General features: G+C 37.4%; 1 pseudogene; it reads left to right on the top strand.

Moving 5' to 3' along the window:
- Window positions 1–32,936: 32,936 nt before the first annotated feature.
- LOC119804952 lies at window positions 32,937–33,731 on the top strand (annotated as a pseudogene).
- Window positions 33,732–72,089: the final 38,358 nt, after the last annotated feature.

The following is a 72,089-nucleotide window of genomic DNA, read 5'->3' as shown; positions in this document are numbered from 1 at the left end:
CCAGCTAGGTAAAAATAAAAAAAACAACCCTGTCTAAAAACATGCTAGACAAAGAGACCACGTGAAAAGGCAAGAACATTGTTTGGGATACTGTTAGTTCTGGATGACAAGAAAGGGTGAAAAAGGAAAGGACAAGAAAGGCTGAGAGGAGGTTGTTAGCTTGTGGAGAGCTTTGTAGACAGGCTTAAGCATATGAATGGCATCTTCAAAGCAATAGGGAGTCTGCTGAAAGATTTTAAGCACCAGAGTAAAATGGTTAGTTTTTCACTTGAAGATAATATCCTGCAGTGATGGCAAAAGGATTAGTAGACAATAATGAATTCAGGAAAACTGATGAGATCCTAAACAATGAAGTAATGGCAGGGATGGAGAAAAATGCTATGCAGTCTTAACATAATAGTGCTAGAAGGTGATGAGTGTTTAAATGTCAGGAATGAGGGAGGTGGTGAGATCTAAGGAGCCCTTTGGCATCTTGTAGAAATCATGAGGTAATTTTCAAGACTATTTCTGGGCTCTGATTGTTCTTCATGGACGGGCTCTGTGGGAGCCTTCTCAGCTTGGTCGATCACCTTCCTGGACCTGGGGGGAGTTGGGAGGACCTTGGTCTTAGCATAGAGTGGGGAACCCTGATGGCTCCTTGGCCTTGAGAGGGAGGGAGGGGAGGTATGGGTGGAGGGGAGGGGAGGGAAGGGGGAGAAGGAGGGGAGGGAAGGGGGAGAAGGAGGGGAGGGAGGGGGGAGGAGGAGGGAAGGAGATGGAAATTTTTAAATATAAAAAAAAATAAACCATGAAAAAAAAAAGAATACAGAAAGTTAGGAAACATTATATGCTATGATTGTACCATTCATTCATTTATTTAACAAGGTTTTTTTCTTTTTTTACTGAATGCCTACCATATGGTAGGAAATTGAAAGAGCAAAACATGTACTATACTAGCTATTCCATTTTTTAAAAAAAAGTTAGCATAAAAGAAATACAGTGAAATAGTATTAAATATGTATAATTTAAACCAATGGCTTTGGATTACTGGAGGTAAAACAATAGGGTGTTTGGATATGCACAAGGAGAATAAGCGTAGTCACAGTCTCAAAGAACAATGTCTCCCTCATAGCATAAAGGGTTTTTAAAGATCCAAACAAATTATAGTGGCCAATATAAAAGAATAATGGTTCAGGTGCAATGAACAGGAGCAAGATACAATAAGCATGGTAGGACATCTATGTAGAGGTTTCTGGAAGACAGATGGAAGCAGGTAGAGACAAGATAGCAGAAGGAGAAGGCATCTATTTACAGGGAACCAAAAAAAACCATAGCAAAGATGGGAACTTAGAAGGAATGTTAGTAGGGTTAGGAGAGAATAAGGCTGGTGAGTACCACTAAGAATACAGACCATAGAATACCAATATTTAAAGAGATGGAAGAAGAGAGAAAGCCAATTAAAGGACAGGAAGGAACATGAAAGAAGAAAACTGGGAAAAAGGAAATACATGGTTTCCCACACTCAACTAGTAATAACTGCTTTGGTTTACTGGTTTGGTGCCTTAATATGTATAAAAACATGTGCACAGTCTTAATGAATTTTCTTGAATCTCTTTCGTCAGGCTCAACCAGATACCTTGCCTCATTAGATCTCAAGGAAAGTATGCATAAAACGGAGAAAATAGACTTCATATTGATTTTAAATGTTCTCAAGGGAACTTGTTTCGGCATTTTCCCCTCTGCCTGTCATTCTGAAGAGTGATTGAAAATTTCAGATTCATGAAATCATTTTCCAGCATATTTGCAATGTAATCACAGTCCATAGTGTGTGCTTCTTGTTCTGTGAAATGAATCAGAACAGTGTAGCCATTTCATCTCTTCTGGGAAGAAAAATCAAGATGCAGAAGAAGGTCCTTTCAGTCTGTTATATTGATATGCTTCTTACACAAGAAGGGATTCTTGTTAGGAAAACTTGCTGTAAGATCCAAACTAACTACCCAGAGAAAACCTATCGTTCCTTTCCCTGTCTCCCTGCTTCTATGTATTCCTTTTCCAATATCTGCTTTATCACTTTCTGCATCAAGTTAACTCCTATATTATAGCCTTCAATTCACACCCTTTCTATTATTAACAATCGTTTCTGAAGAATCTGCTATGTGGCATGTACCTTGCTGTTGAACAACACATTCTCTCGTGTAAGAAACTATTTGAGGTATATTTATGGCAATCAGAACAGAAGGCTAAAGTTTAGAGATATTAAGTTATATGTCAGATATTTGATTTGTTATTGGCATAATATATTCAATGTATATAATACTGGGCACCATATGGAAAATTTTGCTTATAGACATAATGCACTTTGACTGCCTACATACAATCTACCCTTTATTTTTTCTCCCTTTCCTCTTCTATTATGCCCCTGTGTTCCCTAGACAGTTTTGTTATACTTCAGTGTCATATATGCATACATAATTTAATGCATTTATATAAAAATATAGAATCAACAGATAAGAAAAGAACGTGATTTTTTGAGTTTATTTTAATTAGATTAATATAATGGTCTCTAATGGCATACATCTTTCTATCTGCTACATTCTTTTGTTCTTCATTATAAATGAATAGAATTGCATTGTATGTATGTGTGTATGCATATCACAATTTCCTCTACCCATTCCTATACTGATATGTACATAAATTGGTTTCATATATTGAACTCAAATATCTTAACCATCAAGCTTTATATAATTCATAGTTAAGACAATTTAACCATCTAGGATATGTCTATTTATGCTGCAGTAAGACCCACCCACCATCTTCTAATAGAAAATATTTGTTTCTCGGGCATAAAGTACGTTAATACTCCAAAGTGAGCTGCAATGATGATTATCCAAAGCAAAAGGGGTTTCTGCATTAGATTTCTGCATCTATTCTAATTCATTACATATTTTTAGATTCATTTTATTGTATATAGATTTTTTTCAAAAAACATTTTTTTATTGATTCTTTGGAACTTTCACCTCATGCACCCAACCTCATTCATTTCTGAGTCTTTTCGTATCTTCCCTCCACCCTTGTAACCTTTTCCATAAATGAAAATAAATTAAAATTAAGAAAAGGAAAGAAAAGAACCATCTCACTGATTCCTGTGGGCAGTGACCTGCTCCTCTGGCAATTGTTGCCTTCTCTCATACCAGCCACAGCTATCACATCTCCAGTTCCTGCATACATATACCCCTCCATCCCTCCATCTTTCTGACCTCTCCATCACATGTTTGTTCCTCATTGTGGCATTGGAAGCTGTGGTATATCACACAGAATACCCTTTCCCCAACAGCTTTACTCACAAATGTTCATTGCAATGAGTTGTTGGCTTGGTTCAAGGCCTCTGGCTTCAGACACCCCACTGATACTGGATCCTCACTGAGACTCTTCTCGGTTATCCTGCTGTTGCCCAGAGTCTTCCTTCACCTGCTCCAGAAGCTCAAAGATGGGGTAGATGTTGAAGGCCAGCTCATGTCCTTGAATCTGGGCCTGAGTGGTAGCTGCGCTGGTCAGTTGAGGTCCTGGTTGGGCCTCCCCTCTCCCTCAGAACGGGGTTGGCCATTTCTCCTAAACCCATATCACTGCTGGGCCGGCTCTCCTGAGAGCAGAGTGCAGTGATTGGTAAGGGGTGGGAGCAGCTAAGGACAATGCTTGGACATCAACATAGCTTCAGGTGATAGCTCAGAACACAGATATCTGAATGTCCTTTGGTAGTAATATGGGCCTCAGACATCAAGACAGTTCCTGACTATGGAAGGATCAGTAGGATCATGGAGCCATGGGGGATTTAGGTGACAGCCCAGACCATGGACATCCAAATGGCTTTCAGTGGCAACACAGGCCACTGACATCAACACAAACCACGGCTGCAGTATGGCCATGGACTCGAACATATATTGTGGGTTATTTATATGATCTGTGAATATGTATTGCTGGGACTGGTGGAATAAAAAGCTAAATGGCCAATAGTTAGGCGGAATGTATAGTTAGGAGTTCTGGACACAGAAAGAAACTGGGAGAAGGTGTCTAGGCATGTGATTTTCTCAGAAGACTCGGAGCAAGTTGGGTGTGCTGTGTAGATGGAAGTTTCTGTCCTACCTGGTCCCATTGCAATTCAGCCCCAAATAAACACACAGAAGCTTAAATTAATTATAAACTGTTTGGACTATTGTTCAGGCTTATTACTAACTACCTCTTACAATTTAAATTAAAACCATAATTCTCGTTTATGTTTAACCATATGGTTTGGTACCTTTTCTCAGTTAGACCTTCTTATTTTGCTTACTCTACATTTGGTTGGTAACTGTGTCTATGCCTTTCCTCTTCCCAGAATTCTCCTAGTCTGGTTACCCCACATATACTTCTGGCCTGACTATTGGCCGATCAGCATTTTATTAAAACAATATGAGTGACAAATTTTTACAGTGTACAAGAACAGTTTCCCACAGCACTTCCCTTTTTTTCTTTCCAAAACAAAATCCTGAATCTTATTTGTTTAGCTTTTTCCTGACCATTATTCATAACAACTTGCAACCAACAAAAGGCAAACACCCATCATCCATTCTTTTGGTAATGTGGGCATAATTTTCTGTGATACTTCCTGTTGATTGGGGGTGCTGGTAATCTTATGGAGATCCAAAGAAAATTTAGAATTATGATCTAGTCTTGACTGGAGTATTATGTGAGACGGATCATCTCATCCAGTAGTCTTGAGGCTGTTCTGGATGTAGAACTCAGAGGAAATTGCAAGAGAGGTGCTCTGAAACATTGGATCTTCTGGGCCATCCATTCCCATGGGAGATTTTTCAAGGGGGTCTTCCTTGATCAAGCCTTATTTTTCTTAATGAAGAATAAATCCATAGTCTCTCATTTCCTGTGGAAACAAAAGCAAAACCTCTTCTCTAAAGTAATATGTCTTTTGACTTAAAATTTGAAATCAAGGCATTTTTCAAAATATATATGTTTGATTAATCCAGTAGCATTTATAAACAAATATCTTTTAGAAGCTGTTGTTCCTTCCTCAGCAGTCCCACAATTCAAAGACAACACAATTACAATATAGTATCCATATTCTCTGTGTATTTTTCATCCTTTTGTGGCTTTTCTTTTGAATTTCTGGTTTTCTGAGACAGTGTTCTCTATGTGCTGGCTGTCCTGCATTTCTCTGTAGACCAGGCTGGCCTCAAACTCACAGTGATCTGCCTGCCTCTGCCTCTCAAGTGCTAGGATTAAAGGCATGCACCACTTTGCCCAGCTACTCTCTTTTTTTAAAAGGACATTCTCTATTCTTTTACTTTTCATTACCAAGCCTATGTACATTTTTTAAAACACACTGTAAAACATTAGTGGGTTTTTTGTATTAATCTGTCTTTACTGTATATTTCTATTTTTTTCTGACCACGTGTGTCTTTAATCTGCTAAGCAACATGGCTAGGATTAAGGCTGCAGCTTTGGTGGCTGTCTCTGCCAATTTCTTGATTTCTTAAGAGTCTAGTTTCATGGCTGAGGTACAGGTGGGAACCATGGGTTTTTTTGCCACAATTCTGTGGAGTTTCTAGGTCTATGTCACCATCAAGAAACATGTCGCTGGCTGCTCATAAACACAATTTAATTGTAGGATCTTTCTTTTTTTATTTATTTTTATTATTAAAAATTTCCACCTCCTCCCCACCTCCAACTTCCCTCCCCCTCCCTTAACTCCCCTCCCCCTCCCTTGCCAGTCCAAGGAGCAGTCAGGGTTCCCTGCCCTGCCGGAAGTCCAAGGTCCAACCCACTCCATCTGGGTCCAGGAAAGTGCGCATCTAAACAGACTAGGCTCCCCAAAAGCCAGTACATGCGGTAGGATCAAAACCCAGTGCCATTGTTCTTGGCTTCTCAGTCAGCCTTCATTGTCCGACCCACGTTCAGAGAGTCCGGTTTGATCCCATGTTTTTTTTCAGTCCAGGTCGCGCTGGCCTTGGTGAGCTCCCATTAGACCAGCCCTGCAGTCTCAGTGGGTGGGCACACTCCTCGCGGTCCTGACTTCCTTGGGCATTGTAGGATCTTAAAAATTAGAAGAACTGCTTTGTGTTTATTGCTGATAACACTGAATCAGGAACCATTTCCTTTCCTTTCTATCTTGGTTTTTTTTAAATTTATTTATTTTTTTAAATTTTTTTTATTTTTCTCATTTTTTTATTAAAGATTTCCATCTCCTCCCCTCCTCCTCCCCCTTCCCTCCCCTCCCTTTCACCCATACCCCCACTCCCTCCCTCTCCAGGTCAAAGAGCCATCAGGGTTCACTTCACTATGTTAAGTCCAAGGTCCTCCCAGCTCCCCCTAAGTCCAGCAAGGTGAGCAAACAAACTGACAAGGCTCACAGTGAGCCCGTCCATGTCTATCTTGTTTTTGTTTTTGTTTTTGTTTTTGTTTTGATTTTTGAGACAGGGTTTCTCTGTAGCTTTGGAACCTGTCCTGGAACTAGCTCTTGTAGACCAGGTGACCAGGCTGGCCTTGAATTCACAGATATCTGCTTGTCTCTGCCACCCAAGCGCTGAGATTAAAGGTATGTGCCACTACCACCTGGCTAGGAAGCCTTTCTTAATGGGCTGCACCTCTGCTCACTGCTAGCAAACAGAGCCTACTGGAGTATGGCAGTTACCAGGAAGATGTGCTTGACTCTGTTCTTTTCTGTCTGGACTCTATGTTTTAAACTTTCTCAGGCTTTCTGTGGAAATTCTTGCCAAACGTTAGGATGCCATTTGTAGTATAATCAGTAAAAACTCAGTGGCAGATGTTTATAGATATAATAGGGTAAAAGGGTAGATTATTGAATCTACTATGAAAAGAAAAAAGGGATGATATGATAAGATAAAAAGATTTTTTATTGAATCTACTTTTAGGAAGCAACTACTAGTTTTAACTATTTTACATTTGATTGGACTTTTGTATATTGTATACAAATTTTATATATTGATACAAATTTGAGATTAATTTTGTTAGAATATACTGTGCAAACATTTCTACTATACACTTTATTTAATAATGTAATGCAAAGTTTTAGTACTTAAAATGTATTATTACCAACCATTTAGGATAATAAGAAAGTACAGGTTAGTAATTAGTCACCTATTATAACCAAACTTATAGTCACATTCAGTATGTTTTTAAGGTCAAACAAAGATATATTTTAGATAGACAGGTTGTCTTCAAACACTTCAGAGATCTACAGAATGTGGCATTTAAGATGTTTTAATAACATAGGCTCTTTTTATGACAATAAGACATGTCTGCTCCTGGCAACACCAATATACTTCAGAGATGATACTGGATATCAAAGAATCTCCACATGGAGTTTACTTTTTGTGGCAAAAGTAAAATACTAGGCAAGAAAATGCCCCTGCCTCGACTGATGACTATATGCGTCCTAATTGGACCATCAGGACACAAAAGAAAGTGACTGCCAAATATTGTCAAGACAAGGAGGGGCAGCCCTTCAGAATATCCCGCTTCACAGAAAAGTCTGTTCGATATTCAAGGCTTGTAGGACAAAGATAGATGTCCCATCATTGCAGAGGAACTTTGGATGACTGTACAGGCAGCCATATGTATCTGTCATATCTAATATTTTTTTTTGGAACTCACTTGCTCACATTTTCTGCTTACTCAGTTAATATTATTTCTTTTCTGGGTCTCTGAGGGAATTAAATATAAGATAGTTATAGTTCTTCTTGTTTACCTGATGTAGAAAGCAAGTTATGAGAAAAAGTAAATTAGGTACAAGATTTCGGACTCACCAAGATAGGATAGATATGGAGTCTTTTCTCAGAATTTGCCAAATGCAAATGGACTAGACATTGTTGATAAATTTACTGCCTGTACATATTGTGTATAATTATTATACTTACTGTATATAGTTTTTCTTATATTAGTTGTAGCATCCATTTTATTTTAGAGAAAAGGAGTAAATGTAGTAATATTTCATTTATATTTTAATAAATAAAGCTTGACTGAAGATCAGAGAGTAAAATAGCTGCTCTGGTCAGCTTTACAGACCAGGCAGTGGGCAACACACATCTTTAATCCCAGTAGTCACACTACATTGCCATAGAAACTAGGCAGTGCTGGTGCATGCTTTTAATCCCAGCGCTAGAGAAGAATATAAAATAGGAGGAAATAGCTCTCAGGTACAGTCTCACTCTGAGATTCCTGGAGGCAGGATTACCATTTCAGACTGAAGTAGAGGTAAGAATCAGTGGCTGGCTGTTTTTTTGTTTTGTTTTTTGTTTTTTTGTTTTGTTTTGTTTTTTTCTGATCTTCAGGTTGAACCCAAATATCTGTCACTGGGTTTTTTACCAATCGTGCTATAGTACTGTACTAAAAACAGGTAGCTGAGCCATGTGTCAGAATGGAGATTTTAAAATATAGGTTAATTAAGTTATAAGCCAGTTGGGGAAAAAGATTAAGCTAAGGCCAAGCTTTCATAATTAATAAGTCTTCAGGTCATTATTTGTGGGCTAGTGGTCCAAAATACTCCAACAAAAAAGCTTGCTACAGACAAGTTCCTCCGAGCATCATGGGCCTGAATATCACTCTGGCCCAAGGTGGCAGTGCAGGCCACTCAGATCAGTATGGCTCTTGGTGGCAGCATGGCCCTCAGACATCAACATGGCTTCAGGTGGAAGAGCAGGCACCTCATATTGGCCTGTTCTTTATCACCATCAAGTTTCCAGTTTCACCTCTCTCCACGGGGCACAAACCTCTTGCTCTCTCATCTCTCTACCATGGACTCTATCTTTCCCATCTCTCCATCACACATTTGTTTATCATAGTGGCCCCTACTCTCTCAGCCTGCAGGGTCTGGGGTGGATACTTGGATGTCATCTTCTTGGCTGCCCCAGCCCTAGCTGGGGAGCCAATTCATTTTATTTTTAAAACATTTTTCTTTTACTTTTGAGGTTATAATAGGATTGCATCATTTCCCTCTTTGCTTTCAAATGTATGTATGTATGTATGTATGTATTCACAAGTATAACATGTTCTATCTATATAATGCTATTTACAGGAAAACTAATTGATGTGCTCTTTCCCAAAGATTATTTTTCTGACTCTTCAGCTTTCTTCAGTTGCCTGTAGTTCTTTGTGTAGGCTCGAGGTTTCCTAAGCTTTCCCTTGTCAACTTTAGCATGTCTATTGTTGACTTTGTTCATCTCATGTTTAGGCAATCATGTTGGTGAGACTTTGTTGGTGTAGCTTATTATATTATTAAGAAACAGAATCTCACAAGAACTCCCTGATCCTCTGCCTCTAGCATTTTTTCTATTCAATCTACCACAGTATTCTTGAGCCTTAGGTGCAAGGATATTTTGTGGATGTATCCATAAGGATTGGACTCCACAATTCTACATTTTGAATTTTTGTTTCATGTGATGATCTTCGTTTGTTACAAAAAGAAGTTTTTCTGATGAGAGGTCAAGACTAAACTTATTTGTTGGTGTAAGGGCAGACATTTAGAGTGTGGTTAGGGATTGTGTTGATTTAGTAAAGTGGTGGTTATAGGTTGTCCTCTAAGGATTATGACTTCACTAGCCCTTAATATTTGTCTAGGTTTCAGGACTAGGCATGATTTCTCTTATTAAACAGATCTTAGATTTGATTAGGGAACTATTGGTTACTGCCAAGGCATGCATGCCACTACTGTACCCTTATGGTAAGTATGCCATGCTGGTCTTTGTTGTGGTTTATAAGAATCACAACTGGGTGTAACTGCTTGGTTGCTTTACTTAGAGCAATCATATATTTTATTTTTATTCTTTTTATTATTATAAATGTACATATTCCACACTAGCAATTGATAGCATATCAATTTCATGAGGACATAAGGAAAAGAATGTCTAATAAATATTTTCAAAATGTTTATCCTCACTAGCAACTAGAAAATGCAAATCAAAATAACCCTAAATCTAAACCCACTTAGAATGATAAACACCAATGAAACAACCATCAACAAAAGCTAGAAGGAATGCAGAGAAAAGGGAATCTTTATTTGCTCTTGGTGGGAGAGAAAACTGGTTCAGTGATTATGGAAATCAGTGTGAAGAATTCTCAAGAAGCCAAAATTAATGTGCCTTATGACCCAGCTATATCACTTATTGGCATATGCCCAAAGGACACAACATTATGCTCTACACATACTTGCTCAGCCATGTGCATTGTTCTATTCACAATAGCTAGGACATAGAATCTAAATGTCCTACAACTCTCAACAAATAATGAAAATGTGGCATGTATACACTATAGAATACCATTTATCTGTAATTAAAAATGAGATCGTGAATTTTGTAGGTAAATAGATGGCACTGGAAAAAATCATATTGAATGAGGTAATCCAGACACAGAAAGACAAACATTGAATGTTCTCTTTTCAGAGGCTCCTAGCTCCAGATCTTTAACTGAATACATAGCCTGTAGTAACTACAGAAACTAGGGAAGTGAAACAGGGCCATTGTCAGATAGCGGGGGTTGGGAGGCAATAGAGAGGGTAATAGCAGAGTCCACGTAATTTAGTCAGAGAAATGGGAGTTGAAAGGCTTTCTTGGGGGGAGGAGTAAATGCAGAAGATAGTGGGAGGAGGGTAAATGGGAATATCAGAATGAAAGTGATCTGAGGGAAAACAGAAAGGGGGGAGTTTTAGGGAGAAGAGGGTGGTAAATACAGGGGAAGAAGATAGAGAGGTAGTAGGTACATTAACAGTACAGATGACTGAAAAATTGACAAAAAATCAAATATACATATCTATTTAATTTTAATGAGCTTTTCTTATCAGGACTAATGATACCCCTTTAAGAGTCAAAAGCCATTTAACAAAACCTCCAATACCATACATAATAAGCCTCATTCCGAGTTGTTTGCTAGAGTTGTCTAAGAGATTTCTAAAATGTACAGCCTACTGTTATGGCCCTTGGCTTCTCACCAGGGGTAATAGGTAAGCCTTTACAGTTTAAGACACCATACACTTCAGAAAGAGGACACAGAGACAGTGATCCAAAACTGACTTAAATTCCTACTCCCAGAGGATTAGCTCTCATGATACCAGAAAGCCCTATGCAAGCTTGCAAAGGAGAGAGGCAACAAGTAGTCCTACCCACCTATGATGCCTATGAACCACATCAATAAGCAGCATGGTGCCCTAACCCTAAGAGTGCGGTAGTAACACACGTATCTTGGCCATAACCAACAGCTCTTTGATTGGACTTAAGCACCTCTTAATAAGAGGAATAAAACCTAGGTAAATAGTGCCAGTAATTTCATAGTTATTGTTGGAGAATCCACAACTTTTAATGTACTAAACCAGCATAATCCCTGACAACAATCTATACATGATCATATGAATATATATGTATTTGTTCTTGATCTTAGACATGTGTCCAGTTGAGACCCTATCTCTCCAATCTCCTCCAAGTCTGGATGCTATAAAGTAAATGTAGTCCACAGAACATATTTCATTTCATTTCTTTGTAATTCTCTCAGTTTTCCAACTAGGCCAAACCAGCTGCTGGTCTCATTCCTTGAGCTGTGTCTCATGGTGATAATCCCCATGACACTAACTGATCTATTGAGGTTATTTTAGCTCCTTTCTTTTACTTGACCATTGCATTATAATTTATTTAGTTAACCACTTCTTTCTAGATTTTCTAATCATAAATTCTCCCCTTAAGTTTACCCCCTTTTTGTCTTTCACTTTCAAGCTTTATTTTTCATGCTTGCTTGAGCTCTTGATTATTTCCTTCGGCACTGTCTGTCTCTGGAATGTTTCTGACGAAACCCTACTTATAATGGCTTTTACTATCTGATTTCTCACACTTAGAGGCCTGGGAATTAGCAAAGAAAAATCCAACAGTAGTGTAAGTTGGGAGAATGTCATTTCTTTCTTGGATCCTGTGCCTATATACCATTGCTTTTCTTTTGTTCTGCTGGGTTCTTCTGAGTCTTTTCTATAGTCTTTTCTTTCTTTATTTATCTCTGCATTCAGGCTCTTCCCATCTTTGCCCTACCTAGGTGTTATTTTATTTTCATTCTGAACATATGTCCGAATGAGTGTGTACTTTCTTTTCTCCTGTACAATGCCCTAAGGGGTGGCCTAGCAGTAAACATTTAGGAATAAACAGGAATCCTTTGGCACAAGTTACATGCTCTTAGGTGTGGTATTTTGCAATCAGCTGCACAGAGAAGTTGGCAGTTGTAGAAACTGGAAAAGATATCTGAGAACATAATATTGTGAGCTTCTAAAATCTTTTGGAATTATTGCACTATTTGTAGTTTCACTGGAAACTTCCTTTTCTGAGAGTAACTTATATAAATACTGGAAACTTCTTTCTGCATGTGGGAGTTTCTCCCATTTCTCATTCATCTTTATACTCTATAAACTAAGCTTGATCCCATTCAACTAAATTTATTTCAATCACTCCATCATTCAGATTACTGTCCCATTATGATATTAATACTAAGTAATGTCAAAGGTAACATTGATACAAAGACATCAATCCTAATGACCAAAGCAATGGGGGAAAGATAGTGTAATGAGCCTTGTTGGTATTAAACGTTCAGGGAGATCTTCCCTGACCCTCAGAACAAATACCTGTGTAGTCGGTAATGAAGGAACAATTATCCCTGGTGAAGGTTACCCATTCGTTAACTCTGAGTTTCTTGTCATTCACTACAAATAGAAAATAACTTATAAATTTGAATTTTGTTAAATTAGAGCTGTTTGCGATTTTCCTTCATTGTTTCTAGCCAGGCTTAGAGTTTTTCATCAGAACTTGAACCAGTGAGCATCCTGACCCACCAAGTAAGGATAGAACCCTCAGACATGACAGCACTGAGAGGGCTGGGGTTAGAGTTTATTAGTAAAATGATTGCCTGTCATCTGCAAGGGACTAGCGTCAACTCATAGTCCCATAGAAAGAAAGGAAGAAGGAATGAAAGAAAGAGAGAAAAACTGTCTGATGGACAAAAGACAGATTGAGAAGGAAGGAAGTATCTTCTCAAACAACCATTTTGTAGTTTTATAGGAGACAATTACTAGGTAAATTTATGTTCAAATGTGAGAAGGGATGAAATGAGATGAGGCATGCTTGTTCTCACTAACTTGGAAAACCATATTTGAAAAAGAAAACCAGACTAACTGGTGAGTCTTATTTCTTCCTTCAGTGGTGTCTCATGTACAGAGCATCTGTTGTTTATTAATGTCCTCAAGATGCGCATGTGCATGTGGAGCACTATGACTTAGACACCTACAAAATGTCCCAATGTCATACAGAAATTTGAGAAAGAAAAAATATTTTCCCACAGCCTCAAAGTAGAATGTCAGAAGAATTTAATTGAGATAGGAAGCTCCTAGTGGTAAAATCTATTTTTTTTTAAAAAAAGAACAATTAGAGGATACATTCTTAAGGGACCTACATGAATTCCATGAAAAACATTATAAGGAATATCAAGGAAGTTCAGATTGTATTCCTTACTATGTCCAGGATAATCCATGATTGCTAGGCATACTGGTTATACCAAGACAGTGAATCTAAGGAGTCAAATACCTGATATTTGCAGACAAAATTATATGTAGATTAAGATGACATTCTTCGTATACAGCCAACTAAGACAAGGAAGGAAATGTTGGCATGAAGCCCAGGTGTTCTGAAATATTGGGGAAAAATACCTACTGGTATTTTTTTTCTGGAACCTTTTAAATTCTGACTTGAAACCATAGGATCTAGCTAGGAGTAGGATGGCCAACAATTTCCCTCCTCTCACTCCCCCTTTTAATGAAAGGTGATTCAAAATGAGGAAACCCTGAAAAGAAGTTTAACTATACAGGATTTTATATTACAATACTCGGGAGGAATAAATCCTCTAGCTTCTGTGCACAAATTAAAAATGTTCTCAAGAAAGAAAGGACAAATAAGCAGGAAGAAAGTTTAGCTCAAATAAAAGTTCTACATTAGATTCCACAAGAGGAAGGATCAAGTCCTTCTAGAAGACAAACTGCAGCCAGAGATTCCTTACCTCCATGAGAACAGCTGTAATAAATGGGATGCCTGTGAATAAAACCACAGAATTCTCATCTATTTGTGTTGTCACTACCCAAAGACAGATGCCAATCAAATGTTAGATAAGAATCTCTCACCCAAGATCAAGCAAATTGCCTCCAAATCAATTACATTGTTGGGGAGCAGAAGATCTGGACCAGGAGAACTATTTATTTGGTAAGTTAATTACTTGCTCTCAGCTTCTTCAGGACTCTAGAGAGAACCCCAACATGCAACAGACCTGTTTCAATTGTGCAAGGCTATATATATATATATATATATATATATATATATATCTGACCTATTCACCAAATATGTAGAAGAAAGTTCTGATTATTACCTACCTGTAATACGTTAATATATTATTAATACATATTTTACATATATAATTAGAAGGGCCAAAGAATGTACAAAACGTTTGATAATTGCAACAAAATATTCTCTAGCCACAACTTGCAAAGTTTTGTATTTATGTTATGCAGAGAATAAAACTTCTGGGAAAGGGTCCAAAAATGTTGATGAATTAGTTGCAAAGGGTTTGGAGATATGCAAGCGTAACGTGATTACTGAATTGGAAATGAAATGTGTCATAATCCAAATGTAGTAGTGTTTCTTGAGTCATCCTGGTAGAATTCAGACGACTGATAAAAATTACTGTACTCGAATTTTTGATGTTAACTTTTATGCATCCCAAATTTCTCAGTATCAATTTGGTTGCATTTTCAAACATTCATAATTTTTGTAAAGCTATTTTGGTGCAACACTGTGATAAATTATTTATGTTTTACATTGGTTTTTCCGCTGCTGTACCGCTTTATGCTCAAAACCCGTCAGTGACTTTTTTTTTTAAATGTCCATTGCTTCTAAATGTGGAGTAATGGAGTGAGGTGTCCTAAAATGAGATCACTCGCATGTATGCATATTTCTCATTACTGTTTGCTCTTGAATGTGAAAATGGGACAAGTCAAAATTGCTAAATGTGTCTTTCATCCTCCTGAGCTATTGTTTATGGCAAGAGTGATATTCTAGTTTCTTTTATGTTGATGTGATAAAACAACCTGATCAAAAACAACTTTGGGGAGGAAACAATATATCTGGCCTTTACTCCGAGGTCTGTCATTGAGTAAAGTCAAGGCAGTCTCTCAAGTCGGGAACTTGAAGGCAGAGTTTCTTGCTATCCCATACAGCTTAACTTTCAACTCACTTCACATCCAAAGCATCACTGTCTTGGTATAACCAGTATGCCTAGCAATCATGGATTATCCTGGACATAGTAAGGAATACAGTCTGAACTTCCTTGATATTCCTCATAATGTTTTTCATGGAATTCATGTAGGTCCCTTAAGAATGTATCCTCTAATTGTTCTTTTTTTAAAATTAGATTTTACCACTAGGAGCTTCCTATCTCAATTAAATTCTTCTGACATTCCTCTTTGAGGCTGTGGGAAAATATTTTTCTTTCTCAATGATCACAATGAATTCTGATTATTATATGGCTTGCAACCTGAATTTTATTTAAGTAACTCTGTTGTAAAGTTCAGGAACACTTGATTAGGGACAATACTACTCACAGTGAGCTGAGTCTTCATACATCAGTTCATCTCAAGACAACCTTTCATTGTCTTGGCCACAGGCCTGTCTTATCTAGGTAGGTCTTCCGTTCCTTGAAGCTCTACTTTTAGTTGATTATAGGAGGTATTAAGTTGAAAGTTAATACTATCCAGGAAAATAAGAGGTGCAAGGGGAGAATGGAAACATGAAAGGTCTCTTGAATACCAGACAGGCATAACATCACCGTCATTATTCTACTAGCTAAAGCAGATAAAGGAAAGGGGTACAGATACTTATGACTTGGATAACTTGAACTGCAAAGAGACATAGTAAAGGGCAATGATTCGGGGAGTTTCAGCTGAGGAACTAGGACTAGTGAGAGATCCAAATACTATAATTATACAAACACAAGCCTTTCAAAAGGTGTTAGTTTAACATTCAATTGCCTATGAAAACTGGTCACGACACTATGGTTCATAACAGTAAAACATAAAAAGCTTTGGGGGAAAACTTCAAAACTTTATAATTATCTGTATTGTTTCATTCCTTGGTATTTCTGGCATATTTATGGGAATCTAGATCAACTGTTGGATAATTTATATGTATGTATTCTTTGAGGAAATGTTTAAGTTTGCTATTATTTATTCATTTCTTATGTTTTATGGAATATATGGTGTGTGTGCATGTGTGTGTGAGTGTAAATGAGCATGAGGAGGTCAGAAGAGTAATTCTAATATCCTCCTCTTTTGCTCTGTGCCTTATTATCTTGAGACATGGTCTCTCACTGAAATTGGAGCTGGGTTGGTGGTCTGCAAGCCTTAACAATCCTCCCATACTAGTCCCTTCTTCTTCCAAGTACTAGGTTTATAAGCCCATAGCCACACCTAGCTTTTTTTGTGGGCACTAGGTGTTAGAATTCATGTCTTCATGATCAAGCAACCAGTGTTCTTACCTACTGAGCCATGTTTCCGCCTTGGTGTATTTTTTTTTTTTTGTCTTTAAGCAAATGATTATAGGTAGAGACAAAAGAGATCATTCAGACCAAGGATGGCCTTTTTTTCTGTAAAGCATCAGAAAATAAACATGTTAGCTTTTGTGGGCCATGTGGTCTATCAGAAATATTCAACTTTGGCAATATAGTGTAAGTGAATATGGCCATGTTTCAGTAAAATCATTTTTGAAAGCCAAAAATTGGGTTTGATTTGGATGTTGGGTTATATACTTTGCTGACTATTAATAATAAATGTCTAATCTTTTGACATTATGACGCCATGTTGTTATCTACAAGGTTCATGCTTCAGAACCATGCAATTTAATTACAGAAAGAATTTTAAAAATCTTATAATGTTTTTAATAAGTTTATGATTTTTGTTTTGGGCTGAATTCACAGATGACCAATGACCAAGATGACCACAGTCCCTGAGTCTGACACACTTGGTAGACCTATGTACGTCATTGTCAGTTCCATGATGATAATTCGAAGAAAGAGAAGGAAGGAAAACCAAAGATATTTATATATCAAGCAATGATGTAAATTAAAAACATTGTTTCCTATGATATGTTGATTATCACCTTGACTGGATCTGTAATCACCTAAGTAGGCCTTCAAGCACACCTGTGAGAGATTTAGACTAGGTTAGCCTCTACAAACAACTTAAGAGGCATTAGCTGGGTATGGTAGAACAGCAGCATTCCTTGGCTTATTTATAAAAAAAGAAGCTAGCTGAGTAAAAGTAATCACTGTTCTCAGCTCCAAGACTGTAGATAAATTTATGACCAGTTATCTCACATTCCTTTGCCAGGATTTCCCTGTGACTGTGACCCCAAATTATCCCTTTCTCATGTAAGGTGCTTTTGTTCAGGTATTTCATCACAGCAACAGGAGAGGTAACTAAGACAGTATATCTAGAGTTGCTACAAAGATTAAGTAAAGTGAAATACTAAGCTTTCATATTACAGCAAGGGAAAATGAATCTGAATATATGAAGTTCAGAGGAAAGTTTTTTTTTCCTGTCTTTTAGCAGTGGTTTGAAGTGTGTGTGTGTGTGTGTGTGTGTGTGTGTGTGTGTGTGTGTGTGTGTGTGTGTGTGCAGGTATAGTATTTATCATTTTCTGCCTGATTTCTTTAAGCCAGGATATTTCACTGAGCTGGAGATGCTATTTCTGTGAGGCTGGGTAGCCCGCGAGTTCCCAGCATATGCATGTCTCTGGTTATGGGCATAAACAGCCATACCCAGATTTTTGTGTGGTGACTTGGAATTTGAACTCAGATAGGGATAATGAGAATTTTAATTCATATATTCACATGCAGTAAGTGTTATTACCCACTGATTCATCTCCCTAGTTTCTGATTCAAATCGTTTATGTTATCTTGATTTCCTTTGAGTTTTTATGGGCAATACAATATATACTACACTATCTCTCATAGGCATATAGTGGTCTCTTATGAAGAAAGAAAACAAACTCGAAAGTAGTTTGGAATGTCATGTATGAACCTAAGAACATCTTTTTTTTTTGGGGGGGGGGGTTTCGAGACAGGGTTTCCCTGTAGTTTCTAGAGTCTGTCCTGGAACTAGCTCTTGTAGACCAGGCTGGCCTCTAACTCAGAGATCCGCCTGCCTCTGCCTCCCGAGTGCTGGGATTAAAGGCGTGTGCCACCACCGCCTGGCTCCTAAGAATATCTTTTAAAATATCCTTGGATTTTCTTTTCAAATGTTTTCTCTCAAACAAGTTGCAATAAATTAAACATACAGTACTTAGTTGGGCCCATTTGAGTATGTGGAAGGCATTAACTTTCATATGTACAAATGACAAATGTTAAACATGCATTTGAGAGACTATTTATAATGTCTATAAATTTGAATTATTATTTGCTTAGAAAATTATCAAAATTGGAAAAGTCGGGCTCAAATTCAAGTAATGAAGACATAGAGAACTTTAGCTCATTTAATGAACACAATATTTTCTTTGGAGAGTTTGAACAAGTGTTAATGCCTCTCCCATAACCTATATGAGAATAACAAGAAATCTGTTCCCAATAGCCATTTGATCACCTCCATCTCTCTACAATTATCTCAAATTTGAACCTCAAACCAAGTCATCAAATTCTGATACATCCTCTCTAATGTCCCATAGTTTGAATGAAGTACAATGTACCAAACTGAACTTAACACATTTTAGGTTCATTTTATTTCTAAATCCTGTGTGTTTTTTTCAGCTTACACACATGTATCTCCTATTTATCTTCCCATCATGCACATAGAAATCCTGACTCGGGCCATGTATTTTTTGTCTCTGTGCTTGTGTGCATATGTGTGTGTAAAAGTACATCTACTATGATGGCCTCCTAACTTGCTCTGAGATTTTGATTCTCTTGAGGACAATGTACTTTTTTAAAATTATTGAAATTAAAATATTATTTTATCATTTAACCCTTCTCTTTTCTTTAAAAATTCCACGTTCTATTTTATACACTTTATGACAAAGCTAGATACCTTAATTCAATTCATAAAGCCTTTCATGATTTGACAACAATCAGTCCATTCTGCTTTACCATTCTACTTTGCCCACGTTGCTTAGCTTCACTTTCCTGAATGCCACATTGCCTTTTTGGCCCTATACTTATTGTTTCCTCCTTATATCCACTTCCCTATTCACCTGGTTCACTCTTGCACTCAAATTCCATTTGAAAGGCATTTTTGTCCAACCATCTTATGCTGTGGAACTCAAGAAAGTAGAAGTTACTTTCCTATTCACAAACTGCTGCATTTATAGCATACCAAGTACAATTTCACATACTGCCACCTTCATAGTATACCCAGCTCTGGATACACAGCACAATTCCTGGGACATAATTGATGTCCCCTAAGTAACTGTTAAATGGGTAAATATTTTAATTGTGTATTTATCTATCTAGTCATTATCTATTTATCTATATACCATCCATCAATGGCTTTGGTAGAAACCAATAAATCTCTTTTAGGGAATAATTTGGGAAAGATATATTGTTAGTTACATACAAATATTATGGATGTTGCACTCCATATTTCCCAATTTCTATATTTTCACAAAAACTCACATGATGCAGTGTGATGAATTAATAAGTGGCCTATTGTCATTTCAAATATCGGAAGTGTCTCAATTTTTAATTTAGTTTCAAATGAGAACTCACCCCTAACGTCTTTCTTTTTTTATGATTTCATGTACTAGAAGACTGAATGTACTTCTACTAATTTGGGACTACAGACTGCTCAGCAGGTGTTTCCTTAGTTTCAAAACTTATATTTTTTTCATTTACATTCTGATAAAATTTTAGAAGGAATCCATTCATAATACAGCATTTTATTTCTTTTCTGCTAAGCCCTCCTTGACCCATACTTCAACTCCACCTTCATTCCAACTTAATGTCTTTCTTTTTGTATAACCCACTACATCTAATTTGCGCTGCCCATGTACTCATGGATCCAACATCAACTGGAACATTTTGTTAGTTAGGGTTTCTGTTGCTGAGATGAAACACCATGACCATAAAGCAAGTTGGGGAGGAGAGAGTTTATTAGGTTTCCACTTCAGCATTGCTGTGCATCAGTGAAGGAAGTCAGGCCAGAAACCTGGAGGCAGCAGCTGATGCAGAGGACATGGAAGGGAGCTGCTTACTGGCTTGCTTCCCATGGCTTGCTAGACCTTCTTTTGCAATAGAATCCAGGACCACCAACCAAGGAATGTCACCACCTACCATGAGCTGGGCCATTCTCCATCAATCACTAATTGAGAAAATGCCTTAAAGCTGGATCTCATGGATGCATTTCCTCAATTGAGGTCCCTTCCTCTCTGATGACTCTACCTTGTGTCAAGTTCACGCACAAAATCAGTATACCATGTATGCCTAAAATCCCTACCTCCAACCCTAAAACCCCTGTAAATAGCTGGATGCAGTATCCTGCATCTGTAATCCCAGCACTTTTATGGCAAAATCAAAAGTAGAAATATGTGTATCAGCTGAAAGTCCATGGTCCAGCAAGCCTAGAGTATGCAACAAAGCAGCAGAAGCAACAGCAAAGACCCCCACCTCAATAAGGTGTAATACAAGAACAAACACTCAAAACTTGCTCTGTGGACTCCTCAACGCCTGTACTGTAGTAAGTGTGCAGGCAGACATGGTGCTTGAGAGGGAGCTGAGAGCTGTACATCTTGACACACTTCCTCCAACAAGGCCACACCCACTAATAGTACCCTTTATTAATATGGGTCAAGCATTCAAACACATGAGTCGATGGGGGCTCAAACCACTGCACTCAAACCACTGCAACACGTGTCTTAGGGTTTCTCTTCCTGCAACTAACGCCATGTCCAAAAAGCAAGTTGGGGGAGGAAAAGATTTATTTGACTTAAACTTCCCCATTACTGTTCTTCACTGAAGGAAGTCAGAATAGGAACTCAAGCAGGGCAGGATCCTGAAGGCAAGAGCTGATGCAGACAGAGGCCATGGATTGGTGTTGCTTACTGACTTTGCTTCCCCTTGTTTATCCTCCTCCCCCATTTATCACTAAATGAGAAAATACCTTAAAGCTGAATCTCATGGGTGCATTTCCTCAACTGAGGCTCCCTCCTCTTTAAAAACTCTAGTTTGTGTCAAGTCAAAAAAAGAGTCAGTACAAGTTATCATTGACTTCACTAGGGGCCACACCCTTAAAAAGCCCAAGTCCTTCAAGCTGCCTGTTGTTCAGAGCTCTCCAGCTGAAGTGGGGGTTTGAGGACCCCGCCCCTTCCATGGTAGAATGTTGACTAACTTGTTCTTGGGAAGTTTCTCAGGCAACCACAGCTGCTGCGAGTTTGTGAGTGCCTCTGTGATAACCAGAAGACACTTTGAAAACCTTGGCCTACCATGACTTCTGGCTTTTACAATCTTTCCACTCTATTCTACAAAATCATATTAGAAGATGACTTGAAATTACATAACTTAATGTAGAGATGAAATGTATGATCTGACTAACATGTTAGGAATCAATGCCATTTTAACTGTATGTTAAAGATAAATGATAGAAAAGAATATTTGATATACTGCTTTTAGAACAGTCATATTCAAGATCTAATTTATGTTATTTAGTTAATGGAAAATTTACAGAAACAGAATCTGTAAGATCTATGAGAGCAAGGGTTTTATCACTGAGAAATAGTGTACCTATACTATCACATAAGCTAGACAATAACTGCAATAACTATTTGTTGAATGAATACATAAATGACACATTGAGACATATAGTCTATTTCAGTTTTAGGTATCTAAAAATAAGGGGATAGTAAATATTCTAGAAATCCTAGATATGTAATTTAGAAAATTATTGGGATAGAGAAAAGTGTGTGCTTGGAAAAACTTTAAATCTGGAGAGAACTATGCAAGTTTAAGATGTCATTATTATCAAGATTATAGTTTTCCTCTAAAACCTATAATATAAATGTTCAATATTATTCATTTCATCTGATTTGTGTCTTTTATATTATATCATTGCAGCATATGGTTAGTATTATTTCAATCTAAGTATATTATATATTTGTGATAAAATGGCATTATAGATATTACCAGTAAAACCTTAAAATTTGAAAATAGTTATATGTTTAGGAAAAATAATTTTGATATAGTGGTAAAATAGTTTCGATGGTATGGTTTCACATGGAATTCCAAAGGGGACAGGAAGACATTTACATAGTCAATAGGAATATGAAACATTGCAATTTTAGACATTCTATGAATTATCTTGTGTGATTTTTGTAGCAGTCTTCTTTCCACAAGGATTGCTTTCCATTTCACAGAAGATGTAATGGAGGCATATAGGGAGTACATATATTGGCCAATTATACATGGCTGCTAAGTTACTGAGCTTGCTATCTATCTAGATTTTCCATCTGCATACACATTTTACAATTACAAGAAGTCTAGGGCAAACTGTAAATTAGCTTCCTTCCTCCGATTTTGCATTTATTTTATTTTTGAGATCACAGAAGTAGCTTTCAAATATTTGTTTCTTTGTGAAGTAGCTTTTATCAATCACTTCAAATTAATCTTAGTATAGGCAATTCACAAGGCGAATACACAGATTTTCTTGAAAGCTGTTATCTTTATAGTTTATTAATGTTATGGTCTATTACAAATCAATGTAAGCAGAGACTGTTTGCTCATTTCCCAAATGCTCAAACCCAAATAATCACACAGAAACTATATTAATTACAACACTGTTTGGCTTAGGTGTATTCCTACTTATCTCTTATATCTTAAATTAATGCATTTGTGTGTGTATCATCACAAAGCTGTCTTACTGGAAAGATTCTAAAAGCAGTGTCTTTCTTTTTTGTGAGCTACATGGTGTCTCCCTGACTCCGCCTACACTCTTTTTATATCTCTGTTCAGATTTCCCACCTGGCTTTACTCTGTTAAGCCATTGGCCAAAACAGCTTTATTTATCTACCAATAAAAGCAACACATATACAGAAGGATGTCCCACATCATCTCCCCTTTCTTGTCTAATTAAAACGAATGGTTTTAACTTTGACATAGTAACATTCATATAACAAAACAGGTATCAAGCAAGAATTACAGTTATAATATTTACATCTAATTTATCTTTTATTATAACTAAGGAAAACTATAACTATCTAGTCTTTAACTCTTCAAAGACCCCAGAAGGATATATTACCTAAGTAAACAGGAAGTGCATTGTAAGCAACTTCCAAAGTTCTAGAATTGACAGAGACATCTTGTTGCCTGGAAAGCCACCCAAAGTTCTTCTGTAATGTTGAGGCATCCGTCTTCAGCCTATAGGTACATAGTATCCACCAGACTTTTCTATGAAGCAGAAATTGGAAGAGCTGTTCTGCCTTATAATGACAAAGTTCATCAGTTGCTTTGTTCTGTGTCCTGCAGAATGTCTCACAGTTTTTTTTTTTCTGTGAGGCAAGAACCCTGAAGGATTTTAGTGTCAGGGAGAATCCATGTAGCTGCTGAAGGAGAAGGACATACTGGGACCTTAGTATCCTTACCAATAAGCAAAAGTCATGTGGTATTACACAGATTGATAGAAGTGGGTTAATCTAAGATGTGAGAGAAATCTAGGAATATGCTAGAGTCATTGGCCAAACAGTATTGTAATTGAAATAGTTTTTTGTGATAATTCAGGTCTGGGTGGCTAGGAAATGAGTGAACAGTCTCTGCCTACAAATATCACTCAATGTGAGGCAACTACATTCACATAAAACCTGAGAGAGCTTGGGAAGGAATTCTAGATACAAAATAAAAAAAAAAAAAACAGAGTTAAGCATGGCTTCTTGGTAGCAGCATTTTCTCGGGTGAACTCTGTTTGCTAGGGGCAAGCGGAATGATGATTCCTTTACAAGAAGGCTTCCTGACTCGGCATTAACAGCAGAGACTGTACAGTTCCTTTAAGAGCTGGGTTCCTAGTTCATGCTGGTCCAGTTATGAAGCATTTAAATTGGGTCTGTGAGCAGCATGTGACAAATTGCTTAATGGTGACGTAGACCACTGTGTCCCTGGAGCTGGGATGGTGATCATGGCTCACAGTGGCAGTGAATATACCTCCCCCATGTTGAACTGGGCAGAACAAACAGGTTGGGCTGCAGACTAGCCACATCTGTTTAGCATTTTTTTTTTTAAAAAAAAAGAAGCACTCTTGCACTGGACTGAGCACTCAAAGTCCATTTGAAGAGTGGGAAAAATAAGAATATGAGCAAAGAAGTCAATGCCATGATGGGGAAACCCACTGAAACTTGAGCTAATGGGAGCTCACCAACTCTAGACAGACAGGGAAAGAACCAGCATAGGTCCAAACTAGTTCCTCTGAATATGGATGACAGTTGTATGGCTGGGGCAGACTGTATGGCCACTGACAGTGGGACCAGGATTTATCCCTACTTCTTGTACTGGCTTTCTTGGAACCTATTCTCTTTGGAAGGATACCTGGCTCAGCCTAGATATAGTAGGAAGGGCCTTGGATCTTCCTCAAAGCAATATGCCTCAACATCTCTGCATAGTGGATGGGGATAGAGTAGGGGAAGGGTGGAGGAAATGGGAGGAGGGAAGGGAGTGGGAACTGGGATTGGTATGTAAAATGAAAAAAGATAGTTTGTTTTCTTTTAAAAAATAATAAAAAATAAAAGTAAAAAATGAAACAAATACAAAATAAAAAAGATCAAGGTGCTCAGAATACAATGTAGTATATTTTTACATTCTTGCCAAAAGTATAATGACAATTAGTGACATTTTGTTTGTATTTTTATAAATAACATTTGCCTGAAGATCAGGGTTCAGAGTTAAGCAACTAAAGGCCAGGGAGTGGTGGCATATACCTTTAATCCCAGGACTCAAGTTATATCTGAGATTGAATCTGTCTAAAAAGAGAAATTGAACTCACACAAAGGTGCTCCCAGCACTCGGAAGTGAAATGCCTTTAATTTTAGCACTAGGGAGGTGGAGACAGAAGTGTTATGGCTGGGCAGAGAGAGGCATATAAGGCAGGAAGAAATAAGAGTTCATTGCAATCTTAGGTTTGGTAGAGATTATTGCAGTCTACAGCCATGCTGAGGACAGAATCGCCCCTTTCTTTGTCTGAGACTTGGTAGAGGTAAGAGTGCTCTAGTGGCTTGGCTGCTTTGCTTTTCTGATCTTCAGCTTAAACTCCCCTCCCTCCAAAAAGCACTCCTGGTCAGAAAGTGATTATAGATTGCAGCGCACTGCACCCCCGTGTCTGCATTTGATGCACTTTTACCCAGTTACTGAGCTTCGGGCAAGGGGCTGGAGGTTAAAATACACAGACACACACAGACAGAGAGACAGCAACATGGGCCATCCTTGAATTCCCCAAGAATGCCCCATTTATTGTGTTCAGGGGCAGATTATACAGAGATAGCCATGCCCCAGCCAAACCCACCAGAAACCACTCTGCCATCAGGAACTCCTGAAGGGCTCGTGCTCAGAACAGCTGTAGGCACTCAGATCAGGGGATTACAAGAAATTCAGGATCAGGGGTCTCACTGCTCCCAACAACAGATAAGCAATAAAAATAGATCAAGATAAAAATGACCTCTGAATGTGTCACAGTGTTGGATAAATGTACGCAGGGTTGGGAGATAGAAGAAAAAGAGTACAGACAGTTATAAAATGAAGTAAAGTCTTTAAAAAGACAGTCAAAACAATTTAAAAAATTAGTCATAGATTAAAGGAGTAAAGAAAAATAAGTCAAATAAAGATGGAAAATACATAGGGAGTTTGGATTGTGCATATTATTGTGTTTTCTTTAAATGTTTTGACTGCAGAGAGACATTTGTTTCTGGGGGTTATTAAGTTAAATCAACATAAAAGTATCTTGTCTTCAAAATTTGGGTCTAAGGATATGTTGCTTTGAAAAAGAAGTGTGCTTTTGTTTCCACAGAAGATGAGAACCTGTAGATTCCTTCGAGGCAAATGTGGTTTGATGGAACAAGACCCCTCAAAAGTTCTTCATGAACACTAAAAATCCTTTCCCACAAAACAGTAGGAAGCAGGTTGGAGAAAAATATGCCCAAATTCCCCAAATAATTTTTTTTATAAATGTTTGTTTTCATTTAAAGGGGGATATGATATAGAGGTGAATCCTCTGTATTGGAATGGACTTTGGACTATTGATACAAATTTAAGGTCAATTGCTACATTGTGTATATGTATTTCTGCTCTTGTTTAAGGTATTACATTTATACAGCTTATTTAAAATATAATGTATAATTTAAAATTAAAGATTAATAGATAGTCATGTATAATAGTCAAACTGTAGACATGTTAGTTTGTATAATAGTCAAACTATAGTCATGTTAGTTTGCATAATACTCTAACTGTAGTCACGTAGTCATGTTTTCTAGATATATAGAGATAATATTTAAGTTAGATAAACAAGCTTCAACAATTCAAAGACTATGGAATATGGCATCTAAATTGTTTTAAGAGTTTAGACTTTTCATGATGATGAGATACATCTCCTGGCAGCACCAATTTACTTCAATAGGATGATGGGCATCAAAGAGAATCCTTATGAAGTTTGTAAGTCATTTAGGCAAGAAACTGCTCTTGCCTGGACTGCTTGATGGGATGCTGTATGAACTTGACATGTAGTACCCACAGAAAAATGATGGTTGTTCCTGCCTCACAGAAAAATCTGCGAGACATTCTGCAGATATCAAGATACAGCAACTAATGAACTTTACCATTATAAGGCAGAACAGCTCTTTCAATGTCCTGCTTCATAGAAAAGTCTGGTGGATACTATGTTCCTGTAGGCTGAAGATGGATGCTCCAATATTACAGAAGAACTTTGGGTGACTGTCCAGGCAACAAGATGTCTCTGTCAATTCTAGAACTTTGGAAGTTGCTTACAATGCACTTCCTGTTTACTTAGGTAATATTATATCCTTCTGGGGCCTTGGAAGAGTTGAAAACTAGATAGTTATAGTTTTTCTTGGTTATGATAATAAATTAGATGTAATTATTGTAAGTGTAATTTTTGCTTGACACCTGTTTTATTATATGTAATGATACTATGTTAAAGTTAAAGCCTTTCATTTTAATTAGAGAGGAAAAGGGAGATAATGTGGGATGTCCTTCTCTATATGTGTTGCTTTTATTGGTAGGTGAATAAAGCTGTTTTGACCAATGGCTTAGTATAGTGAAGCTGTGCAGGAATTCTGAATAGAGATAGAGAGTGTAGATGGAGTCAGGGAGACACCAGTAGCTGCCAGAGAAGGACACACTGGAGCCTTAGGAAACTTTCTGGTAGGCCACAGCCATTGAGAGAAATGAGTTAATTCAAGATATAAGAGATAGCTAGTAATATGCTACAGCCATTGGCTATTCAGAGTTATAGTTAATATAGTTTCTGTGTGATTATTTGGGTCTGCGTGGCCAGGAAACTAATGAGCAGTCTCTGCCTACAGATCAACTATTGAGCTTAAACTAGGTTAAAAAGTGCATAAGATAAAGTTCATGATTTATTTAAAATATAAAACTACTGTACTGCTTCTTTTTGAACATTTAATTTTATTGTTTTATGTCTATTTACATGCACCTACTTGTATGTGTGTGCACCATATACATGTAGTTGCTACAGGAAGCCAGAAAAAGGTATCAGAGCCCCTGGAGCTAGAATTATAGAAGGTTATAAACTGTCCAAATTGAGTGCTAAAAACCTAACTCTAGTACTCTGTAAAAGTAGTAAGTATTTTTAATTGGAGTCATCTTTCCAGGTCCTTAATTCAAAATTTCTTTGGTCCTCTACTCTAACTCCTGTATTTTCTACAGTTACTAATATGTGACATATGCATATCAGCAACCATGAAAGCTCATTGGAGATTGAATGCTTAGAATTCTAACTAGTGATCCATTTATCGATACAATTGACTGATTGATTGATTGTTCTTGGTTGAGGCCCTATAAGATTTGTCCCTTCCATAGAGGGGAGGAGAACATCAGGAAATGGGATTGCCAAGATTGGGGAAGGGCAGAGAGGGAGAACAAGAAAAGAGATATTTTGATATTTGATTGAGGGAGCTACTATGGGGCTAGCAAAAAACCTAGTACTAGGGAAGTTCCCAGGAATCCACAAGGGTGACCCCAGCTCAGAACCTAAGCAACACTGGAGAGGGTGCCCAAACTGGCCTTGCCCTGTAGTCAAATTGATGACTACCTTGTCATCATAGAAACTGCATCCAGCTACTGATCGAAGGAGATGCAGAGATCTACAACTAACACTGGGTTGAGCTCCCAGAGTCCAGTTGAAGAGAGAAAGAAGTGATAATATGAGCAAAGAGGTCAAGACTATAATGGGAATACCTACAGAAACAGCTGACCTGAGCTAGTGGGAGCTCACTGACTCTAGACTGACAAGGAGAAACCTGCATAGGCCCAAACTAGGCTCTTTGAATATGGGTGACAGTTATGTGTCTGGGGCAGTCTGTGGGGCCACTAGTAGTGGGACCAGGATTTACCCCTAGTGCTAGAACTTGCTTTTTGAGCCCATTCTCTTTGGAGGGATACCTTGCTCAGCCTAGATATGGGAGGGGGTACTTGGTCCTTCCTCAAAGTAATATGCCAGACTTTGTTGACTCTTGTGAGAAGTCTTACCATCTCTGAAAAGTGGATGTGGGTGGGGTGGAGGAGTAGAAGGCAGGAGAGGGGGAGGAGGGGGAGGGAAAACTGGGATAGGTATGTAAAATGACAACAGATTGTTTTGAAAATAGATTTAAAAAGAAAAAAGGAAAAGATTTTTCCCTTCCATTTTGGCATACCTATTGATGCTGTCCTTGTTCAGGTCTTGATTAGTCAGGCATGTAACTTTATGGGTATAGCTTCCCTAATATTTTTAGGGGATACAATACCCACCCATAAAACCCTACCTGCTATTTTGGATTTTACGGTCTTTTTGCCCCCTCTTCTTTGATGTTCCCTGAGCCTTAAGTGTAGGAGTTGGAGAGCAGATGTATCATCTGGAACTAGGTACCACAAAATTGCTTTTTCTCTGCATTTTGATTAGTTGTAATTATATATATATATATGCATATATATATACATATACATATACACACACATACATATAATGGTTTCCATCTGTTGCAAAGGAAAGTTTTTTTTTGATGAGTGGTAAAATCTACACTTATCTTTGGGTATAAGTACACACAAGTAGAATGCAAATAGAAATTACGCTGTTTTAGTAAGTTGGCAGTATTAGATTCTCCTCTAAGATCTATGATCTCACTAGCCCCAGATATTTGGCTAGGTTTCCAGTATGAGGCATGATTTCCTTCCTATTGAGTGGGCCTTAAATGGAATTAGAGAGTAGTTGGTTACCAGAATATGCATACCACTATTGCACCATTAAGGTGACAATGGATGCTGGCAATTGTTGTAGTTTGTAGGTATAAGGTAAGCTGGATGAGACTATTGGTCATGTCCTGTAGGAGGAGCCCACTTTTTGGTTCCTGGCTACTCTCTGCTTGTTCGTCCTGGCTGCCCAGGACCAAAAAATATCACACAGAAACTATATTATTTAAATTACTCCTTGGCTCATTAACTCTAGCTTTTTATTGTCTAATTCTTACATCTTAATTTAACCTATCTCCATTAATTTCTTTATTTCCACGTTGCTGTGGCTTACCCAGCATGTCTCTGGCAGAGGCTACATGGCTTCTCCTTGACTCCACCCTCTTTTCCTCCCAGCATTCAGCTTAGTTTTCCCCGCCTAACTAAGTTCTGTCTTGCTATAGGTCCAAAGTAGTTTCTTTATTCATTAATGGTAATCACAGGATACAGAGGGGAATCCCACATCAATATCCCTTCCTTGGATGCTTACATGGCACCTTCTTGTACTATCAATGTTAGTTCTCAGGGAGGTGGCTTTCAGATCATATTCATCATATGTCTTCCAGATCATGTGTCTAAATTGCATAGTGTTTTGAACAATATGGACTTAACTTCAACCTCTGGGAAGCCAAGTATAGTAAATACTAATATCCAAGTATGCCTACATACTATGATGTACATAACGTAAGGTATATTTTCTTTATAAGTAGAAAGAGTTAATAGAGATAGCTCTAAAATTATAGTATTCTAATATAATACCCGCAGTCATTTATCAGAATTATAAAGAATTATGTCCTATATACTTTTCCAAACTGTAACCAAGTAAGTTTATGCCAGCATTAGTATTCCTAAGAGAGTAATGTGTTGCATTGCAACAGCTAGGACATCACCAGGTAAAACAGTTCTCTTTATCTTTTTTTGAAATCTCCATTATTATCTCAGTAGACTACTGTCATTAATGCTATCTGTTGCTGACCATGAAAATATTGTTATGTGCCTCATGACTTCTTCTGGCCACAGATCAGATGACGTGGGTGATTGTAAGAAGTCTCAGATGAAAGGGATTATATCATTGCCATGGTTCAGCTATATCCTTTGTAGTTTATAACAAAAGATACAACTGTGGGGAATGATAAAAGCACAGAACCCAGTGTTTGAGGAGGGAAGTCTGTTTGGTTTATAGGATTTTTAAAAGAAAGGCTCTTAGTTATTTTCAGTTTAAAAAAATGATATCCATTATCAGGCTAGCCACAGTCAACTCCTGGGGCTTTTTCCTAAAATTAGTTTTGATACCTTAAAGAATATTGATGATATTTTAGAATAGAACATCCTTACAGAGCCAAAATAAAAAGCTTTCTAAACAGGACCTTATCCTTCAGATTTATCAGGAATAAAAAAAATAAAAAAGAATGAAATAAAAATGAGCACTATTGTAGCTAGAAAGACTCCAGTCAAGTCTATTTATACAAGTGCTCATTTTTTTCTAAGAGAAAGCAGCATTTCATTTCTGAGTGAAATTGGTATATGCATATTAATTCTTTTGGGCTAATGGTTTGTGTTTCTTTGGTATAATTTGAAACCCTTTACTCAGATGAAGACCATCTCTGCCATCCTGCATGGAGGCTACTATTTCCTCTGCATGCCTTTCTCAGCCCTTTCACTTCAGAGATCCTATTTTTAGTTTCCTAAAGCTACATGTCATCTTCTGTTTCTTGAATTTCTCTGGATTAGAGAGAAGGTTATTGTCTTGTGTTGATCATTTTCTTAGGAGAATTTACAGTCAAAAGAACCTTTCAAATTATATTCACCAGAATGGGTTTATTAGTTAGGACATGCAAAGCTCGAATACACAACAAATTTCCAGGTCTTGGTGGCTTGATTCAGCAAAGGCACATACTTCATTTAGAATGCAGTGTAATTAAAATTTGTATGTTTTCTCTTTTCCATCTTCTTCCAAGTGCTTTTCTGGGGATTAAGGAGTTAATTTTGCAAGTGTAGAATGATAGGTTTCTTGGGTTTTTTGTTTGTTTGTTTTGCTGTGTTGCAATTTAGGGTGGGGGAGGGAAAAAAGGATGGTGAAATATGTATTGATTTATTTGCTACCAAAGGCAACACAACACCTTAATTCATGCTGCATTGGTAGAATCAGTCATAGACACTTGTGCATAATAGCTGGTAATTGGAGAGAGGATTGACGAGAAATGTGTTTAGGGAACTGAAAAATCTTCAGAAATCCATAGTTCATACTAGCAGACAACTAGCAAATCAACCAGCAGATGAGTTTGAGCTTATATCAAGAGTTCAGTTAAGCATTATTATATACCAACCATATGTCAAGACTTGTGCTTGCTGCTGGGTACCCACAAATAGAAAATGTGTCACTACCCTCAAAAACATCAATGTTGTATGAGTGATGTTAAAAAATACATCCTTAATTACATTGTAGTGCATCATTTACAGTAATATCCATATGCACACATTACATGGAAACTATGAAGGTCTTAATTGTTTCTATATGTGCTTCAGAATAGAATGGAGCATTGTAAAGGAATTGATACTTCCAAATGTGTTGGAAGAAATTTTGTAGACAAAGAGAAAGAAGAAAAGTCTTGGGAGAAAGGGCTAACAATGTCAAGCCTATAGCAGCAAATGAAATCATCTGTTGTGTTTGGATCCTACAGTGGTATATAGAAGGTTAGTTTTTTATAAAGAACAGAGTAGTATGGGGAGAAAGAGATTTGCACTGGAGTCTACATATGTAGGCTCCTTTTCCCAGACATGTTAAGGTACTTATAATGGGAAACTTCTGGAAGGTTCTGCGCAAGGAGACAATTACTAACACAGCTACTCTTAGAAGTTTGGAAAATTCCTCACCTATACTAAACTCTTACTGTAAGCTCAGCACAGAGTAGGACATCTCATGTAAAAAATTTTGTCTTGTCTTCTCAAACATCTTAATGAGGCATTGTATTATTGTTACTGAATATAAATAAACAAGACATTTAAAAGGTTAGTAAATTGTCAAAGAGCACACAGCTGTTCTGTGAGGAGGCCAGGACTAAAACTCAGGCAAAAATACTGAGCATGATGGCAAGTACCTGTGGTCCTCAATGCTTGGGAAGCTGAGGTAGGAGGATTCCTGAAGCCCATGTGGTCAAAAGCAGTCTGAGTGACACAGTGAGATTGTGTCACATCAAACAAATGAACAGCAATGATAAATACATTAAACCCCAAGCAACATGATACTCAATTCAGATCCTTTTAATCTAGGCAATGGTTATTTAAAAAATTATAATATGAACAATATAAGAACTAAGTTTTCTGGTACCCATTAAAAAAAGAAGAAAACCCGGGAATGATCTAAAATAATTTTGTGTGACATTTTAGTTTGCTTTTTGGCTCTCTGAGCGATGGTGATCAGCATGAACAAATGCCTAACCAAAGGATGCAAGAAGCGAGCCAAGAAGAAAGTGGTTGGTCCTTTCTCTAAAAAAGAATGACATAATGTGAAAGCTTCAGGTATATTCCAGATTAGAAACATTGGAAAAACACTTGTCACAGGGAATCGTGAAACCAAAATTGCATCAAGGGTCATGTGTTTGAAATGAGCCTTGGTGGAGAGAATGGTGAAGCTGCATTTAGAAAAGTCAAGCTAATTACTCAGGGTGTTCAAGAAAAGCTGCCTGACTAAATTCTATGACATGGATCTTACCAGGACAAAAATGCTTTCCATGGTTAAGAAAAATGACAGTCCATGATTGAAGTTCATACTGATGTCAAGAGAACTGATGACTGTTTGCTCCATCTGCTCTGTTTGTTTTATTAAAAAAAAAACCTCAACAACCAGAACAAACAAGATGTCCTATGTGCAACATCAACAGTTGTGTCAGATCCAAGAGAAAATGAAGGAAATCATGGCCTGAGAAGTTTGGGTAAAGGGCTGGAAAGAAATGGTTAATAAATTGATTCTATACAATCTGTTGTATGTCTCAGGGAAACAAAGAAAAGACTTGCAGATCATGTGTCCTCGTCACGAGGTCTTCCTTAGAAAATGAAAAATGCTGAAGATACCCACATTGGAATTGGGAAAACTCATGGCGCTTCATGATGCAGGTGGTAGTTCTGCAAAAGCTGCCAGTGACGAGGCAGGTGCTGAAGCTCAGCAAGCTGACAGACCTGTACCCCCAGTCCTGGAATCGGCTTAAAATCCAGATGTTTTTCTATAGTGAAAAATGAACAGTCTAGTTTGTGAAAAAAAAGTTTTAACCCCAAATGTTTCAACCTATATTCAATATAAAATTATGAAACATTTCACACTTCCTTCATGCGAACTTTTTGAAATATGGTATTTAACATTCCTGTTGACAATACCACAGTCCAATGTTCAACTCCAACTGAGCTAGTCTATTGTATTGAACTAAGAGGGTTCATTTCTGTGCTTTTAGGAGAATTTAGCCCAGGGTACTAAGTAGCTGTACAAATAAAACGTCTATTCTTGTTTTTAGGTGCTTTGTAATCACAGATGGATCAAATAGCTCAATTTCAGGTCATAATTTTCTCCTCTTAAATTTATTCTAAAGTGTCCCTTTTATCTCGCTGCAATATTGAGTAATGATTGTACCTCCAGTTTTCAACTGTCACATGGTTCATTGCTATGATTATAAATGAAAGGTTAACACTTCAAATTGCACAGTCTGCAAGGGTCACAGTCCATCAGGTAGCTAATAAACTTTCTTTTCTGAATTTGTATGCCTTCAGAGTGTTGGATACTATGCAGAACGAAAGGATTTGCTGGTCTGTAGAGAAATCCTAGCAACTCCAGCTTGTAATACTTATGGGACTAGCATCAAACATGAACAGTGGAGTTTCTTTAAGGAAGAATAATCTTACTTTTTGTCATTTACAAGCTGACATAGTCCCTTAGCTAAACATGTATCTAAGTATATTCTGAAAGATGAATTGATTCTTGTTTGTTTATTTTTGAAATTTCATTTTTTAAGAATTTCATACATGAACACAATGTATTAAGATCATGTCTACCCTCCTTATGCCTACTCCATCTCCTTCTGGACTTCCTCAACATGTGGCAACCAGTACAGAAGTACCATGACTGGTTTCTGACTGGATTTATTTTTGTTTTTACTGTTCATTCTGTGTTGCTGGCAATTGAACCTAGGGCCTGTTATATAGCATAGCTACATTCCCTGTCCAGGAAGAAGCTATGTAAAATTTAACAGTCTTTCCCAAGACCTACCCCATCACCACAACTAACTTCATTATGTAAATTTACACCTTATTATAAATCTTTTCGGAACATTTATGGTTTTAATTGTGTTTTCCTTCAATCATTATTTTTGTACACAAAACATTGTATGAATGTGTAATTACTGCCTCTTACAATATTTTACTCTTAACTCTATTTTAAATTTTTTTATTTAAATTTATCTTAAAGGATACATAAAAGATTATTTATAAATGGGGTATTATGTGATGTTTTGGGACATACGTGCTCTGTTTAATGTCCAAATTAATCCAGGTCAAGAATATCCATCTATATCTTCAATTATTAACCATCCCTTTATGATGCAAACATTCAAAATTCTTTCCTGCAGCTTTGGAACATACATCATATTGACATCATTTATAGACACAGTCTACCTGGGAAAAGGGTCTCTGAGAATGTTTGTGAAGGATCGCCATAATTCTGTTAACTGCTGTAGTAAGATATGACTATGTGGGTGGTATCACTTCATTACCCGGGGTTGGAGATTCAATTCTGACGGTGAAAGAGACAGAGGGGACTGAGCTCTAGCATGCATGCATTGATCACTCTGTGTTTCTGATATGGATGCAATTTGATCAGCCCCCTCAAGCTGTTGTTGCTGTGAATTCCCCATCACGATGGGCTATCACCTGGAACTGTGAGCTAAAGTTAAGCTGCTCTCTCCGTAAGTGGCTTTCTGCAGACTGTTTTGTCACATCAAAAGAAAAAGACACTAGGACAGAAAGAGTGTAAAGTATAGGGCACAGTCTTGAAATAACAGGATAGTCTTGTGTGTTGGAACACTGAACTTTGATTTAAAGAATAGGTTTGCTCCATAAATGTTAAACTAAGACGTTTAGAACACTCTTTAAAAATGGACAGTCATTACTCAATTGTGAGAACAACCACAATGCAATAATATACAATATAATATACAATATAATGTGATATTTTTAAATGAATAAAACAAAATTAAGGTAGTGATAGTGTGCGTAGTTTCATGTGACATTAATTATGATGAGTTACGTTGATGAATTAATTATGATGAAAATTTAAACTTACTGACTATCAAATCTGATTGGGCACAAGTAGAAAGAATTTTTTTTTTTCAGACAGGGCTTCTCTGTGTGTTTCTGGCTGTCCTGGAACTCACTCTGTAGACCAGGCTGGCCTCGAACTCACAGAGATTCACCTGCTTCTGCCTCCCAAGTGCTGGGATTAAAAGACGTGTGCCACCACCACCCTGCTTAAAAAGACATTTTTATTAGAAAAGAGATTGGGGTCTCCTTTGAGACCCTGTGTGTTCTTATGACTTGAAGAATTATAAAATCAACAAGCAAAATGCTCTACTTAAGGCAATAAACAAATTAAAGATCTCTTAATTTTAGTCATCTACTATAATAAAAAAAAAAATGTTGCCCTCTGGAAGGTAAAAGCCTAGAGAGCTTTTGAGAATTACTTACGTTACAGTCACTCGGTATAAGGTTGGATAAGCGGTGACATCGTTTGTGATCATTTTATTCACGGAGGTGCAAACAGATTATGAAATTGTTTCAATTCTTTACTTCCTTTCTCTACATGCATGCCTTGTGGAGAGGTGACTCATCAGGGAAAAGCTTTCCTTCTCCACAGCATGCTCTCGGTTCTCCCAGAGGGCAAACTTCAGTGCTCAAGCACACATTAAACCACTGCACCAATCACATTTGCTGATGTTTTCTTGGCTAAAGCAAGGAACAGAGCCAACACACAAGTTCATTTAGAAGAGGGTTACAGAAAGCAATACTTCAGGGAGATGCGGTTCATTAGGGGAAATTATTTAGCAACCTACCGGGGCCGCATGTCTATTTGGTAAAAGTAGTAGATGATACTGTGTGGTTTGAAGAATGCAGGAAAAATAAATTCTCTGCAGCTAAAGAAGCAATTATCAGCATTTTATTCTATTGGAGTAAGACTACAGTTTGCTGCTGGAGTTCATTTCAGAACCACCGTTTTATTATTTTCAAGACAAATAAATAAATACCTGACTTCTTATAGAGGAATTAAACCAAATCTGTTCACAGCTGATTTCTATGTGCATAGTTGAGTAGCATTATTTGGGTTGTGTATTCTATGTCTAGCAGTGACGGCTTAGCTTGTGGAAGGCAAATCTAGTAGTAGTTGAACTCCAGTTACTGTCAAGTGAAATTCCAGGAAGAAGGAAGTGTTTAGATTTCTTTATTTAGTCCTACATGAGTTTCTTTTCTCATATTGAATGTGGGATTTTTACCAATGACTGTTTTGTCTTTCTGTAAAACCCAAGAAGAAACAGAGTTTCATTTTGATGTTCAATTTCCTTCTCTCTCTCTCTCTCTCTCTCTCTCTATCTCTCTCTCTCTCTCTCTTTCTCTCTCTCTCTCTTTACTTTTCTTGAAAAGGTTTTTTTCATTCTCCCCATTTAGAAAGCAAAAACAGCAGAGAAGCAGCAAACAAACAAAAACCCCACAAAACAAAAATCAAAACAGGCAAAAGAGCAATAAGACAAAAATATTTCAAACAAAGCCAAATGAAACCAAAAGTCCACAAAAATACCCTTAAGTTTGTTTTGTGCTGGCCAACTATTCTTGGGTGTGGGGCCTGCTTTGGAGTGTGGCTGATAGAACCCAGGGAGACCCTAGTGGAGAAAGCTGATTTTTCTCTTTGTCAGCAGGTATTGATTACCAATAGCTTCTTGATTAGAGGCGACACTTTGTGTTCAGTTCCGCATCTCAGTGTTGTGGTGCCATTCGGCTTGAACTTGTACAGGTCTTGTGTGAGCTGCCACTGTCTCTTGGAGTTCACATGTGCATCAGTCCTGTTGTGTATGGAAGATACTGTTTCCTCGGAGTCATCCATCACCGCTGGCTCTTACTGTCTTCCCACTTTCTCTTCCTCATATAACCCTGAGCTTCAGGTAGGAGCTTTGTTGAAGACATCCCATTTAGGACTGAGTGCTCCAAAGTCTCCCACTCTTTGCACATTATCCAGTTATGGGTCTCTCTGTTACCTGCCATTCGCTGCAAGAAGAAGCGTCTCCGATGTGAGTTGGGCACTGATGTATGGCTATAGCAGTAGCTCTGTAGGAGTTATTTTTTTTCTCATTTTTTTATTAAAAATTTCCATCTCCTCCCCTCCTCCTCCCCCTTCCCTCCCCTCCCTTCCACCCATACCCCCACTCCGCCCCTCTCCACGCCAAAGAGCCATCAGGGTTCCCTTCATTATGTTAAGTCCAAGGTCCTCCCCGCTCCCCCTAAGTCCATTTTATTACTATGTTCTTTAGCAGAATAATAGTATTAGGTTGTCCCCTTGGTCCGTGACCTATCTTGACTCAGGTTCGCAGCCATTTCAGCAGTTTTGTCTCATATTTAACCTTAAGAAAGTTACTTGTTAGTCTGAACTGTTTTAGATAAGAACCATCGTGCACATCAGAACAAGTCCTTTTTGGTGTGCATACAGCTTAGTCTTTCTTGAAGACAGCTAATATTATGGATTAGCACATAACTTATTCATTTAAAAGATACACACTATTTCAAGGGCATATATATATATATATATATATATATATATATATATATATATTCATTCTAAGGGGATACTTACTGGTGATTGGGGAGAAACAGTACCACACACCACTAAATGATAATCTTGCCTAACTCAACTCCATCTAAAGTTGAAGAAAGGGATTTCCTCTGAGCTTCTTCTGACAGTGTTTTCTCTAATGTATTGGAGCAGCATGCTGGCTAGCTTTCTTATCTCACTTTGTTAGCTGAGTGTTCAATATCTTGCACTTTCCTGCTCAGGGGAGAGAACTTGCTTGCCTTTCAAACTTCCTTCCAATCTTCTTTTCTGCTTGACAAAGGCAGGGAAAAAATAACAGGCCTCATTGTGACTTTGCAATTCTTAAGTTGGAAAGCAATTTACTCGAACCACCTCTTCTCTTCTCCAGTAAGGCTTCCATTGGTACCCATAATTGTTATAAATGCTAACTTCAATCAGATGCTTAAAATTATCCATTAACTACTCAAACAGGCACCTGGCTCCTTTTGAAACAGGTCTATTTTTTCAGGGCTACACCTCTTTTTATTTTTGGACATGGTTTTTGAAATTCATTTTAAAATAACTGTTCAAAATGAGCAGGTGAAGGTATTGTTGAATGCACTGGAAGATGCAATTGTCTTCACAGGAAAAGCTAAGGACTTCGTACATTTGCACAACTCAAATAATCTTGCAGATCACATATATGTACATTGAGCAGAGACATAGCACCAATTTGATTCATAAGCCTAGGCCTATAATTCCAACTATGTCATCAATTATTAGTAAAATATTGCACATTTAATTTCACCATGGGCTTGGTTTTCCACAGAGTAACGAAAGTATGGTGATGTGTTAGTTTCTTTCTAAAGTGGTTGGTGGGTCAGTTCATTATGAACTCTGAACACACTGCATTTTCCTTGAAGCAGACTTGATTCAGTCTCCTGTCTGAGGTCATAAATATTTGGATAAAATCTCCCAGCAGTAACAGGAATCTAAAGTTATTTGAAAATATGCTACATGAATTTTTTTAAGAAAATGAAAAGATTGGAGACGGTTCTTTACAACAGCAATTTTTTTTCAGTTAGTACCCTAATCACTTCAGCCTTCTTGAAACATAATCTGTGATCCTCTATGAGATGATGTATTCTCCTGGGGGTTTCTTGTACATTTGATATGACTGGACCATTCACGACCCTAGTGATTCATGAAGAGATCTGATAGGTTAGCAACTTATTTAGAGTTGTATTTTTTGAAGCACCTGCAATCATTTTACCTTCTAAGAAAGTAGTCTAAGTACAGGAACTTTAAATAAACCTTCACTGAAAGGAGACCATTTAAAACTGTTCTGAGAATGGGAGTCCCAAACATGTAGTATAGTAGGAGACTGCTCTTTCGTTTCCCGGCTGCTCAGACCCGAATAATCACACAGAAACTATGTTAATCACAACACTGTTTGGCCAATGATTCAGACATATTTATAGCTAACTCTTACATCTTGAATTAACTCATTGCTATTAATCTTTGTACTGCCACGAGGCTGTGGCTTACTAGAGAAAGTTCTGACTGGCGTCTTTCTCCTTCGGCACCTACATGGTGTCTCCTTAACTCTGCCTACTCTCTTTCTATATCTCTGTTTGGATTTCCAGCCTTGTTTAGCTCTGCTAAGTCTTTGACAGAAACAGTTTTATTCATCAACCAATAAAAGCAACACATATACAGAAGGACATCTAACATCAATGTAGACCACCTGGGGATCCTGTTAAAATTCAGGCTCTGATTTTGTATATCTGGGTTTGGGCATGCGTTCCATTGAGTCCACAGACAAAACTTTCAGTAAAAGGCATTAAGAGATTAAAGCAATTGTATGTAGGCTTTGTGTCAACTATAATTCAGGTTGTCCATTATAAAGATACAGAGGCAGCATACCAGTTATGAATGACCTTGAGGAGGATCTCTTTCCCAGCGGCACATCAATAGGGTGGTGTGCTTCAGCTTTAAATATTCACAACATGCCTTCCTCTTGTTTCTTCCAAGTGTTTTGACATTTACTTAAGTAATTACTGTTACTATTAAATGGTGGCCTGTAGTTTTGTCCTTTGTAAATCCTTTATGTTATCATTCAGGCCTTTGATTCATGTCTGCTCTTGGAAGTTGCCCTTCTCAGGTTCTTCAGGTGGATTCTGTGCAGATCCAGAATTAATCTCAATGGCCCATCAGAATGTAGCCAACATCATTTCATCAAGAGAAGAAGCAGAAAGGAAAATTGACTGGGAGGAGAAATTTGGATCCCAGGGCCACTCACACTTAAATGGATAAGACAAAGCAGAAAAGACACGTTCTTCCCAGATCTTCTTACAATGGGTATTGTCAGATTTTCAACATCTTTGCCCATTCCAGAACTGTCTTCTTTATATAGAGAAGAAAATCTTAGCTTTCTCCAGCATTTGTTTCAAGGAATATTGCTAGGGCAAAATATTGTGGAATCGACAACTTGTATTCTTCTCTATTTGTGACTCCATTTGGGAATTAAAATGTGGAGGATGCTTAAAGGGAAAGGAAGTTGACAACTTTTCTTAATTGTGCTAAAAAATGTCTAAATATATTACTAAGGCACAAACCTATTTGGTGTATTTAACGCATAATCAGTTATGCATGATTCTCAAATGAATGGCTGATTTTTTTCCTTTTAGTAAAGGGAAAAGTCATTTTCAGATTAAGAAGTGGTTCATTTTTTTAATGAAAATTCTTTTGGTTCTGCTCCGCAGAAATAAATCATTAAAGCTCTTTCTGTAATACTGCAAATATTTTGTACTCGTGCACTTTTAAAATAAAAGTTGAAATCATTTTAAATTTGATCAATTCGTCGTCAGCAAGGTTAAGCACATTTGGGTATTAGCATGCTATTGCATAATACAGTGAGCAGAAAGAACAAAAAGTAATTGGCTAAGTATAAAATCTTCATAGATTCTTTACTTGCGGGCGACCTTGAAGAAGGCAATAATTTTTTAACACACTAATTTTTCAGTCAAAAGAGCAAAGAAGTTAACTAAGTTCAAATTCTGACTAAGCCCCGATGAAGAGCAGAGAATCTGTGGTCCCATATCATTCATCACAGTAGCAGTTGGGAGAAATTATACTGAAAAAAAAAACACTCTTTGAAAACCACTTCTCAAAGGTCGATATTATGCATTGTTGTTTTCTTCCTGGCAGGAATAATACTTCCTTCTCATCTGATGAAACTTGTAGTAGGTAGCTTCTAATATGTAGCTCAAGCTGTTCTATGAGTATGGACATGCAATAGGTTGCAGGATACTTCTCAATCTATTGTCAGTGGCAGAGTAATGCATAGGTACGTGTAAGTACACACACACACACACACACACACACACACACACACACACACACGTCCCTTACATGCTCAGAGGCAGTGAGGGTTCTCTGTGGGGTGTTCTGAAGTCTCTGGAGAATGACTTCAGTGCTGATGCTCTAGTTCCTTGCTTTGGGACACAAATACATCCTGCTATACATTTGCAGAAGAAAAAATTAGTGCACAGTTTACCCACGAGCAACATTTTTTGGCAGTATCCTGGCTTCTTCAGGTGAGGTCAGCCACCTGCATGTTTGTGAATATCATAGAACAGAGAGGGAACATCGGGCTACTACTGCTCGGGTTTCCTCTTACTTGGCCCACCTCCATGTGTCCTTGGGAGGGAATCTTTAGTGTCCTTTCTTGTAGAATTGTTTAGCTCTTGAAATGCCCAACTATGTGATAAATGCTATTAAGGATTGCTTCTATGGACTTAATCTTTGGCCTTGACTCCGATCCTCCTTCAAGGTATTTTATTTTCACTCCAGGGTGACATGCTTAGCATGTCTCCTAAGACTTGTGATTTAACCCCATTGTTGGATCAAGTAGTCAATGGTTTGCAGATTATAATAATGTACCAAAGATGTTTGTTAGACAGGGACCTTGCATGCAAAGGTGCAAATGGTTTGAAAACAGTAAGGAAGTACTAGTGTCTTTTTGCTCTATGATAATTCATCACCATTAGCATACTGATATTGGAGAAAATTGTGTTGAAAACCCAAACTTTTTAGCAATTGTTTCCTAATACTAACTAACACTAGTGAGTCAAATCTGTATTAGAAATGAAGCTCATTCATTCTAAACTCACTATCACTTACATCACTAGTGAGCGAAAATTTGATTTCTTTTTTGAATCAGAGTTTGGAAATCTTATCAAATGAAGCTTGAGATACCATAATAGTACCTTGAAGCTTCAGTATTGTAAATGAAACTAAAGAATTAGGATTATGGCAAAAAAAAATTGCCATTTATGCTTACTCTTAAGAAGCATTTACTTTCTCTTAAGTCTTAAAAAATATACTTTACACATCCTTATTTTTGTGTTTTTATAATTAAATCTATTACCTATATAAAATTGATTTGGGTACTGATTTGCATACATGAATCAATGTTTGTCTGTTGGATTTTTAAATAATTCGGTATAGATTATAGAAAAGTACAATTTTCCCTATTGCTCTCTAGGGCCACTTTTGTCAAAGGACACATCCCTGTACATGGGTGGCTCGTTTTGGACTCCATTTTGTTGCATTGGCCTATGTGCCTCTCGCTATGTCGGTGACATATAGAATTAATTACTGATGGAAGCAGATGCAGAGATCCACAGCCAAGCATTGTGGATTGAGCTCCTGGAGTCCAGCTGAAGATAGGGAGGAAGGATCGTACGAGCAAATGGAGACAAGATCATGACAGGAAAACCCTCAGAGACAGAGAGCTAGGGAGCCAGCATGGGACTCACCTAGGCCCTCTGCCTTTGGATGACAGTTGGGTAGCTTGGTCTTTTGTGGGGACCCTAGCAGTGGGACCAGAACCTGCTCCTCATGCATGAGCTGGCACTTGGGAACCTGTTCCCTGTGGTGGGATGTCTCTCCCAGGCTTGATGCAAGGGGGAGGAGCTTGGTTCAGCCTCAACTTGATATGCCATGCTTTGTTGACTCCCATGGGAGGCCTTACCCCTTCTGAATGGAGGCAGAGAAGAAGTGGATGGGGGGATATAAGGGAGGTGGGGGAGGGAACTAGAGGAGAGGAGGCAGGAGAAACTGTGGTTGGTATGTAATATATCTATATCTATAGCTATAGCTATATCTATATCTATATCTATATCTATATCTATATCTATATCTATATCTATCTATATTAAAGTCTTACCATCGGACAGACTTTTTGCTTCTTCAAGCTTTCCATGGCTATTCCCAGCCTTTGCATTTTCATACACATTTTATCACCAGTTTGTGCATTTGTGTAATGACTGAGCTTAAATTTATAGCTCAGTTTGGGCAGGAATGACGCTGCTGTAATCGAGAGTCTTTCAGTCCATAACTATAATATATCTGAAAGGGTTTTGAAAGAACTATAGTGCATCTCTGCTTTTTGCCAAATAAAGCATTTAGCTAAATACCAGGTACATCCTGGAGAGTTGGCTAGAGTACCACACTCCACTCTTGCCCCCTTCCACTTTCAGAAACCCAGGATCATTAGCATTTCTTTGGGGGTATGTAGGCACCTTCATTTTCCCCCAAACTCCAAAGACAATGCCTCTCTCTATTGCATACCTATTCATCATACAAGAAAGATTACAAGCTGTGATGACTCACTTGTTCAAGAAATGTAAATTATAGTGGAAGTATGCACATTGTATCAAGAAACAGCTTAACTTTAATTAGCACAAATATAGACACGATACTCTGACATAGACAAAAATCTCCAAATTGTAGAATGGCAGAGGCATACAACAATAAGCTCAGATGTTTTGAGATTAGCTAGATGGTGGTTAATGTGAGAAGACTCTGCTCTGTCTCTTCCGAAGAGCTGTGAGCAGATCAGAGTGAGTTCTTTTGGAGGTATCAGTGAGAAAAAAAAAACAAACCTTATTTCACAATTGCTTTAAAATTTTCTCTTCTCCCTCCCCTTTCCTCTCTTCTCCTCTCCTCTCTTGTCTTCTACTCCTCTTTTCTTCAGTATATGTGTGTATAGATATATGTACATATACATATATGTTTGTGCATGTGTGGAGGCCAGAGGCTGACATCAGGTGTTCACTCTCCATCTTATTGCCTGAGACATGGTTTCTCAGAAACCCAGAGCTCACTGACTCTGCTAGGCAGAATGAATTGCCAAGCTCCCAGTGTTTGGATTATGAATGCACAACACTACTCCCTGGTTCTTATGTGGGTACTAGGGATGCATACTTTGATTCTTATGGTTGTTTGGCAAGTACTCTGTCAACAGAGCTGCCTTCCCAGTCACAGGTTTCTCTTCTCTTGATACCCACTTGTGCATCACAAGTCAGTAGTTGAATCAAAAACTAACGGGTGAATAAGTGTATTCTGCCCTCTGAATTGGAAAGATGAATGAATAATTTTTGACAGAAACCCAAGTAACCATCCTTGGGAAATCTTGCAAATTCTTAAGAATAATACTTTTGCTAGATGCTGCTGTATAACTTAGTGCTGTTTCAATCAAATACTAGCAATTAGTGAGTATCTCTATGACATTTTGAGAATTCCTTTATTTAGTATAAGCCTGTCCAGTGTACAGCTTATCAGTGACACACCTATACCCTTACATGTGAGCCCTACATATTACTGGTTTAAATTTCCATTCTTTCAAGATACAGCTAAAGTATTTATTCTTTTAGAAACTTCACAAATTCTAATGTTGGGTATTTCTAAAATGTTTTCCCCTAGTTTTTAAAATAGTATTCACATCATACTGTAGTCCATTAAAGCAGGGTATACATTGGGTTGAAGGCCAAATTTGTTTGATTTTCTGTCTTACATAGAAGATTGCAACATACCTTCTATGTCAATTACTAGCCCCTCTTTTCTTTATGTTGTATCTCTTAGAAAGAGGCAGGATAACTGACTCAACGTATTCATTAAATTGTGTATTTTAGTCTATTTAGGTGCTTCCTTTATATGCTTCAACTGAACTCTAAGAAATTTTGAACAGTATAAAGAATATTAGAGCTGGAACATGAGGCATGTGTGGAATGCAGTCTTCTGAGTATGACTCTGCCAATGTAATCACAATCTCACAGCAGCAGAGACAGCCTAAAATTGCCCTGGTAACAGTCAGTCGTAGATTAGAAAGAAATCCATGTGGCCCTACACTTCCTGCTGAACCATGATGGATATAAAGACATTGTACTTGTCACTTCTTAACTTGCTTTTTAAGTTTATAATATATGGTGAATATTAATATTGCCCTAATTATTAGTTGTTTTATGCAATATTATTTAAATGACTGAATTATATCCCACTGTGCAATTATGCAATGATTAGTTTATCTGGTCTCTTTTGTGCACATTTAGGCTTTTCTAATTTCTTTTCTCATAAGCATCATTTTATAGTAAATGTTCACATAGCCATAAATTTTTCAAAGCCCTCTGATTCCCTTTGCAGCACTTACCCCTTAGGAAAACTCCTAGAAATAGATTGTTAGATCAAAAGATTATACAAATGACAAATTAATTCTCCTCACATGCATTGCCAAATTGTCTTTGCTTGGATTATTCTCTCTCTCTCTCTCTCTCTCTCTCTCTCTCTCTCTCTCTCTCTCTCTCCCTCTCTCTCTCTCTCTCTCTCCACTTACAAGCAACTTGCCCCATGAGCAAATTCTGTCTTTTGTTTCCTTCCAGTTATCTCTAGGAACCCTAAGGGATATGCTATTTTATGAGCTGTTGTGCTATATGCTCAACTGTGCAAGCAGAGCTGAATTCATGTCAGACACACATTGGTGTCTACCTCATTGTGCTTCGACTTTACAGAGAAAACCCTTAAGCTTTCATTGTAGCCCCTTGGGAAATAGCCAGCCAAAAGTTTCAAATTTCAAGTCAAATGTCACACCAGCAACAATAAAAGGATCTGTTGCTAGCATTTCAGTTTTCAAAAAACTGGTTGAAGCACCTGTCAGTGGCAGAGTTCTATTCCTAAGAATCATCTTTTTTTTTCACTGACAGCTTTCCATAAATGGTAATATTCTTACAATACTGGCTACATAGGTAGTGCTAAAATAAAACACTGCAAAGATTGGACGTCCTCTGTAATTTTGAAAGGAGATATTTGTACCTTAACTTCATGGCCAATTTTCTATTGCTGTTGAAAGAACAGTGTGTTTCTCAATGTAGGCGGTCAATAAACATGAGATGAAAATTGGATGGATAAGGAAATGAATGTTCTTTGTGAGACTTTTTGAGTAGTTGTAGTAGTTAGACAGGACATAGCTGTGTTATTTATAAGATTTGTGTAACTGTGAAAGAAAATATAAATTGATTTATATATTAACCAGAAAGGGCAAGCAAGACAAGTCACCTTTATTTATTGTAAATCTTACAGTTTTCTCATCTTGATGTAAATAAGGTGAGTAGTGTAGCAGAATTAGGTGTGGGGAGTTTGAATGATAATGGAAGCCCTAATTAGTTCTGGAAAATTGGATGTTAACATTTTTAGGGGTTCAGATTAGCAACAAGTTTGTGTACACAGGCAAGAAGACGATTCCTATGGGGGAGTCTGAAATGTTTTTGTCATGCTGCTTTTTCTTTCAGATTCTATTATTTTCTCTCTCACCACCTCTTTAATGCAGTACAGAAAACATGATTGTGTGGGAAAGAATTGCATAGTTAATATAGTTCTTCATAACAAATTACCCTAAAACTGAGTGCTTTCAAAGAACTTGAATTTATTATTTCAGTTTCTGGGGATCAGGAATTCACATATGGCCTAACTGGCTCTACTGCAACATCACAAGGCTCTATATGAGGAATATGATATTGCTTAATTTATTCTTGAAATTTTTAGTGTCATGCTTAGCTGATAATCAGAGGTTTCTTTCAGTCTTCTGCTATATGGCTTCTCTATAGGGTATTACCCAACACTGCATTCAGCTGCATCGCTTTGCACACACAAAGGGGAGAGAGAGGTAAAGACAGAGAAAGAGTGCATAAAGATGTGAGTTCTTCGATCAACTCCATAATGGCAATTTTCTATGTTTTTACTTCTGCATATTTACACGTGTGTGTACATGAACATGTGTGCATGCATATAGAGAGCAAGATGTTATTGAGATTGTTTCTCCATCATTCTCCACTTTATTTTTGAAGCAGTTTCTCTCACTGAACTTTGCACACTGATTCAACTAGGCTGCTTAGCCGGAAATCTCCCAAGCTCCTCTTGTCTCTACTTCCCGAGTGCTCAGATAACAGGTACAAACCAGCCTGCTCAGCTTTATGTGGATATAATGGTACACAGAACCTAGGTGTAACCAGAAGTTTCTCTCCTGACCACCAGTTCCCAAATAAGCACTATGACACTTAATATTAATTACAAACTGTTTGGTCTATTAGCTCAGGTTTATTATTAACTAGCTCTTACAACTTAAATTAACCCATATTTATTATTCTATGTTTTACGATAAATCTTGTGACTTGTTAACTTACATCTTGCTTCCCCAGTGGCTGCTGGTGTCTCCCAGACTTGGCCTTCTTTTTCCTTTTATCTTTGCTTGGATTTCCTGCCTGGCTCTATTCTGCTTGGCTATTGGCCAAATCAGATTCTTTATTAACTGATAGCAATAAAACATATTCACAGCATACAGAAAGGCATCCCATATCACCTGAGTTCTCCTGCTTGTCAGCAGGTGTTTTACTAAATGTTCTGTCTTTCCACCCTCAGACTTTTTCTTGAAAACTGACTATTCATACTCCCAAACATGCCTTCTTTTTCATATTCAATGCCCTGCCTAACATTATTTTGAAAAAGATATTATAATGAGACTATTAGCTTCAAGAACAACAACAATGACAAGAACCATTTTACGAGGAAATTGCTCTATGCTAGAACTATGTAAGAGTTACAAAGATTTTAAACTCATCTTTCCATTTAAAACAATTAACTTTTTTCAGGTGTCTCCCCATCTACTGTATATAAAATGTTTCATGAATATAAAGATGAATGCAAGTACCCCCACTAAATGCTTGTCTAATCATTAAGAGCTCCATTTCCCATGCCCATGGAAGACTTTAGACTTGTTTCAGCCAAGAAGTGTTTCTCAGTTTTTTTCCATATACAGTTACTTGTACTGTTTTCAGTAGCCATACAGCTTGGCTGACCCTTCACAGGTTGTGATGTAGCCATGAAAGTAACCCCAAGTGGTCAGAAAAATAAGTTAAATCAATGGTTCTCAGAATTCGGTGCTGGACCACTGGCATTAGAATCACTTGAAAACATGCTGAAGATAACATATTCTGAAGCCCTACATCAGACTCAACAAAGGCTCAAAGGGTGTTACCCAGCAATCTGTGTTTAATGACATCATCCAGCTGATTATAGATGAGATTATAGATGAGAACCACTGACTAAGGTTGCATCTTCTGACATTCTTAGAAGACACGATCTCACAGTAAACTACACGATTCTCTGGCTCTTACAATCTTTCTCTCTCTTCTGCAATGTTTCTGAGCCTTAGGTGCTAGAACATTTTGGAGATATTGGGGCTGGGGTCATATATACATGTTGCACTATATAGACTCAGCAGATTATATTTAGAAATATAAATGCACAAATGCATGCAATAACAATTAGTAAAAAAGAGTCCATGGCAAGGTTTGGAGGGAGGAAAGAGAAGGGAGAAATTATAATCTCAAAAATAAACAGAAAAAAAGAATACAAAAGAAAGACCATTGTCCTGATTTCATAGTTAACATGTTCTTTATTTTATCTCAAAGACTGCTTGGATTCAAATTTGAAGGAGGGATTGGCACGAAAAGTCCTCAAATTTTTCACTTGAAAGTAGATATTAGGTGTAAAGTAAAGGATAACCAGACTATTACAATCCACAGCCCCAAAGAAGCTAAGTAATAAGGAAGACCCTAAGAGGGATACATGAATTACCCTGGGAAGGGGAATTAGATAAGATCTCCTGGGTAAACTGAGAGTGAGGAAGGACAGTAAAGGGGAGAGGAAAGGGCATGAGAACATGAGGGAACATGACAGTTGAGGGGAGAGGGAAGGAGTGGAAGAGATATCTTGATAGAATCACTATGGGATTAGGGGGAAACCTAGTTTTAGGGAAATTCCCAAGAATTCACAAGGATGACCCCAGCCAAGGCTCCTAGCAATAGTGGAGAAGGTGCCTGAACTGGCCTTCCCCTGTAATCAGATTGATGACTATCCCAACTATTATCATAGAACCTTCATCCAGCAACTGATGGAACCAGAAGCAGAGATCACCAACCATGCACTAGGCCGAGCTCCATGAATCTAGTTGAATAAATGGAGGAGGGAATATATGAGCAAAAGAGTTCAAGACCAAGATGGCAAAATCTACAGAGACATCTGAACCAAGCTCGTGGAAACTCATGAACTCTAGACCGACAGCTGTGGAGCCTCCATGGGATTGAACTAGGCCCTCCATATGTGGGAGACAGTGGTGAAGCTTGAACTATCTGTGATGTACCTGGAAGCAGGACCAGGATCTATCTCTGGTGCATGAGCTAGCTTGTTGGAGCCCATTTCCTATGGTGGGATGCCATGCTCAGCCTTAAAGCAGTGGGGAGGGGCTTGGTCCTGCCCCAACTTAATGTGCCAGACTTTGTTGACTCCCCATGGGAACCCTTACCCACCGGGAGAAGTGGATAGGAGGTGGACTGAGGGAGAGGCAGAAGGGGCAGGAGGTGTGGGAGGGAGAACTGTAGTTGCAATATAAAATAATTATTTTTAAAAAAGGAATAAAAAAGAAAAATCCCTGTTTATTTCACTGTCCTTTTACTGCTGCTTCCCACTTTTTCCCCCTTTCTGGTTTCTGGGGAGCTAATGTATTCCTCCAAAGGTACTCTTTCCCAGGTCTTAAGTCCACGTCCCTACTAAATACAACATGAGATGCTATCTATCTGATGATGGAGACAGATGTTCATACAATCATAGCATGTACTGAAAGATATGAGTCCCAGTAGTGATCATGGTGGAGATAAAATGGCAAAATCCTACAGAAGGATTATTTTGTCATGGCTGGGAGGGTTGCAGAAGGTGTTACAGAAGAGATAGCACTTGATCTGAGTTCTGGAGGAAGTGAAGCATTTTTTAACAGATGAAGCAGAGGATTAGTGTTTTGACATAAACCCAAAATGATGTTAGATGTCCGTAGAAATCTGTAGGTATAGCAACAAGAATTATAGTTTTTCTCAACTTGCAGAAGTATCTGTTTTAAAATGATTTCTTTCTAATCTGCGCTAGTTCTACATTTTAAAGCTTGTAATTCAGTGTTGTTGCTTTTTTTCCCTTTCACCTTGTAAATACTCTGAATTTGTTTCAGTACTAGTATTCCAGTACTAGTCTTCAGCACACAAACCAAGGTTGGTATATTTGTGGATGATTAAGAAAATCTGAGAATTAATAGCCTGTAAAAGATCATATGAAAGCAATTTCATTTTGGTCTTAGTCCAGTAAGTCATCAGAGAAGTTTTATGATATTATGGATTGTAATGATGAGTTGAGGGATTTGGCTGGAAAACAGTAGGAGGGTGGAGTATTAAGAGAAGTTTCTAATATCAAAATAGAGAAAGAGCCTAAAAGAGATAAATGGGCATTGGGGGCTCTTGTTTTATGTAGACTTAGAATGTCAGAATGGATTACAGGGGTTTTAAAATGAACAAGATCTCCCTCCTCCAGGGACATTTAGCAATCCTGAAGACATTTTCTCTTGTCATAAAGAATGGAAGGGAGTGGATGGAGCATGGTGCACATATTTTATAGATTGAGGTGGGGTGAGAATGTTGCTAAAGAATTTACAATCATCAGAGAGCCTTTGTCGACCTCCACATCAAAGGCCAGTAATGCTTCATTTGAGAAACCCTAATTAAAACTGAATAAATATCACAAGTAAATGGGGAAAGAGGTCTAAATGGGGAGGTGGGCATGGGAACAGGAGGGATCGGGTTGAGGGAAATGGAAGTTGAGAGTACTGGGAAAGACAATTGGAACCATGGGCATCTCTCATATAAGCTAGAAACCTAGTGCAATGGAAACTCCCAGAAATCTCTGAGGGTGACCCTAGGTAAGACTCCTGGCAATGGGAAATACAAGTCTGAAACAGGCATCTCTTGTAACTAGACAAGACCTCCAGTGGAGGAACTGGAACACCAACGCTGTCACATAACCTTCGACCTTCAATTTGCCCTGCTTACAAAATATGCTGGGGTAAGGTGGTGCAGAAATTATGGGAGTTGCCAAACAATGACTGGTCCAGATTGAGAACTATACTACTACTACGAGAGGGAGCCTACCCCTGACAATGTCTAGAAGGACAGGACCCAGAGGCTGGACAGCCCAGAGACCTAGGACAGAACCAAACATGACTGGCAAAAAAAAACCCTAAATTAAATGACTCCTAATGATTTTCTGCTATACTCACAGGTGTTTGTATAGCCCAGTTGTCATCAGAGAGACTTTACCCATTAACTGATGGAAACAGATAGAGAGCCCCACAGCCAAACATTAGAAGGACTTGGGAAAGCTGGTGGAAGAGGGAGAGGACAGATTTGTGAGCTAGAGTGGCTAAGGACACCATGGGAAAATGCAGAGTCGACTGACCTGCCTGCATGGGGGCTCAAGGAGTCTGAAACGTGAACCAGAGAGCTTGCATGGGACTAATGTAGGCCAGCTGCACATATGTTACAGCTCTGAAGCTTGGTTTTATTGTGGGACTCCTGCAAGATGGAGTTGGGGGGGGGGGTAATCTCTGACTTTGTTGCCTGCTCTTGGAACACTTTCCCCATGTTAAGTTGTCTTAACCAGTCTTAATAGGGAGAGCAGGAACCTAATCTCGTTGCAACTTGATATCTCATTGTTGGTTGATATACATGGAAGGCCTGCTCTTTTCTGAAGGGAAGGGAGGAGAGGATGGTGGGGGGAGGCTAGGGGGGAGGGTCTGGGAGGAAAGGAGGGAGGGAAAACTCAGATAAGATTGGAAATTTTAAGTAACTGATTAATGAATAAAAAAGAAACTTGTTAAATAAATGAATAGAAAAGAAGGAAAAGAAGGAAAGAAGGGGATTGAGTTGTGCTAGGTCCAGAGTTTGCTATTGTCATTGTTTATTGTCCTTAACTATTTGAATTAGTAGTAATTAAAGAACTTACTGTATTAATAAAATGCATGCAGAATCTATTAGATTGACTCTTGTGGGGAGGCTGCTCACTCGTTCCCGAGCATCCTGACTCGAAATAACCACACAGAAATCTTTATCAATTGCAATACTGTTTGGCCAATAGCTTAAGTGTATTTCTGGCTAACTCCAATATCTTAAATTAACCCATTTCTATTATTTTATATTTTACACGAGGCTTGTGGCATACTGGCAAGGTTCTGGCTGGTGACTTGCATATTTCTTCTCTGGCAGCTCCATGGCTTCTTCCTGATTCTGCCTTCTTTCTCCTAGCATTTAGTTTACTTTTTCCCACATATCTATTCTGCTAAGCCACTGGCTGAAACAGATTCATTCATTAACCTGATGTGGAGTCCCCTCTGTATGTTGCAATTACCATTAATGAATAAAGAACCTGCCTTGGCAGAGCTTAGGTAGGCAGGGAAGACAGAAGTGAATGCTGGGAGAAAGAAGGGTGGAGTCAGGGGAAGCATGGATCCACTACCAGATTCAGACATGCTGAATCTTTGCCAGTAAGCCACTGCCATGTGGTGATAGACAGATTACTAGAAATGCTTTAAATTAATATGTAAGAGTTAGCCAATAAGAAGTTAGAGCTAATGGGCCAAGTGGTGATTTAATTAATACAGTTTTCTATGTGATTATTTCGGGTGTAAGCTAGCCAGGCAGCCGGGAAGAACCAGTGGCCTCCTCCTTGCAACATTAACCAATAAAGTAACACATAGACAGGAAGAACTTCCCCACAATAATTGACTTAAAATTCGCCATCCTCCAGATGCTGTCAAGGATGTAAAGAAACCAAGCAGAATCAACCATGAACTGTTTGTAGAATTGTATGGTGGTATAGCCTATAGGGAAAATGGCTTGACAGATCCTTATAAAACTAAACCTATAATTGTCACACAAACTAATAATTGTACTCTTGCGCATTTATTCAAGGAAAATGGAATTTTTAACCTTTAAAATCTGCGCACAATTATTCAAAGCAGATTTGTCCATAGCAGTCGCAAACTGGAAGCACAGGTTTTCTACAATGAGTACATGGTTAAACAAATCATAGTTTCATCCCATACCATGGACCATTACTCACACATAAAAAGAATTGGTAATAAGTATAGACAACTTGAATGAGTCTTTTGAGAATTATCCTGGGTTGAAAAAAACACAAATCTCAAAAGGCTTATTTATACATCAAAAAATCTTATTTAGATAACATTTTAAGACATTTAATTTATTATTTTTAATTACATGTATGTATTAGTCAGGGTTCTCTAGAGTAACAGAACTTATAAAACAAATATCTATCTATATCTATATATATATATATGCATATGTTATATATATTGGTATTTATTGAAATATATGTATATATAATTTATTATAAATTTCCATCTAACTAATCCAGTAATGGTTGACTGTGAATGAAAAATTCCAAGAATCCAGTATTTGCTCAGTCCACAAGGCTGGGCACCTTACCTGATCTTCAGTATATGTTGGAATCCCAAAATTGTAGGCTTCCTTGCCAGTAAAGGCATGGATAAGCTCAAGAGTCTGAACTAGAAGTGGATTCAACAAACAGAAAATCTCTCAAAGGTGTATCCTTCATTTCTGGATTGTAGCTCATTTCAGTTATAGTCAAGCTGACAACCAAGAACAGCCACCATGGTGTATATCTGTGTGGGTATGTACATGTGAGTGCAGTACCCAGAGAAGCCATGGACACCCGGAGTTACAGGCTGTTGTGAATTCCCTGATGTAGATACTGGGGATTGGATTTAGGTCTGCCATGATAGTAGTGTATGCTCTTAACTGTTGACACCTCTCTCCAGTTTCCTATTTTAAAAATTATTCATTTTATTTTATTTAGATAACATTCTCAATATAACAAAAATCATACCAAAAGAGGCCAGAATACTGGTTGCCTGTAGTTAAAAATGGCTAAAGGGAACAAGGGAACAGGAGGAAGGGTAAGAAGGTCTTTAAAATACTAATGTTTGTGCTGATGGAATTGCTTGATACCTTGAGTGAGTAAAAGTAAATTAAAGACAATTGAACAATTTTGTTGCATTCATTTACTATCAGTGTCCTGCCTGTGTTATTTTACTACAGTTTATAAGATGTAATTGAGTGGAAGCACAAGCAAGGTACACAAGTTCTCTAATTTTTAAAATTTTATTTTTATTCGGTATTTACATACTTTTAAAGGCACAGTATGATGACACATGTACATAATATGCAGTGAAAAACTCTTGTAAAAATCACTGGTAGCTCATCAAATATTAACTACTTCCATATGTTAGGAATTTTCATACTATCCTAATCGGCTTCAAATATGTCACAGGCCATTGCTATTTTCCCATTTTAATGTCATAGGAATCCAGAAGTAACTTTTCCTTTCTGTGTTTTGATGCCTTTTGTACTCCCTACCTACTCCCCTTTCTTGTTTCAATCCATTTTCCAATTAGATTGATATTTTTATTTTCTACAACTGATATGTGAGATTTTCTTCTCTCTCTCTCTCTCTTTCTCTCTCTCTCTCTTCAGGGAGTTCAGAAATAGCCATTCTAACTTGGATAAGTTGATATCTCATTTTGGTTTTGATTGATTTTCATTTCCTTGATGACTAATGATACTGAATATTTTTCATGTACCCAATGACCATGTATGTATTCTCTTTAAGAAGTATCTATTTAGATCCAGAGCCCATTGCTAGTTGGATTACTTATTGATGGTATCAAGGTTTTGAGTGCTTTATATATCCTGCATATGGATCTCATTTCAAAAATAGTATTTTTACCCACCTGTAGTTTGTCTCATAAATCCACTGATTGTTTCCTTTTATGTAAAAAAGATTTATGTTTGACATAATCATATTCCCTGATATTGCTTTTGTTTGATGCTCCATTTGGGGTCTTACAAAAAATCTTTGAGAGACTACAGAGATATTTCGTTTGTTAAAGTGCTTGCCCATATGTACTACTTATCTTTAATTGTCAACTTAATACAACCAAGAGTCATCTGAAAGGAAATCACAATTGATGAATTGTGTAGATCTGACTGACCTTTGTGTGTATGTGGGGGGCAGATTGCCTTAATTACTATTAATTGATGTAGGAAATCCCAGCTCACTGAGGGTATCACCAATCACTAAGCAGATGGTCATGAACTGTAGAGGAAAGATAACTATGCATGAGCAAGCCAACAAGCATTCCTGCCTTGGTTCCTGCACAGACTTCCTCAACGATAGACTACGAGTCAAATAAATAATTTCTTCCCCCAAGTTACTTTTGTGAGGGTGTTTTTACCACAGCATCAGAAAGGAAACTAGAAACAGCATGTAAGTATGAGACCCAATCTCAATCTCCAGGATCCATGTCTAAAGGCCATGCATGGTAACACACACCTGCAATTTAGCACTGGGATTCTGGAGACAGATTTACAGGCTTTCTGGCTAGCCATCCTAGCCTATTTAATGATCTCCAGGTTAATGAAAGAATGATGTCTTAATAAACAAGATAAATGGCACCCAAAAATACTCTCTTACACACATGTGCACAAATGTGTGTACATCCTACATAAACATAATACACTCTGTACAATATGCATACATTTACACAAATGTACTAAAAACAGAAAAATGTTGCCCGTTTGTCTTAAAATATTTCCTCTATATTTTATAACAACAATTTCATAGATTTAGGTCTTAATATTTAGCTAGGTACTTGACATATTTTAGTTGATATTTTGTGTGGTAAGAGGAGGGAACTAGTTTCCCTCTTTTGAATTTATCCAGTTCTCCCAGAATCTTTTATTTGAATACTTTCCCCAATGCAGAATACTTTCCCCAATGCATGATTTTGGTGATTTTGCCAAAAAGCAGTTGCATGTACATAAGTGGATTAATTTCGGAGTATTTATTGCAGTTATCCTCATCTGCTTTCCCGACTTTGTCTACAAAGTGCCACTGTCTTTCCAGCTACATGTACTTTGCTAGAAATAAAATAACATCATCTGTTGGTAGTACAAACAAAACACAAGAAATAAATTCATCCTGTGTTTTACTATAATGTATCTCCAATTTAGTATGATTATAGAACCAATGAAGAATATGTCATCAGAATCTTTTAAGAATAACATTCCAAGAAAAGTTTTCAAAGTAGATTTTATTTCCAGTTTTTACTTATTCAATATATATAATGAATATGTTTCTGATGAGAACTTTGTGTGTATCACCTACATACATGTTGAGACTGTAATGTATGTTCTTTGGTTAATTTGTCAGTTAAATATATCCTGTTTCTTCCCAAGGAACAGCGGACTTTCACCCCTGGTGCAGTGATGCTAGTAGCTTTGCTTTCTAAACCAGTCACCATGATACCTATAGTACTAATGAGATCAGAGAACAGTGGATCAAGATATAAATCCTGCTTTGAAAAATGAAAGATGTTGCTATTTCTGAAACTACGGAAGGTAGAGAGCCATAGGAGAGGGTAAGGTTAGGTCTTTCAACTCCTCTGTTTGATTTATTTGACACATAGAAGATAATTATAGTCTACATGTCAAGACAAGATAGAACCAGAGTCAGCGTGATATCAGAGAAACATCCGAAAAATGACATGGGCAAATATATTATGTGTCTATAAAAGGTGAAACAATTTCTCTTAGTTAGTGAGCAATATGATAATTAAAGTAATTATCTTGCAAAATTTTAGAAGAAAGCTGGATTAAGAAAAAATCTGCTTATTAGACTCAGAATAATTACATGTGTATTAACAAAGATTTTGGAAATGGTATGAATGTATGTTAAGGCACAAAATGATTGCTGGAAAATGAGTTGGTAGTGAGGATTATTGCCTGATCCTGTTGCTAATATAAATGCTTATATATACATTTTTTTGTAAAGGGTTTGCTCTTATTCTGGATAAATATGTATGCCCTATTTTAAGACATATGCTAAAAAGTTTGTTATTCTTGAAATTTCATACATGTATGTAGGGCCCGGGTCTGCCCTTGTTCCTGGGGCTCATCTTGAGGACAGTTTCTGGTCAGATGACTAAGCATCCTGTTTGTTTCCTGTGCTCCCTCTGCCCCGCCTGGTGATTTGCTGTAGGGCATTGTTGACTCTATTGTTGGTATGGTAATTTCCCATCTGCCTAGGTGGAAGTCCTTGCGCAGCTGTTAGATATGGTAATTTCCCTCTGCCTGGGTGGAATTCCTTGGGCAGGAGTGGGGTATATAAGATTTTTCCCCAAGCCTAATAAACATTTTGGCTGATCTCCTTCCTAATGACCCAGGTCTCTTTGTGTGTTCTTTCAATCTCCAGGCCCTTGTCCGACTCGCACAGTGGCTAGCGAACTGTACCGAGGGGGTAACACAGAATCGGGTGTTACACATGTATACAATGAAACATGATCCTATTTATAGCCCATTTATTCACTTACTAATAATTTTGTTATGAATTGTAACCTATAAGTGATAAAATGCAGGGCTCATAAATGTCTTGGGAAATCAAATATCTTTTTTAGTGATCTGAAAACCATTTTGATATATACTTTTCTTGACATTTCCTCTGTATTGGGTGGAATCTTTTTTTTTTTTTTTGGTTTTTCAAGACAGGGTTTCTCTGCAGCTTTTTTTTTTAGAGCCTGTCCTGGAACTAGCTCTTGTAGACCAGGCTGGCCTCGAACTCACAGAGATCCGCCTGCCTCTGCCTCCCGAGTGCTGGGATTAAAGGCGTGTGCCACCACCGCCCGGCTGGGTGGAATCTTTTAATTTACTGTAACTTTAAATTTATAAAAGGAATTTCATAGAACTTTTGGGGAAAGGGAGCATTTTCATTATCTGATTTACATCTTTTGGGGGGAAGGGAGCATTATCATTATCTGATTTAAATCTTGGAGATAGTTGAGTCTCAGGAATAGATTTGTACTTTTATCTTTTTCTAAGCATTGGAACTGCTTAGATAGACTGGATATTACTTTAAAGATTTGATAGCCTTAATACTAGGAATTATCTAGTCATAATGGCTTATGAGAGGGAAGTAAATTTTTGAGAACAACAATATCTTTAATACTCTATTAAGTCTTTCTAACTCTACTCATGTCAATTAAATAAATTTTATTTCTTAGAAAATGTTCCAGTAATGTAAATTTTCAATCTTTGGGCATATACTATCATTCTTTTGTATATTTCTTAGAATAAAGCCTAATTTTACAATACTTGTCTTCTTTTTAATAATATTCTCATTTATTCTTTAGAGATTCTGTACAGTTTATGTGATGTATTTGAGGACTATGTCTTCTTCTAGTAGCTAGAGTACCAATTATGTCAGGATTTAATAAACTAATATACTGTCATTAACATGAGAAAAATTGGATCTCAAACTATTAAGAATATTCTACTTGGTGAAAGCCTTGTTCTTAACAGAGTTAGAAGTGGCCATTGTCTAGATGGTCTGAAGTAATCCAAAACCATACTTGCCTCATGTTCTTCTATATTTTTGAGATTCAAGAATCACACCAATGAGACACTACTTTAATTCAGCATTTAGAGGTTCCCAGGAAAAGTACGAACATGCTCTGTGAAATGGGTATCACAATCTCCATTCTCTTCAAATTATATGTTAATGGGAAAATTGACAATCCCCATACTAAGTATAGACTTCAGCATGTATAGATGCCCACTGTCCACAAATGGGCAAGTGTAAATTAATGAGGATCTAGTAATAGTATGTTTAATAGACTCTAAGACAGAAAATTAGATACTTATAGCTCCTTTCTATACCAGAAACTTCTGACTGATTTAATTATAAATATAATTTATCAGAGTATAAGAAAGTTGTTTATTCTTTTGCTTTGAGTTGACTAATACATCTTCATAGTTACTTTGGCTGTATTTATTCTATTTTTAAACTGAGTATGCTTAAGACTACTTGATAAAATGAATAAAACTAAGTCTATTTCTCTTAAATCTGAAAAGAATGGATTTTGGGCATAGGACAATATAGGGTGTTTATCAAGTTACAAGTAGTCTGGAATTCAACTCACCACATATAGCTCTCTCTATGCATGGGTGCCCATCAGCTCTAAGACTGAACATAATAAGCATTGATCCCTTTTCCTCACTGGGAGGTTTTTTTATGTCTGTGGTGTAATGAGCTTCTCTGGTAAGTCTCCTCAGAGAAACCCACTGATAAGATACAGCACTTCAAAATGCACAGAAAAAGAAATCAATTGAAGCCATATCAAATAAGATTAGTGCAAACTCGTATATACCATCTTTTTAGTATCCCAAGGAAAAATCACACTTTGTTTATATCAACATATTAGAAACTCGATTCTCATCTTGTTTAGTCTCAAGAAGCTAGCTGCAGAGAAATCAGGTAGAAATATCCAAGAAGGATGAAGCTAGGGTCCATTTTCATCTCTTCTTTCATATTACTGACCCTACCCAGGATAGTTATATAATGGGTACTTTGATTCCATCTATAGCCCTATATTACTCTCTGTGAACCTGAGGTTATTCCTTGTTTTAATTGTCAGTTCCTGGAGGTAAAGAAGGCTGTCTGTTTGCTAATAACAATTACAAATGGCTAATTAGAAATGGACTCATTTAATTGTGTAAGCTATATTTTGATGTTCCTTTGTTTTTTGTTTTGATGTTTCTGAAAATCTCTTGATTTGTTTCATTTCTGATGTGGAGTTCCCCTCTGTATGTTGTAAATACGTTATATTACCATTGGTTAATAAAGAAGCTCTTTGGCCTATGGCAGGCCAGAATAAAGGTAGGCAGGAAAACTAAAACTGAATGCAGGAAGAAAGTAGCAGAATCAGGCAGAGAGTCCATGTAGCTGCTGAAGAAGAAACTGGCAAGCCACAGCTCCATGGCAATAAACATATTAATAGAAATGGATTAATTTAAGATGTAATAGCTAGCTAGGAATATGTCTGAGCCATTGGCCAGGGTTGTAATTAATATAGTTTTTATGTGATTATTCTGGTCTGGGTGGCCTGGAAATGAAAAAGCAGTCTCTGGTACACAATGACATCCATCATTCAGCAGTGTATATCCACATAAAGCCTAAGAAAGCTTAAAAAGGGGTTTCTAGATCCGCAAAAAATGGGAGTCAATTGGAGCTTCTTGGTAGCCACATATTTTCAGATAGACTTGTTTGCTGGTGGCTAGCAGGAGACACTGCTCCTTTAAGCGATAGCTTCCTGGTTCATGCTGGTGCAGGATTGGCTCTGGCTCTTTCAGGAGGGCCTGCTACAGAACATTTGAATGAAGTCTATGAGCAGCATGAAGCACACTGCTTAATGGCATTTACATAGACTGGTGCACCTCTGGAGCTGGGGCAGTAGGCATGACTCATCGAGCTGGTGGTAAATGTACCTCCATGATATTGAAAGACTGAGAGAGGCAGAGCCAGCATCCAGGGCCACAGCAACCACACTGCTTACCATTTAGAAAAAAACACTCCTTGTCTGAAAAAGGATTTCAGACACACAGTAGGAAAGATTCAGACATAAAAGACCTCTAAACAAGACACAGTAGTGTTTTAAAAAATGTATGTAGGCTTAAGGGAAAAAAATGGGTATAGGCAGCTACAGAAAGAAATAGTTTTTAAAAAATAAAAACAAATCTTTAAAGAGATATTAAAAGTAATATAAAAGAGTACAGATTATAAAAAAATATAATATATATAAGAGTATAGATTAAAGGAGTGAACATAATTAAAATAAACATTTTAAAAAGTAATAAAAATAAGGCATGTAAAAACAGAATATACACAAAGAGTCTGTATATGTATACTGCTGTGCTTTCTTTGAATTTTTTTTGACTGTTAGTGATTTAAACTGCAGAGAGACATTTCATTCTGGGGACTGCCAATGCTAAACCAACATATATATTTTAAAGATATCTTGACTTCAAAATTTGAGTCTGAGGATATGTTATTTTGGAAAAGATGTTCTGCTTTCTTTTCACAGAAGATGGGAACCTGTGGATTACTTCCAGGCTCATGTGGTTTGATGAAACAAGACCTACCAAATAAACTTTGTGAATTCTAAAAATACTTCACCCAATAAATAGCAGGTAGCAGTTTGGACAAAACTATGCCCAACTCCAAAAATGATTGTTTATAAATGTTTTATTTTTATTTTAAAAGGCTGGTTATAAATATTAATAGCCAGAGCCCATTTCTAAAAACTAAATAAGAACAAGAAGGATATAATAGAGATGAAAGCTTTGCATTGGTGTGGATCTTGGTCTATGATACAAATTTAAGGTCGATTTTGTTACACTGTGTGTATGTGTGTGTGTGCATTTGTGTATATTTCTACACTTGTTTAAGGTATTAAATTTATACAGCTCATTTAAAATGCAATGCATAATTAAGAAACACAGATTAATAGGCAGTCATTATAATAATCAAACATTTAGTCATATTAGGTTTTTTTAAATATGCAGAGGTACATTTCAATTAGATAATCTTCAACACTTCAAAGACCTACAGAATATGGCATTTAAAAGATTTTAAGAACTTAGACTTTTCTCAACGGTGTCAGGTTCTAGCAGTGCCCTTTACTTCAGAGATATGATGGGCACGAATAAACTCATTATGGGTATTTGCCTTCAATGCTACAAGGCTAGTCATTTGGGCAAGAAACTGGTCTTGCCTGGACTGCTTGATGGTATGCTGTGTAAATTGGACATAAAGGACACATAGAAAAATGACTGCTGAACTTGTCTAAGAAGGTAAGACAGCCCGTCAGTGTTCTTGTTTCATGAAAGGATCTTCCAGATGTTCTGCAGGATACAGAAGAAAGTGACTGACAAAACTGCCAATATAGGCAAGCAGGTCTGTCAGATTTCCTGCTTCATGGAAAAGTTTCCCCAGATACCATGGGCCTATAGGCTGAAGATGAATCCCCCAACATTACACAAGAACTTTGGGTGATGGTCAAGGCAGTGAGATATGTATGTCAATTCTAGAGTTTTGGAAGTTGCCTACAATACACTTCCTGTTTGCTTAGATAATATTATATCCTTCTGGGGTCTTTGAAGAGCTGATAAGAGTTGAAGAGTTATGATAAAAGATAAATATATAACTTTAGACTCTCTGAGAAATATTGTAACTATAATACTTGCTTGATACTTGCTTTGTTTATATGTAGTTTCACTATGTTAAAGTTAAAAGCTTCTTTTTATTTAGACAGAAAGGGGGAGGATGAAGTGGGAGTCCCCACTGTATGCAATGCTGTGAATATGCTTTATTACCATTGGTTAACAAAGAAGCTGCTTTGGGCTATGGCAGGCAGACAGAACATAGCAAAGTGTGATATCCAAACAGAAATGGAGGGGGAAAGAGGGCAGAGCCAGGCCAAATGCCATTGTAGTCACCCAAGAAGCAGAGGTAACAAACCATGTGCTAAAATATAAATAATAAAAATGGGTTAATTCAGGACATAAGAGTAGGTTAATAAGAATCCTAATCTAATAGGCCCAGTGTTGTAATTTAACATAGTTTCTATGTACTATTTGGGTCTGAATGGCCAGTAACTAAGTGTAGTCTACCTTACATATTTCTCCAAAGTAAAGACACACATATCCAATACATTATCTTAGATGTATGTTCCAAACAAAATAGGTTGCTTGATTTTAGCTTCTATCTTGCCAAATACATTATTGCCGTGTAACATATCCCATATCATTGTTTCCTAATTCTACGGTACACAGAACAAAGGGGATCATATTAAAATGCAATTTATCTCAGACTGGGTAGAACCATAGAGTCTACATTATTACTCTCAAAGCAGTAAGCAAAAACCACAATACAAGGAGAGCTATATTGTTACACAGAAATGCTAACTAATCCTAGACTGTTTTGGAAACACAAGAAAAAGAGAAAGAAAACTGGGGTAACAGAAGAAATATATGATGGTCTGTATTTTTAAACAGTATCTATCAGGTTTCAGTAAGTGAGCAAATAATTTTCTATCACTGGACAAAGCTCTACAATTTGAAATACGTTGGTGTCTGAGGCCCACTAATGTGCACAATTAAGTTAAAAAACATTAGAACTATGTGAGATAGACAGCCAGTGTTCTTGACACTGTTAGTTAGTTCTATTTCAGTTCCTGTAAGGATAGAAGTTTTTCACTCATGATTTCTCAGGTAATGAGAAAAGACGCCTGAAGTGTGAGATAAATGGCCTTCAAGAGGCATTAGTGTTAATACAAAAAATCCTTTACCCTCAAGGTCATTGAAAACATTTCAAATTAACAGGAATGTGAATAGAAATTGGCAAGGCAGAATTTTCCTCTTAAGTGGGCCAGTTGATGAGCTCAAGTCTATTCATAATCATCCAAATATTCAATGTTCTAAGGCGGAGGAGACAGCAGTGGTAGAGTGAACCAGAGTTAGGTTGACTCGAATCAGGGAAAGTGATGTCAAAGGAATCTTTCCTGAGGCTGCTTTTCTGTTTCTCCTCTCTTTCTCCTTCCTTCTTGCCTATCCCTTCTTTGCTTGTCTCTCTCTCCCTCTTTTCTTTCTTTTTTATTCTTTCTGTCTTCCTTCCTTCCTTCCTTCCTTTTTTGTTTTCCTTTCTTTCTTTACTTCCTTTCTCCTTCCCTCTCTCCCTCTCTTTCTTCCCCTCTCCCTATTCATTGCAACAGAATCTTGCTAATCTCACTATGTAACCCAAGCAGACTCAGACTTGTGGACACACCTCCTGCTTCAGATATTTTAGTATAGGAATTACAAAATCTGTGCCATCATAGTTGCCTCTGTTTTATTTTCTTGACCAAAAAGAAAATAACTTGGATGAATACAGAGGAAAAAAATGACACCTCTTGATACTCAAGTGACAGTTTTGAATATTTGTAAATAATAAAAAGGACCACTGAGCAAGGAGTCAGGTTATCTGAGTTTCACTGCTAATGGTGCTATTTGATCTGGGTTTACAGCTATGTTAATGTTTTAGAGAATTTGATCCAGGTAAGAGTGTTCTTAAGTGTAAACAGGTAGTTAAGTAGAGTTATGTAGGAAATTTTCCCCCATGGCCAAAACTGATATGCAGATATTTGGTTAAATATACATGTTTCACTAGTGTCAGGCTTCTTGAATTCTTTAGGTGAAATCTCTCTCAGTATAGATAACTCTATTTGGATAAATTCTCAAAACTCATTTAATACAGATCATTTTGATAGGACCATCATACAGATTAATGTTCCATAAGGATTATTTTGGAAAAGGGGATGTTTTTAGAGCTACTTCCAACTGTAACACACTATCACCTGTTAACAAAATTTAATTATAGGATATATTGAAATCCTACTTACATAAACTTTAAAAAGATGGATAGTAACTGATGGAGGAGTGTCTATGTGTTACTTTCATTATTAATAAAGATACTGCCTTGGCCCTTTAAGAGAACAGAAAATTAGGTAGGCGGAATAGACAGAACAGAATTCTGGGAGTGAGTTGGGGAGACGCTTCAGGCAGTCGCCATGATTCTCCTCTCTGAGATGGATGCAGGTTAAGATCTCTCCTGGTAAGCCAACCTCGTGGTGCTACACGGATTACTAAATATGGGTTAAAGGAAGATGTAAAAATTTAACCAATAAGAGGCTACAGATAATGGGCCAGGCAGTGTTAAAAGAATACAGTTTCCGTTGTAATTATTTGGCGTAAAGTTTAGCTGGGTGGTGGGACACAGCCCCGCCGTTCCTTCTACAAGTAACATTATTTTTAGATGTTGTTGCTGTTTCAACTTGATATAAATCTGATTTTTTAAACTCCTCTTAATATATTTTCAAGGTCAATATACTTTATGTTACAATTTTATTCGAAGGATTAATAGCAGCATAAAATTATAATCAGGAGAGTCACAACCATTGATATTTTGAAAGATATTTTTCAGAAATCAAAGTGATTCATGAATTAACTTTATTATTTTCATTTTAAATCAAAATACATCTTTTCCCATTCAGTTTGCTTCATGTTCAGTTTTGCTCATGGCAATGCCACCTTTTCATTTTGGTCCAATTTTAACAACATTTGTCTGAATTTTTTTCCTAATAAAACATAGAATAATGGAGTTAGTAAATATCCTCAATATTAGTAATAAGTTGCAAGGTTAAAATGAAATTCATTATTATGGTCTGATATATTATTGTTGTCACATTAGTCTAAAGATAATTTATTTTAACTGTCTATTTCTTAATAACAGTATCCAATTTATTTGTATCTCTTGACCTTACCTTCAAAATATAATTTATGATGATTGTCTAAATGTCTTCAAATTGACTTTAAATTTTTAACTTATTGGCATTTTAAAATATGAAAATCAAAAGTTATATTAATATCTCTGAGAGTAGAGATGATGACCTTCATTCCACAGACTCATCACCATAGCAGTATTAATCTTAGTATTTGAATAATGGTCTTCATATTGTTGCTTTTATTGAAATCCTAGGTTTGTTTGCAACCTTGTCTACAAAAATGAGGGGTTATACAGAATGACCTTTAATGTTACCTTCCAACTTGTTCTGAATCCATTAATTAAGAAAACAAGTTACCTGACAAAGGTGCAAACCTAGCTTCTTTTTTCTCTTAAAGTGGGCTGTTTTCCACATTTCAATTGTGCAGTGATGTTTTCTGAAAAGCCTATCTTACAAGATCATATTACTGATATTTAAGGGACAAATCACAGGTTTCTGACTAGAGAAGAGTTTTACTGATTTTGGTTATCAGGAATAAAGAAAAGATTGTGCTATTCCAGCCATCCTTTTACAGCTGCTGGTATTTTAAATATAAATATCAAATTCTATTTCCCTTTAGCACTCTTAAAGCAATAGTGAATCTATGAATTAGGAGGTAATAATATTTCAGATGACTTGTCACTAGCTATGATCCCCAAATGGTTTAGGGACAATGACCAGATTCTCATCTTAAGAACATTTGTATTTAATAACTGATGATGAGCATGTGTTACTACTACTGTTATCCATTTAATTACTATTCTATTTTGATCAAACACATTACTGAGAAGAGCTCCAATAATCATGTGCGAAAAACAGCAAAGCACTTATTAACATGTGTTGCCCTGGTGGATAGTAATAGAAAAGCACAGCAGTGTTGAGTAGGCTCAGAAGGGCAACTTCAACCAATGTGAACAAACACAAGACTGGATGCATGACAGAACTCTACTCTCATTTAAGAACTACCCATGACAACTACAGATCACGATTGTAATTAGAGTCTCCCTTGTTCTCTTTGACTCCCTATCGATGCTCCCAGTTTGGGAGAAGGAAACCATATATGGAAGATGAGAACTAATAATGTTGAATAAATATATTGTACTAAAACTCAATATTTATTGAATATTTATTATACGCTAGGTAATAAGATGTTTTTGAATGACTGTCATTTATCTTTGTAGTAATTCATATGACTAGTAATCTCAGAAATGATCACTATAAACAGAAAACCCAAAAATATATAGCTGTTTCAAGTTGCAGAGCTACTAAATGAGGTGGGGCAAATTAATTTTACCCTATCATTATTTTTTACTTGAAAATGTTTTCTTACATTTCCAGCTAATTTGAAGTCCTGTACAAAAATGTTGGCCTAGTGCAAAAGGTGTCATTTGAGAAACAAAAGGATTGATGTAACTGGTTTTTTTTTTTTTTTAGTTTGGGTATGAAGTTTATTTAGTGGGTTATGGAGGGGAAAGGGAAGGGAGAAAGAAGAGAGGGAGACAGAGAGAGGAAAGAGATACAGAGAGAGGAAGGGGGAGAGGCAGGAGTTACCTCTTCAGAAGTGGGTTGGAAAAAGAGAGGTAACTGGGTTGTATGTACACATAGGATGTGGTTTTTACTGATTAAAACAGAGCCAGTCTTTAAGTTGTTTGTGTCAGAATCATAAATCAGTGATAGAGTTCTCAGTTCCTGTTATTTTATTTTCTATGTAATAACTACAATATAATTACATCATTTCCCCCCCTTTTTGTTCTTCCCTCCAAACTCTCTGATGCCCCCCATTCCTTCTCACATTCACAATCTCTTAGATGATCCTTTTGTAGTATTAGGACTCCATAGGGCAGTGGTTAGATCATTGGTCTATAAATCCTGCTGTATTAGTTACTTTTTCACTGCTGTGACAAAATATCTGACAGAAGCAATTGAGAGCAGAGAGGGTTTTTTTTTTTGTTCATAGTTTTAGATGGTAGAGTCTGCGATGGCAAGGAAGGCACGGTGGTTTGAGGAGGACTCTGTTCATATTGGCAGGTGTGGTAGGTCCAAATAAATGGCCCCCATAAACTCATAGGAAGTAACACTACTGACTTTGTTGGGATAGCTATATCCTTGTTGGAGAATGTGTGTCACTATGGGAGTGGGCTTTGAGATCTCCTTGCTCCAGCTATGCTCCCTGTGGGTTTCACAGTTCACTTCCTGTTGCCTGTGGTTCAATATGTAGAACTCTCAGTTCCTTCTCCAGCCACCATGTCTGGAGCACATGTCCAGCACATTGGAAACCACCATTTCCCACCTTTATGATAATGGACTAAACCTCTGAATCTGTAAGTTACCCCAATTATTTTTTTTTCCTTTATAAAAGTTGCTGTAGTTCTTCTGGTGTCTCTTCACAGCAATAAATACCCTAACTAAGACAGCAGGAATGTGAAGCAACTGTTTCATATTCTGATGGAACAGAAAGCAGTGGACTGGGCCAGAATCCAGATTGGTCTATAACCCTCAATTTCTTTTCCTCAGTAATCAATCTTTACCAGCAGGCCACATCTCCCAAAAGTTTTACGACTTCCATAAACAGCAGCACACATGATCCTTTGAAGCATTTTAGATGAGAAGCATAGCACTTGATCTGATTGTGTCTATGTATGTTTGCATGCACATGAGTTTGTGTGTCTGTGTGTGTGCATCTTATGGCTTCACTATTTTTGAATAAGAACCAATGAAAAGATAAACACACAAAAATCCCTCTTCAGTCTACCCTATCAACGAAGAGTCGTCCTACCCTCATCTAAATGTGTCACCCAAATAGACAAAACTGACATCACAGCTAAACTAGATTGCCTGTATTTCCCATCAGTTTTTAGATTCCACCAAGTATACAGATTGTAGGGCACCACTTTCCTCAGCTAAGGTTTCCCTGGCTGAAAGGCTGTAGCTGAAGGAAACTGCAAGACCTCTCATGCCTTCTTAATCTTTCAAAGTACATTGAGACAGCTGAATGAGGAAATCTTTGATTATCCTATGTAGCATTTCTCTTATCAAGGGTGCTATGTGTTTGGCAAAATGAGTGAATTATGCATTTGTTTCTGAAAGCATAGAGAAAGGTGCAGAATATCTGGTATGTCTTACAGTCAGAAAATACATTCTCAAGGTAAATAATTACATAAGATACATGAGATGTATTTTCTGACCGTAAGACCTGCCAGAACCGGACTCTCTGTATGTGGCTGAAATTGGGGGCTGATTGAGAAGCCATTGATAAAGAACCCTTCATCTGACGAGGTATGGAGGATAGAGACAGAGACCCACATTGGAGCACTGGAATGAGCTCCCAAGGCCCAGATTGAAGAGCAGAAGGAGGGGAGAACATGAGCAAGGAAGTCAGGCCCGCGAGGGGTGCGTCCCCCCTCGGAGATGGTGGGACTGATCTAATGGGAGCTCACCAAGGCCAGCAGGAATGGGACTGAATGAGCACGTGATCAAATCGGACTCTTTGAATGTGATTGACAATGAGGGCAGACTGAGAAGCCAATGATAATGACACCCAGATTGGATTCTATTGCATGTACTGGCTTTTTTGGAGCCTAATCTGTTTGACGCACACCTCCCTAGACCTGCATGGAGCGGGGAGGGCCTTGGGCTAATCCACAGGGCAGGGCACCCTGACTTCTCTTAGGACTGGAGAGCGAGGGGGGGGAGTGGGGAGAGCGGGAGGGAAATGGGAGGATGAAAAGGAGGTGGAAATTTTAATTAAGAAAAATAAAAGTGAAAGGGAGATTGAAGAGTTAGAGTGGGTACTAAGGGAAAGAGAAATTGCCCTTTCTTGCTGATTTTCATCTGCAAGAGAGCTCAAAAGTAAGAAAAGTGAGATGAAGTCTCAAGAAAGAAAAGATTCACCTTATGTATGAAGTAGAACACATTTGTACATGAAACACAGTCAAGATCTGGTTTAAGTAAATAAATCACGGCATCTTGTGATTCGAGATGCTTACAAACTATTTTTTTTAAATACTTGCAGTGGTTTATTGTTTTTCACAAAAGCACATATACATGAATTTTTGTACTTAATTTAGTATGGGGGCCTGTTAGAGAAAACAAGCATTGCTGTAATAATTGGCTTTCTCCTTTACCCAAAAGTGTATACAATGTTTCTCTTTTTCTGTGGCCATCTGGTGGGTCTTGTCGTCTTCATCTTCTCTGTTTATCTCACAGTAAACACTTGTTGACTCCCGCTTTGGCTAAATTAATAAGAGATTAGGCTTTATTTATGTTAATAGGAGGCTATTGCAAGGGACATAATTTTCTTTCATCTGTGACCAATGTAGGGATTTGTTGATATATGAAAGAAAATGATTTCAGATTTTAAGATGAAAAAGAATAGTTCTAAGCTGAGAAAAATAGGGAAGAGAGAGGCACTTTCCCCCTCATATTTGGTAGCATGGAGAAGAATAGAAAGCACGGACTGAAACTGAAGCTTGTCTAGCACTTCCCTGTTTCTCTGACAAAAAGACGACATTTTCAGAATGATTTTAGACAGGGTTTCATATCAATAATTAAATAATTATTAAGTGTTATGAAAGGTTCTCTGTTTCGACATGCACAATTGTCTTAATTAAGGTGGTCCAAATCATTTCTTAGATCTAGGAAAGCTTGTGTGTGTGCATTGATTACCTTTCTCCTAACAGTATGGAATTGTCATGCCATATAATTCATTAGAGTTATACTGAGTCTGATCGTATCCTTGAACCATCCAGTTTCCCAACATGTCAGACTCTCATGAATGGTCAATCAAAGCCCAATACTTATACCAAAAGAGATGTATAATTTTTGTCTATAGCTTTGCAGCTTTGTCTGATTTGAGACCCTTGGCATCTTGGGCTTGTCTTGTGCAATGGTGGAGCCTCTGCCCAGTTGGGCTTAGGGTTTTGAGTATAGTCAGTACTGTAACCATAGCTCATAGGCTGATTGGCTCTTTTATCTCTCACTAGAAGTCATGTATCTCAAAATTTAGTGGCTTCAAGCTATGATTATTGCATCTTTTTTAAGTTTTAAAAGTTGGAAATCGGGATGGGTTTCACTGCTTCATTCTTTTGGGGTAGTGGCCTCAGCTGAACCTCATCTTAAGGTTTGTAACTAGAGTCAATCTGGACTACAGCTTGCTGATTTAGTATGGTATCACCTGGGACGAATGGAGTCCTTTCATCTAATAACAGCTAATTTTATTTTTTGTCAATATTAGTTACACTAGAAACATGTGCATCTAAATATTTAAAATAGAGTCACTCAGAGCAATTGTTAAATTAGACTTCCCTGAGTCCACCTAAGATACATATGACATAGAAGCAGAGGAGGACACTGGGGACCAGCAGAGGAGTTGGGGGGAGCAAAGAGGAGGAAGAACTAAATGGTGGGAATAAGTAGTTTAATATCATCAAGTTATGTAATATACATTATAGAACATGTCTATATGAAGTCTAACTTTATATACTGAGAATATATACCAATAAAAATTCCATATAAGGTAATGAATACTTTTTTCCACCCTAATTACACACACACACACAACATCTTATAAACAGAAATGAATTATTGAAAGAATATTTAAGGATAAGTATCCTAAGTATACAGAGTTCCATTGTTATTTAGCGCGCGCGCGTTGTGTGTGTCTCTCTCTCTCTGTGTGTGTGTGTGTGTGTGTGTGTGTGTTTGGATAATGCATAAAAAGTGTAATAATAGTAGAATTTTAAAATCCAATGTGAAGATTCATGCTTTAGAATGACTATTCCAACCACATAAAAGTTCAATGAGATGCACAACAACTAGAGGACTAGACAAGTATTTGAGTGTCGACCTCAGTCTAGATGTGTGATGTTTCTATGTGTGAGTTCATTATAATAAAGTGAATTTTATTTTTAAAGAAAGAATCATGTGTGTGTGTGTGGTGTGTGTGTGTGTGTGTGTGTATGTGCCTCACACTTGTGTGAATGAGAGAGGTCAACTGTGAAGCCTCTCTACAATTTCTATTACCTTGTTCTTTGAAACCGTGTCTTCACTGAACCCAAGAAACCAGCAGTTTGGCTAGACTAGCTGGCCAGTGACATCTTTTTCCTCCTCTCCACATCTGAACTTTTAGGAACATGCTGCTGCACTTGGATTCTCTGTGGTTTGCTAAGGACCCAAACTTGGGATCACATGCCTGCAAGACAAGCCCTTGTCCAATGAGTCATCTTCTCAGATGAACACTTGTCC

Source organism: Arvicola amphibius, chromosome X (assembly GCF_903992535.2).
Source record: "Arvicola amphibius chromosome X, mArvAmp1.2, whole genome shotgun sequence".
Lineage (NCBI taxonomy): Eukaryota > Metazoa > Chordata > Mammalia > Rodentia > Cricetidae > Arvicola > Arvicola amphibius.
This window is presented reverse-complemented; position numbering and strand designations above follow the sequence as displayed.